Source organism: Gossypium raimondii, chromosome 5 (assembly GCF_025698545.1).
Source record: "Gossypium raimondii isolate GPD5lz chromosome 5, ASM2569854v1, whole genome shotgun sequence".
NCBI lineage: Eukaryota > Viridiplantae > Streptophyta > Magnoliopsida > Malvales > Malvaceae > Gossypium > Gossypium raimondii.
The window spans coordinates 47,270,519-47,342,607 of NC_068569.1; the positions used below are offsets into that span (position 1 = coordinate 47,270,519).

At 32.5% G+C, this 72,089-nt stretch overlaps 2 protein-coding genes, 1 long non-coding RNA gene, 1 other non-coding gene and 3 pseudogenes across 4 annotated transcripts; 3 read left to right on the forward strand and 4 right to left on the reverse strand.

Moving 5' to 3' along the window:
- The first annotated feature begins 2,709 nt into the window (after positions 1 to 2,709).
- Positions 2,710 to 6,082, forward strand: LOC105766255 (transcription factor JUNGBRUNNEN 1). Its single transcript, XM_012585635.2, has 3 exons — positions 2,710 to 3,019; positions 3,520 to 3,836; positions 5,546 to 6,082. Exons 1-3 carry the CDS (start codon positions 2,824 to 2,826, stop codon positions 5,933 to 5,935), a joined length of 903 nt encoding a protein of 300 aa, XP_012441089.1. The 5' UTR covers positions 2,710 to 2,823; the 3' UTR covers positions 5,936 to 6,082.
- Positions 6,083 to 9,615: 3,533 nt separating this feature from the next.
- On the reverse strand, positions 9,616 to 10,087 carry LOC105767100 (probable glutathione S-transferase parA; annotated as a pseudogene).
- A 952-nt stretch (positions 10,088 to 11,039) lies between these two features.
- On the forward strand, positions 11,040 to 15,709 carry LOC128041402 (uncharacterized). The gene is made up of 4 exons (XR_008196419.1): positions 11,040 to 11,261; positions 11,502 to 11,888; positions 11,971 to 12,332; positions 15,076 to 15,709. It is a non-coding gene; the product is annotated as an uncharacterized LOC128041402 (long non-coding RNA).
- Positions 15,710 to 35,478: 19,769 nt separating this feature from the next.
- LOC105766256 (probable glutathione S-transferase) lies at positions 35,479 to 36,926 on the reverse strand. Its single transcript, XM_012585637.2, has 2 exons — positions 36,371 to 36,926; positions 35,479 to 35,964 (listed from the first exon to the last, which is right to left on the reverse strand). Exons 1-2 carry the CDS (start codon positions 36,686 to 36,688, stop codon positions 35,617 to 35,619), a joined length of 666 nt encoding a protein of 221 aa, XP_012441091.1. The 5' UTR covers positions 36,689 to 36,926; the 3' UTR covers positions 35,479 to 35,616.
- A 1,544-nt stretch (positions 36,927 to 38,470) lies between these two features.
- LOC105767101 (probable glutathione S-transferase parC) lies at positions 38,471 to 40,119 on the reverse strand (annotated as a pseudogene).
- Positions 40,120 to 52,169: 12,050 nt separating this feature from the next.
- LOC105767102 (uncharacterized) lies at positions 52,170 to 55,606 on the reverse strand (annotated as a pseudogene).
- Positions 55,607 to 56,374: 768 nt separating this feature from the next.
- On the forward strand, positions 56,375 to 56,477 carry LOC128041451 (small nucleolar RNA R71). Its single transcript, XR_008196473.1, has one exon. It is a non-coding gene; the product is annotated as a small nucleolar RNA R71 (small nucleolar RNA).
- Positions 56,478 to 72,089: the final 15,612 nt, after the last annotated feature.

The following is a 72,089-nucleotide window of genomic DNA, read 5'->3' on the forward strand; positions in this document are numbered from 1 at the left end:
TTCAGCTCAAGAAATCATCAATACTCACCTCCAGCTCCATATAATGCAAAATGATACAAACACGCAAAAAATAATCAGTTCCTTAATTGTAGATTTACAAACCGAAAATTCTGAGTTACTCGTCGACAGCTTCGGATTTTCCTTTCTCTCTCAAAGAATTCGGGTCGATGTTAGCTACAAATTAACAAAAGACATGTGGCACTATCAATAATCAACCCATTCACAATCAAATACACATTTTATAATTTATTCAATTTAGTCCCTAAAATTGGGACTAACCTAACTTTCAATTTAAAGCTTCAAATTGAATTCTAATTTCACTATTATTCATTAGGGACCTCATATTTCTTATTTGTACAGTCAATTTTATAATTTATTTAGTTTGGTCTATTATGTACAAAACTATCAACTAACCTTTACAATTTAGTCATTTTTCACATCTAAGCTTAAAATCTATCAATTTAACACCTAAAAGCATTAAAATGCAATTAAAACTAAAATTAACTATAAAATCTATAAAGAGCATAAATATAACAAAAGACACTATAAAATACTCGAGAATATGCTTTTTAGGTGTTTAAAGAGCTTAATTTAACATATATAAATATGGTAGATCAATGAGAAGATTAAAAAAAAGTTATATCAATAGGTTATGTCAAAATGGGAGATAAATTATGATATATCTTTATGAAATCTCTTAATTGACCTTTAATTGATTATGTTTGTAACAAAATGGGCATGGTTTATATCTATGCTCTATCTTGAAGGGAGTGTTAGAAACATGTAGATCTGTAATTTGCTAATTACTAGGATTTAATTTTATTCCTTTTATTTACATTCCTTATATAGTAGGGTCTCACATGTATATATTGTTTGATGGTGTATCAAATATAGAATTTCATTCTTTTTTCTCCTTATGCCTTGCTATTTATCTTTTAGTATTTCATACAATTGGCACCATTATACACTTAATTATAACATTAAATTCATAAACCCTAAACTTACTAACTTAGGAGAAAGATGAATATCCATGATACTTACCTCAATGATTGCTCTACAACACTAAATCAAGCTACGATTAACTCCAACCCATCCTCAATCAAGCTTGGAAGTCCACAAATCAACATTTCACTATTTCTATACAACAAAAATACATTCAAAAAATTAATAAAAATTCTTTCCCATAACTTTTCTTAACAAATATCAAGCTAATCGAGACATAGGATGTCATTTCTTTCAGATAACCTAAGAGTAAAAATAAATTGAAAAGACAATTATAACTTTGGGATTAAAATATTATTTTTAACAATTAATCTAAGGTTTTGCTTGATAATTCGTTAAAAATTAAATCAATTAAAAATAATATTTTCAGTTTTTTTAAACCGGCTCAATGAGTCCTTTCTTCCGTGATTAACTGTTGGCGCCAGTCCTACTACATTACATTTTGTCTCTGTGGACCAAGGAGAAAGGGGGCTCAGCGGGAAGAGGATTGTACCATGAGAGAAGCAAGGAGGTCAACCTCTTTCAAATATACAACATGGATTCTGACAATGCAATGGAGTTAGGCTTTCATGCAGATCCGAATGAATCATCTTTTCCACGGAGGTAAATCATTGCCCGCTAGGCAAGAGGATAGCAAGTTACAAATTTTGTTTCGGTAGGACATGTATTTCTATTACTATGAAAGTAATAAATGAAGTAATTAATCGTGGGGTTACTATTATCATGTTTGTAGTGACGAACACGTCTAATAATTCATAATAAAAAAAACAACTGATATAGTTTTTCTATAAAAAAGTGAAAATATGATAATTAGATAAGGAACCATTTATCACTTAATGTAAAAAAAATTCAATTAATTTTTAACATTATATTATCATTTAAATATTTTATCTTTAAAATTTCAAATTTTACATTTATCAAATTGTTTAATTATATATTAATCTTAATTTTAAATAATATATCAAAAGTTTATAAATCAAATTCAATACTTTAATTTTTTTAACATTTAATTTTTGAATTTATTAAACAATACCTAAAAACATTTCACCGAGTTAGATATTTATATATAGGTTTGAACAGAAAATTCAAGCATGCATAACTCAAGCTCGACTTTCTTTCCATATGACCAATAAATGCGAAAACAGCGACAACTTGACTATTTAAAAGGCCTCTCAAGCCATTTTTGAACAAGAGCTTGTACTTTTTCATGTTCCAAAGACTTATACTTTCTTCTTTCCTTTCTTTTTTCAATATGTGGCCACCTCACATGATTTTGAATGTTCAAAACCATATCTTATATTTGACATTTGGTCTATGGATCTCACTAATTTTCTAACAAATCAAATTATAAAGCATTATAAACTATATATTGAAGCATTCCCTGAAATCAATCTCCTAAATTTGAGGGAGTGCTTTAGGACTTGGGATGCGTCAACTTTGACATTTATTATGTTTGGGTTGTAATATACCAAATCAAAATTATATGAGAAGAACTTTATAATAAAAAAAATTTATATGAATAACTTTGACATTTATTTTGCCACAAGGAAGTGATATAAAGGATTTCGAAAGTTGTAAGAAAGACTTTTTCCTCCTTGGCCTAAGTGTCAATAAATTGACTTGACCTGAACAACCACATAATTTCAGATGACTCCAAATTCTCTTTATTTAAGAAGGTTTGACAATAATATTCAAAGCTAGGTTTTGGCCTGTTATCATTGTTGATTCCAGAGATTTAAGAAACAAACTAAAATCATTTTGTTTTCTTCAAATACTCCACTTAGCAGCAACCTGTAGGGATTAGAAGATTGAATAAAGAAGATGAACATCGTCGTCCAAGCTTGTGCTGATAACAAGGACGAAGAAGAAGATGCTCCACTTCCTGGGTTTCGTTTCCATCCTACAGATGAAGAGCTTGTAGGGTTTTATCTTCAACGAAAAGTTGATAATAAACCCCTCAAAATCGACCTTATCAAACAGATTGATATCTACAAGTTTGATCCCTGGGATCTCCCAAGTATGTCCCATCTTACTACCTTTGATCTCATACGCATATCTTTTTCTTTTCTTTTCTTTTCTTTTATTTTCTTTTCTTTTTGAAATTATGTTTTAAGCTCTATCTTGGCTTCCATAATCAAAATGTCTGTAGTTAGCTAAATTATGCCCTAATACTCCATATGCCAATTTTAACTGTATACAGGTCAGCTACCCTTTTCCTAGTACTAGCAAATCACCTTGAAACCATTAAACATGATAGAAATTTGATAGGTTTTAAAATTTTTAACCTCAACTAGAGATGGAAACAAACCTTCAAATGGCCAAGTTTCCAAACTCTTGTTCATATGAAACGAAAATCGGTTTGTCTCTTATTGCGATGTTCATATAATATATAATGAAAATGAAAACATTCTTGTAATATCAAATAAAAAGAAATTTCAGCATCCATTTTTTTAAAAGAAAATGAAGTTCAGTAGGAATATGCGTTTAATTTGTTTGATTAATAATGAATGATTGCAGAAGCAAGCAGTCGTGAGGGAGAGATTGAATCATATTTCTTCTGCAGACGAGGAAGAAAGTATAGAAACAGCATTAGACCAAACAGAGTGACGGGATCAGGATTTTGGAAAGCAACCGGCATTGACAAGCCTATTTATTCAAATGGAGGATCAGCCTGCATCGGCCTAAAGAAAACCTTGGTATACTACCGTGGAACTGCAGGCAAAGGAACCAAAACTGATTGGATGATGCATGAGTTTCGCCTTCCCAATTCCACCCACACCAACGCTAGTAACGCCACCTTTTCCAACCCCAAGTCTCTTGCACTAGAAGAAGCTGTAAGAACAAGTACTAGCTTTATGATTCTCTTTGCTTCATATCCTTTTTCAACCACGGTAGCATTTAAACCCAAGGGATCAGTTTTTTTCCCCAAAAATAATGGTGAGTGAAGTCGTTTTTCTTAAAAGGTGGACTGGAGTGGAGTGTAGTTAATACAATTCCTTTTAGTGAATAATAACCTAACATATAATTATTAAATTCAATAGAAAAATATAAAAGATTTATAAATAAATACTAATAATTTTATTGAAATATTAATTTTAACTATTATAAATAAATATTAATAAATTTCAAATTTAAGGTCTAGGTTCTCGGATTTATATTTTAAGATTTTAACATATATTTATAATTAATTATTATTTAATTAGGCTTAATATATTATTTAGTACTTGAATTTGAATTTTTTATTGTGGTACTTATGTTCTTTTTATCCAATTTGATACATGTATTTGACGAAAGTTATATATTTTGATACTTAAAAGTAACAATGTTACCTTGTTAGTGTTTAGTTCGAGTTTTAGGTGGATTAAATAAAGTTAATTACTAATATTAGTAGGTTTGAATTTTCATGATTTTTTATTATAAAAAATTAGTGTTAATTACTGAACTTGTTGGTTTTGTGTTTAATTTATCAAATACAACTTAATGTATGTGATTTATTTGAGTTTTAGAGTTGATTTGATGAAAGTTAACAACTAATATTTAACTAGTTATAAGTTTTCATCAAATCAACTCTAAAACCCAAATCAAACACTAAAATCAACATTATTACCTTCAAGTGCCAAAATGTACAACTTTTATCAAATATAAGTACCACATTGGACCAAAAATAACAAAAGTACCACATTAAAAAAGTATCAAACTCAAGGACCAAATTATGTATTAACTCATTTAATTATGTCTAAATAAAGTTATTAGTTTTTATTTATAAGTCCTCCACTATTTTTTTTTTTGTTTTGTTTGATAATGAAATGGTGTGTTATTATTTATCAATAATACATAAAATTTATACATCAACAATGTATCAAATATTTTTTAGAGAAAAAATAACTATTAACATATAAATATAATTCTTTTTATTATTTTATAGCTCAACCCATTTTAAAGTAGTTTATAACTCTAACCAGAAAATGGTATTAAACTGATAATAGATGCTCATGGAAAGAACTAAAATAATTAATCTTTGACTATGTATAATTGTGTGGTTTTAGTTTTATTAGGTGCCTATATGCATGTATAGATTTTAGTCCGAATTATTTATGATTCTTCATTTGTTTATGAGTTATAATGATTTAATTCTACTTTATAGTTGTTCCAACATGTAATATAAGCATTTGTACTCGTAAAAGTTTATTTTTTACAATTAAAAAAAAAAAAGATGAGGCCAAACGAGGTTGATATAGATATATTCAAGGTTTTATAAAGGTGGTGGTATTAAAATTTCAAGGGCGAGGGGAAGGCAAAGTAGTGGAGAGCATGGTGGTTGTGGATTTTGCAATATCCAATTCCGCTCTGCTTCATTGCTCACTCTATAATACCATTTTAGATGGAACATACGATTTTATTGTCATTTGAATTGTGCATCAGTGTTGAATAAAAAAAAAATGACTATAAAATCGTGTTTGCAATTGAGGATCTTGTATTTACCAAGTATTCATTCATGGGATGAAGTTGTTTTAATGTTTCATATACTTTGCTGAGATTGCAGGAAGTGTGGACTATATGTCGAATTTTCAAGCGAAGCGTATCGCATAGAAAGTACACTCCAGATTGGAGAGAAATCGCCTCAAACCGCACTTCAACTGCCACACCAAGCCCCCAAATTATCTGCAGCATGGGATTGGGATCCAACATTCATGAGACTTACATCGCTTTTGGCTCTCCACTTGTTCAAAGCTGTGATGAGAAGCCGGGGTTCAGTGGTATGAATGGAAGAAACCAGTGGCATGCAGAGCAATTGAGCATTGCTCAACCTTCATCAATGGCGTCATCTTCAAGCTTTTCAAGTTGTCCAGGAAATAATGATTTCTTTACTCTTGCAAACTGGGATGAGCTCAAATCAGTTGTAGAGTTTGCTTTTGATCCCTTTAGTGTGTAAATAATGGTTTTATAGGTTACAGTTGAATTAGTTTTAATGAGATTTGTATTAGTTGAAATTGCCAAACATCAATATATATACCCTGACTTGGCATTGAAGGAATATTAAGGTCAATTTCTTTTCTTTATATATGAATTGAAAACTTTATTTTTTAGGGTAAACTATAAAATTAATCACTTTTGTTTGCCTCAAATTACATTCTAGTCGCTTATGTTTGAAACGTTACGTTTTAGTCACTTACGTTATTGTTTTGTTACAAAGTGGTCCGTTAAGCTTTGTTACCTCCCTAATAGTGGTCCTACGTGGCAGTCCAAATGAGTTTTAAATGCCAACTTAGATGCCGTACGTGATAGTCCAAATTAAATTTATTTAATTAAAAATCTATTTCCATCCCGGCTGGACATCCAAGTTGGCATTTAAAACTCATTTGGACTGCCACGTAAAACTACCGTTAGGGAGGTAACAGAGTTTAACAGTAAAGTGACCACTTCGTAACAAAATTATAACATAAGTAACTAAAACGTAATATTTCAAAAATAAGTGACTAAAAATGTAATCTAAACAAACAAAAGTGACTATTTTTTTATAATTTATCTTATTTTTAATATCTTTTCTTTTATTAAAGGTTTAGTATTTAAGCTTGACACATTTTTAATTTAATATCTAAATTTGACTTTTTTAATGATTGAAATGATTATATCATCAATTTTCGATTTAATTAATTCAATCAATTTAACAATCAATTCAACCGTATAAAAATTAAAAATTAAAAAAATCAAGTGTAATAAATCTTTTAAATAAAATATAATATGTTATTTGATAAACAATAAAGAAGCAACAAAATATCTAATAAATTCATAGTGAATGCCAACTAGAGTTTATGGTTCCAACTTTCAACTTTATTCCTTCTATAAGAAATTGAAACTTTCTTTAAAAAAAATAAAAATCCACTTACAAATGCCTCTATCTATTATCATTCTTTTTTTTTTTATGTTAAAATCATTTACCCACCTTGATCTTCAAAAAATCTATCTACCATCATTCTTTTACTTTGATCTTAAAAAAAATAAAAAAATAAAAAGGCTGAAGCAGAGCAGTGAAGCAGCAGTCACCATTACAGCAACAGCAAGCAGAGGCAGATCTGAAGAAGCAGAGGGCTGACGACCGACAGGTTGGGTGGTGGACCTTAAGTGTGTGTAGTACTGGGGGCTGAAGTGAGTGAGGGACTGAGGGCAGACTCTCAGCTTTGTTTTGATTTAGACTTCACTTGAGTGACGTTAGTAGTCTGTTCCTTTTGTTTTTCTTCAGGTCACTCTTTCTTTTTCTTTTAAAAGATTATTTGGGCCAAATTTTTTTAAAAAAACTCGGGCTTTGGCGTATATTGGGCTGGTTTGGCCCATTTTCCGGATTGGCCCAGGCTAAATTGGCCCAGGACTTTTAAAAACCGGTCCAACCGGTTTTTCCGGTCCCAGGTCACGGTCCAATCTTGGTTTTTTCTGTTTTCGGTCTAATCGAATTTTTGAGTGTATCTGGATTGATTGTCCGACTAGCTCTCAATCTAATCTGCTAGTCCAGTTCCGAAATCATAGTTATTTTTTTAATTTGGTACTTAATCTCTTTTTCTTCATTTGATTCGGCATTTGAATTTGTCAAACTTTATACAAATTACTTTAATATATTAACAATATTATATTTTTATAAGGTAGCAACATAATTAATGTATGATCAACATGTGGTAAATGACATGATATTTTTTGTATTTTAAAATTACTTTTAATTTGATTTATTTGTTTCATTTTATTTATTTAAAATAATTAATTTGTTTTATTTTAGGTTTTTAAATTATTGTTTTCTTAATCAATATTATTTCGTTAAACATTGCTTCATGCATAATTTTTTAACATGAATTTTCTTTAATATTAACAATATTTTTATAGCATAACACAAATTTTTAACATTGTCATAGTGCGTTTGGTGTGAGTATTATTTTTACACATATTTTAGTATATGAGTTAGCAATAAATTAACTCAGTTGGTAATATTTAGCCCACTATTTACTTTTAGCTAAGAGAGGAAAATTTTCATTTATTTTAAAGAGGCCTTATTTTTACAAGAAATTTTACTTAATTTTGTAGTTTCAAGTTTAAATATTTACTAATTATTCTTTATTTTATGTGTAACTATTGTAATACATGTGTGACAAATAAGATTTTTCCTCATATTATTACACTGGTAGCCAAACGAGACATTAATGTTTCGGAGTAATTTGCATAACATTTAACAATTTTAGGTATCAATTTGAACCTAAAAAAAACTTAAACACTAAATTAGTAAAAAGTATCAAGTTCAAGTACCAAATCCGGCCAAAAAAATTAAATATCAAATTAAGGAAAAATGTCAAATTCGTATACCAAATATTTGGTAAAAACATGGGTATTTTTGAGGAATATAAAAAGTCAAGATAACAACTCCACATGCAGACAAGAAGGTATCTAATAATGATATAAGATAGAAACTGTTGTTGAATAGAAGAAAAATCAATGCAGTAAAACCGAAAAGATCAAAATGTAAAATTTGAGTGGCACCTAAAGTCACCATTGATGACAAATTAGCATGCATTTTCCCATCTTGCCATTGTTTTTCCGGCTTTAATACATTTTTCTCGGAAATTTTCCACTTCTAATTTATTTGAATGTGAACTTTTTAAGGGTAAACATGCCAATGGCACTACCCTTGTAGTTGATGGTGGAGTTTGCCTAGCCATGTACGTCCAAATGCTCACGGAGACTGTGAACACGAGTGATCACATGTTTAACTATTTCTTTTAACTGTTAAAAAATAGTAATGGGAGTTTAGTATTATTTTTAAAAAGTATTTTTAAGATAAAAAATATTGTTAAAGAAGGTGTTTTTAAATTTTTTAAAAGTACGTTTAAGATAAAAACAACATGTTTTGCAAAAGTATTTTTTTGTTAGAAGTAAAAGTAAAAAAATTTAACTTTTATTTAAAAGTGTATTTTAGTTTAAAAATGTTTCTGAAAAATAATACTAAACTGAAGTTAAGGGAGGATGAAGAGATTATCCAAATGATCAAAACTATAAATGGAGATGAAAAAACATCAAAGATTCTTAAAGGCTTCACTGATGAGCTGGTTGTTTTGGGGTTTTGGTATTGGGATGGCCATGTAATGTTAATAGCAGCAATGAAGTGAAAAAGAAAGAGAAGGAGAAAAATATTTGGACTAATTATAGGGAGGTCTTAAAATTTAGTCAAAAGTTGACAAAAGAAAAAGGGTTACGTAACAATCACTCAATGGGCTAATGCGACGCGTCAACAATCTATTAGAGGAAAACTAAATTTTTAACGAAAGTGATTAATTCACACAATTATTTTATTTAAAGTGGTTAAATTGAAAAAATAGAATGACTAAAATAAGACAATTCCTATTTTAGAATGACTACAAGTGTAATTTACCTAGAATTAAAAGTAAAGTATTTAAAAAATAATATTAAAAGAAATAAAATAAAATAAAACATTTAAATTTTTTTCACATTAACAGATATGTTTCATAAAAATAAAAAAAAAATAAAAAAAGGAAAAAATCTTCACTTAGTGCAGTTTTGTCAACTTTTTGGTAGTCCAAAATTGGACAATTGACAATGACATTAGGGGAAAAAACAAATATCAAATCACCATCCAAGGCACAACTAAGTACCCCCTTATTTAAGAAACATAGTCATTAGCAGTCTTGAAATGTGTTGTAAGCACAATATTTTACTCAAGTCCGACCACTTTCCTCAAATGCAAAACAAAGCCATAGATTTTCTGTTGATCTGGCAGAGACTTGGAAACACTGTCTTTCTCCATGCACCTTTTAGCCCATGCAATTAACTAGGGGCACTCTCTTTCAATGCTAAAATTCCCACACTTTTCATAGGCATAAAACCAGCTGTAAAATGGAACCAACACAACATCAACGTAACCAAGATTCTCCCCACCAAAATAATCCTTGTTACTCAAATCTTCTTCCTTGTACTCGTATTTTATCCCTTTCACCGCCAAAGCAGTCCTTACTCTCATCCCAAAGGGACTTGGCCAGAAATCCAACAATACTACATTTTCATCTCCCTTTTTTTCAAACTCAAAACAAATTCAAAATTTGAACTCTTTCTATTAAGGTTCTAATGTATGAAACTGAAGGGTTTTGGCATTGTGTTCATAGACAAAGAGTTTAGAGTAATTGGGATCGTCTCATTTGACTTTCCTGATTACAAATAAATGATTTGTGAAAAATAATATATATATATATATATATATATATATCTCAAAAAGTGATTTTTTTTTTAATTTCTTATATATTCTGATTGGGTTTTTTTTACCACAATAATATAAAAAATTTAAATATTAATATGGGATAGTCAAATAATTATTTTCATAATTAGGTAAAATGAACAATGTACACATGCTCAGGCGGCACCAATTTCCCCTACCACCAATGATTGAAGCAATGGTTAATTTTTTTTTTTAAATTAGGTTGCCGCCTAAGCAATTGACGATACCAATATCTTTCACCCTAAAAATATTGTATATTGTATAATGTTAAACCATATAAAAATTATTTGTCATTGGTGCCACCAAAGTGCCTAATATATTAATATATCAATAAATCGTCAATCATGGGTCTGAGTTCTAATATCTGAATATTTCAACTTTATTTTTTCTCTTTTGTTTAAAATATTTATATTATTATATTATTTCCATTATTATAAAAGGACCCCCACAGATTCATTCATTGATTCGAAAGAAGAAAAAAAACAACCGAGTTCCCCAGCTGAAGGCCCCCGAAAAAATCAAGAAGAAACGGTATGATTTTTTTTATAGTATTAGTTATATTTTTTTTTTTGAAATAAATCTCAGATTGGGCTATATAAAAATTATGAAATTACATAAAAGTTCAATAACATAAAAAGAAAACAAGACCCATTGATCAGACTAGGCCCACCAGAATGAAAAACAAAACGATAATAATAAAAAAAAGGAAACCTAAGCACCTAGGAAATGAAAAAAGGAAACAAATCTGCAGCACATTAATTACAGCCGTTTCCTCTGCCCAATCAGTCTCAAAAGTCTAAAACGCGTCTTGTCCCTTCATTTTCTATTCTCCTTCAAGACGTTTCGAAAAACCAAGAGCTTAGTATAATCACTCTGAAATCTGCTCTACTCCGAAACCATCCCTCCATTTCTCCCTTAACCTGCTTCAGTCTGGTTCTCTCACCCTTTCGATTTCTTCTTGAATCTCTGCGACTCCAGGGACTCGTCCGACCAGGTAATCTCCTCTGTTGCTTTTAAACGCTTCAGATGCTAGAATATGCGCAAGGCTATTTGTAGATCTTGGGATATGATCGAACTTACATTCCTTAAAGTTTACCAAAAGCTAATGAATATCATGAATAAACGCACTAACCAGTGATTTATCTGGGTTTTTCGTTTTACACTTCTTTATTACTGATAACGAATCTCCTTCAATAATAACTCTGTCCCACTTCATGTGAACGCCGATCTGGAGGGCTTTCCTGCATGCGATTGCTTCCGCTCCAAAGGCTGACGAAACCCATTGATGAACCTCCGAACAAGATAAGAGAACTGAACCCTCTTTGTCTCTGACCACAACTCCTATAGCCGCTTTATTTTGTCCTCTTTCATAAGCTGCATCAAAATTGATTTTGACAAATCTGTTCGTTGGTTTTACCTATTTATTCACAGTTATGGAAGTTTGTCGACTAGTTTTATCAACTGAATCTAACTCTAAAATGTAACTATTAACAAATCTCCCTATTTTTTTGCAGATTTGCCTCCTTTATTATGTAATCTGTTGTTTCTATCACCCCAAATAGCCCAAACTGCAACACAAAAAATTCGACGGTGGGATGCTAAACACTGTGAAAAAACCCAGGTTAACCACTGTTGAAACCCCATCTGGTTATCCTGCATATAACTATGAAATGATAACTCTCTCCACACTAATATTGTAACAGGGCATTCTCGAAAAAGATGTTCCATGGATTCAGATCCAGAACCACACCGAGGACACATTGAATTACTAGTTAGTCGTCTAAGTAGCATATTAACGCGAGTAGCTAGGAAATTCCACGAGATCTTCTAAACTGTAATTTTAATTTTTGAAGGTAGATCGAGAAGTCATAGTTTCCTGTAGAAGTCCTTATAGTGATCTTGTAAAGCATAAGCTCTAGGATCATTTGCAGTATTTTGTAATAGTTTATAGGCGCTACGTACTGTGAACTCCCCCGACGCTTCAGCACTCCAAACTTGAAAATCTTCGTGTGGTCTTTCAGCCAGCGGGATACTGAGAATCATCTCGGCTACATCCTCCGAGAAGGTATACTCTATCAACTCCTGTTTCCATGTTCTACTGTTTGAATCAATTAATTCCGCAACCTTACTAACATTCAAAATCATATTCAAATCTGGTAGTCTATCATGCGGTAAAACTGGAATCCAATTATCACGACTAATCGAAATATTTGTACCTGTTCCCACCCTCCAACATAATCCCTCAGCTAAGACACCCTTAGTCGCCCAAATACTTTTCCATATATACGAAGCGTTATTTCCCAAATTTGAATTTAAAAAATCAACTTTTGGAAAATACTTTGCTTTTAATACTTTTGCTACTAAAGAATTTGGGTTGTTCAAGATACGCCACCCCTGTTTAGCTAAAAAGGAAATATTAAACTGAGCCATATTTCTGAATCCCAATCCACCCTCATCTTTAGGACGGCATAAATACTTCCATTGACACCAATGGATACCTCTTCTTTTATGCGCTTTCTGCCACCAGAACTTAGCAAATATGTTTTCAAATTCTCCACAAAGAGTCTTTGGTAATAAGAAACATGACATAGCATAGGTAGGAATGGCCTGTAACACTGATTTAATAAAGATTTCTTTACCACCTTGGGATAACCATCTAGTGCTCCATCCCTCAATCCTAGTAAAAATCTTCTCTTTTAACTGTTGAAAGGATTCCTTCTTCTTTTGACCAACCATGTTCGGAAGCCCCAAGTAACGTTCTAAATTTGTTGAAATCCGCACCCCCAGCTTTGCGGTTGCTTCTTCCTTCTTATCCTCAGCTGTATTCATACTAAAGAATATTGAAGACTTATTGAAATTAACACATTGCCCAGAGCACTTTCCATATTCCTTCAAATATCATTTAATATTCTAGCACCCCTATCCGATGGTTCCCCGAACAGAATACAGTCATCTGCAAAAAGAAAATGTGTAATTTATGGTCCACTTCTGCTCCCTTTGCACCTTTTAGCATTCTCACCGTTGAAGCCAATCTCATCAAGGATGATAATCCTTCACTACATATAAAAAATAGAACAGGACTCAAAGGATCCCCTTGGCGTAATCCTCTAGTTGGTGAAAAGGTTCTTCCACTTCTTCCATTGATATTAACTGCATAGGATGTTATGGAAACACAATTCAAAATCAGCCTGACCCACTCTGATGCAAAACCCATTCGTAACATTACGTCCTTCAAATATCCCCACTCAACCCTATCATAGGCTTTGCTCATATCAATTTTTACTGCCATATATCCTTTTTTTCCTGTACGCTTCTGCCGGAAGGTGTGCAAGATCTCATAAGCTAGTAGCACGTTGTCCGTTATAAGCCTTCCCGGAACAAATGCACTTTGAGTTGCATCAATACATCTTCTAATATCTCGTTGAAGTCGATTAGCAATCGTTTTTGCTACCATTTTGTAAATTACCGAACATAAACTAATGGGTCTGAAGTTAACAATACTTGTCGGATTTGGGATTTTTAGAATCAGTACAATATCTGTATGATTAAAAGAACCAAAACTGGCACCGTTATTTAAGATATCCAAACAGAAATTTGTTGTTTCCTTACCTACAATATGCCAGAATTTCTAAAAGAAAATAGTTGGAAAATCGTCATGTCCTGGGGCTTTTGTAGGTCCCATTCCCTTTAATGCCTTATATAATTCATCTGCTGTAAACATTGCCATTAGCTCTCTATTGGTAGCAGTCGAAATATTTTCCTTTATACCCGATAACAGATGTGAACAATCTCCCAGGTCTTCTAAATGACAATATTCTAGCTCCTCTCTAAATGCATGCATTCTGCTCTCGTCTCTTGGGGCACCCCCACACTTCTCATAAGAATACAAGATCTCATTAAAGTCACCACTAACCAGCCATGGGTAATTTTTATCAAGTCCCAAAGTCATCAATAGATCCCATGAAACGTTCTTATTATAGACATATGGAGAACCATAAAACCCTATAAATCTCCACTCTTCTTTAACCTGCTCCTCTTTAACCAAAACGTCAATGTGGTTTTTAGAAAAACTCCGTAAACTAATTATCAAATCTCCTTTCCAAGCTAAGCATAAACCTCCTTTTGAGCCTTCAGCCTCAACATCAATTCCATTCATAAAACCGCAACTCCGTCTAACCTTTTCCATCTTCTGTTTATTAACTTTAGTCTCCATTAAGAAGACCACTTGGGGATTATGCTGCTTTAGGAAAAGACGCAGCCTTTTAACAGCTCATGGACTCCCCAATCCACGAACATTCTAACTTACAATTTTCATTGCATCCGGTCGGCTTGCCTATTGGAAGCCGCCGATCTCATTATGTCTTGTACTTCATTTTGCTCAACATTGTCTGTCATCTTCACTGAAGGACCAGTGTCATAATCCTCTTGAGTATTTCGTTTCAGCCTTTTAATTCCATCTCTGTTAACACTTTCTTGAAAACAACTTATCAAATCTGTATCTAATGACTTCCTCTTTCTCATGTAACTTTCAGCTTTTGTTTTTATTGCGCCAGTTTGTACTCTTCTCGTCATCTCTCGCCCTTCCTATAGACTTAAATTTTCCTGTGAACCTCCCACCTCAGTGTATCCGTCCTCAGCATGTTTTATACTATTAGACGTCTTCTTTTCCCCTCCAATGTAAGAGCTTTGCACCCCCGTTTGCTTCATCAAACTATTAAATTTCATACTTTCTTTTCCAATTAATCTTGATTCTACTTTTAATGCTACCGAGTAAGGAGGATTTTCGCTAACTTTACTTTTCTTTGCAGGTGGTATCTGAGTGCAATTACTCATCTCATGCCCCATTCTTCCACATCCAAAACAGAACAATGGCAGATTTTCATACTTAAAAGGGATCCAAATTTTACTAACATAATTAGTATAGACAAAAATACCTCTTCTAAGTGGTTTCTGGGCATCTAAATTGATTCTGAGTCGACAAAATTTCTCACTAACTTCAGATCTGAGAACCCCACCAAACGTTCCACCAATAGCATGCAGTAAATCTTTCTTATCGAATTTTGGAGAACACGATTCAATTTTTATCCAAAACGGGGATAAAGTAAGCTTGATCTGATCCCTCTCCATCGCTTGGCATAGTCTGTCAAACAGAATTAAATTTTTTCGAAAACGCCAAGGCCTCCCCTCCAAAATCAATTCTAGATCTTCTTCCAACTCAAAAATTATTAGAAATAAATTTTGACCCACCACCTGGATCTCAAACTTCTTCCTTATCTTCCATATATCTTTCATATGAGCCCTAAAGCTATCTGGGTTATACATCTTTTCTGTCCAAACCGTACATATCAATGTAGGTTTAGAATTTGGTACCACCATCGAGCTTTTGACTGATAACTGAACTAGTTCTTCGGCAAGAAGAGAGATCTCATCCCTCCTCTCTCGGTCGTCGCCACCACTTGCTTCCATCCAAGCCGCAGCAGTTACTGCTTTCTCTAGGACTTCTAAGCAAAGAACTCTTGGGAATAGAGAGTAGTATTAGTTATATTTTAGCAATAGTTTATTTGTGTTAAATATTTATTGATATATTATTTGATAAGATTAGTATTAAGGTATGTTAACTGTTAGAATTAAGTGACCCAAATCCTTATTTAAATAAAATACTGTGGTAAAATAAAATAAAAGTAAAATCCCCATAGAATTATACTTCTTTTATTTTATTTTAGAATAAGGTTTTTACACTTTATTAAACTCCATCTATTTGATATTATTAGAATAAGGAGTTTCACTCCTATTAGAATAAGGTTTACAAGCCTATAATAAGCATAGTCTACTCCTCTTGTAATTAATTCGAATTCGACATAGTAAATTTTCTTCTCCTCTGCCCGTGGTTTTTTTCCCGAAAGGGTTTCCACGTAAAATCTGTGTGTTCTTTATTTTTCTATTTCTATTTTTTTTCTTTGCGATATATTGTACAAATTTGTATCCGAGCTTCTGGGTTGTTCATTTCAATCACGGTAATGACGTCTTTAAAGTATGAAATTCTGCTGTTGGATCGCAACACCAAATTCGCATTGTGGCAGATAAAGATGTAAGCAGTTCTTGCACTGATGGACTTAGAGGAAGCCCTACTATAGGTAGATAAGATGCCTTCAACATTGACGGAGGAAGAGAAGAAGCGCAAGGATCGAAAGGCGTTAACACAGGTACATCTGCATTTGTCTAACGAATTTTTGCAGGATGTGATGAAGGAAAGGACCACCGCTGGATTATGGAAGAGGTTGGAACAGATATGTATGTCGAAAACTCTAACTAGCAAGCTACATATAAGCATCGTCTTTATGCTCATCATTTGGAAGAAGGTGCATCTGTGCACGAACACTTAACAGTGTTCAAAGAAATTCTCTCAAACTTGGAGGCCATGGAGGTTCAGTATGATAAGGAAGATCTAGGGTTGATTCTACTTTGTTCGTTTCCCCCGTCTTATTCAACCTTTAGAGATACGATTTTATATAGCCGCAATTCTCTCACAGTTGATGAGGTTTATGATTCTTTAACCTTGTATGATAAGATGAAACATCTTGTGGTTAGAACCGACTCTTAGGGAAAGGGTCTTATTGTTCGTGGGAGACAAGATCTGAATGTTGATGATGATCATGGAAGGACACATGAACGGAATCTTCGCAGTAAATCTAAGGGTAGATCGAAGTCTTCAAACAGAGGTAAAACTTGTAACTTTTGCAAGAAGAAAGGACACATTAAATCTGAGTGTTATAAGCTACAGAATAAGATCAAAAGGGAGGCTACGAATCAAAATGGAAAACAAATAGAAAATTCTGGTAAAGTTGATGTTGTAGAAGACTACAGCGATGGTGGACTTCTAGTCGTTTCTGTCAACAATTCTAAAGCGAGTGAGGAGTAGATCCTTGATTCGGGTTGTACCTTCCACATGAGTCCCAATCGGGATTGGTTTACAACTTACGAAATAGTGTCTGAAGGTATTGTTTTGATGGGAAATAATGCTTCATGTAGAATGGAAGGTGTTGGAACAATTAAAGTTAAGATGTTCGATGGAGTCGTCAAAACACTTAGTGACATATGACATGTTCCAAATTTAAAGAGAAATTTAATTTTGTTGAGTACTTTTGATTTAAAAGGGTACAAATACATAGCTGAAAGTAGGGTTTTGAAGATTTCCAAAGGTTCCCTCATTGTGATGAAAGGGCAGAGAAAGACTGCCAAGTTATATGTTTTGCAGGGTTTTACTGTTACTAGTGATGCAGCTGTCTCATCCTCTTCCTTATCAGATGATGATATTACTAAACTTTGGCATATGCGCCTAGGGCATATGAGTGAGAATGACATGGAATAATTGAGCAAAAGAGGACTTCTTGATGGGCAAGGAATGTGCAAACTGAAGTTCTGTGAGACTGTATTTTTAGAAAGCAAAAGAGAGTTCGATTCACCAAAAAAATCCATAACACGAAGGGAACGTTGGAGTATATTCATTCTGATCTGTGGGGGCCATCCAGAGTGCCTTCGAGAGGTGGAGCTAATTATATGCTAACTTTTATTGATGATTTTTCCAGAAAAGTGTGGGCGTTCTTCCTGAAGCAGAAAAGCGATGTGTTTTTCGCATTTAAGTCTTGGAAAACCATGATTGAAAAATAGACGGGAAAGCAAATAAAATACATCCGGACAGACAATGGCTTAGAGGTCTGTTCTGATAAGTTTAATAAATTGTGTAAGTCAGAAGGGATCGTGAAACACTTGACAGTTCGTCATACTCTACAGCAAAACGGTGTTGCAGAATGAATGAACAGAACGATCATGGAGAAGGTTCGATGTATGTTGTCAAATGCCAACTTACCAAAGTCATTTTGGGCCGAAGCAGCCTCTACTGCATGTTTTTTGATCAACCGATCTCCATCCGTTGCCATTGAGAAAAAGACTCCACAAGAGGTATGGTCTGGTAATCCTGCTAACTATTCTGATTTAAAGATTTTTGGTTGTCCTGCGTATGCTCATGTTGATAATGGAAAATTGGAACCGATATCTATTAAATGTGTTTTTCTTGGTTATAAAGCTGGTGTAAAAGGGTATAAGTTATGGTGTCCTAAAAATAGAAAAATTGCGATTAGCAAAGATGTTGTTTTTTGATGAAACTGCTATGCTACCTAACTTATCTCTTAAAGACTCTTTCAATAAAGAAAATCAAAAGTAGGTAGAGCATCAGATTAATCTAGAATCTACAACAGAGTCGACTACTAAAGCCAGTACAAAAATTCAAAATAAAGTTGCTTCTTCACCACAAAACTCTATCGCTACAAATAGAACTAGAAGAGAAATTAAACCTCCAAAGAAGTATGCCGAGGCTGATCTAGTTGCTTATGCTTTAAATGTGGCTGAAGATATAGATGCAAACCAAGAGCCATCTAATTATTCTGAGGCAGTTAGTTGTGAATACTCAAAAAAGTGGATGTTTGCTATGCAAGAGGAAATGGAATCACTACACAAAAATAAAACATGGGACCTTGTGAAACTTCCTAAAGGTAAAAAGGTTGTTCGTTGTAAATGGGTGTTTAAGAAGAAAGAAGGGACTCCAAGAGTGGACTTCACAGATGTGTTCTCTCCAGTTGTGAAGCATAGTTCAATTCAAGCTTTGCTTGGTATTGTGGCCATGCATGATTTGGAGCTTGAGCAGTTAGATGTAAAAACTGCATTTTTGCATGGAGAACTTGAGGAGGATATTTACATGCAACAACTAGAGGGTTTTACAGTCTCAGAAAAAGAAGACTATGTTTGTTGCTGAAAAAGTCCCTTTACGGTTTGAAACAGTCACCAAGATAGTGGTATAAAAAGTTTGATTCCTTTATGACTTCTCATGATTTTAAAAGAAGTAGCTTTAACAGTTGTGTTTACTTTAAGAAAAACAATGATGGTTCTTTTGTGTATCTACTCCTTTATGTTGATAACATGTTGATAGCAGCGAAAGATAAATGAGAGATAATAAAGGTCAAAGCCCAACTAAATGAAGAATTTGAGATGAAAGACTTGGGACCAGCAAAGAAGATACTAGGTATGGAGATTCCCAGAGATTGAAAAGCAAGTAAATTGTACCTAAGTCAGAAAGGGTACATTGAAAAAGTTCTTTGCAGATTCAATATGAAGAATGCTAAGCCTGTTAGTACTCCTTTAGCAGCCCATTTCAGACTTTCATCGGCTTTGTCTCCACAATCAGATGATGAGATTGAGTACATGTCACATGTTCCATACTCTAATGTAGTAGGATCTCTCATGTATGCCATGGTTTGTTCCTGTCCAGATTTATCATATGCAGTTAGTGCAGTTAGCAGATACATGACGAATCCCGATAAAGAACATTGGAAAGTAGTTCAGTGGATTTTAAGATACTTACGAGGTACTACCGATGTTTGCTTACAGTTTGGAAGAACTAGAGATAGAGCCATTGGGTATGTTGATGCTGATTTTGCTGGAGACCTCGATAGAAGAAGATCTCTCACAGGTTATCTCTTTACAATTGGAGGTTGTGCAATCAGTTGGAAAGCCACTTTGCAAACTACAGTCGCTTTGTCTACCACTGAAGCTGAGTACATGGCGATTACTGAGGCTTGTAATGAAACTATTTTGTTGAAGGGACTCTTTAGTGAACTCAATGAAGACCTTCAAATCAATGCAGTATTTTGTGACAGTCAGAGTGCCATCTTCCTTACAAAAGATCAAATGTTTCATGAGAGAACAAAACACATTGATGTTTGGTATCATTTTGTTCGTGATATTATTGCTCGTGCTGATATTGTTGTGAGTAAAATTAGTACTCATGAAAATTCTGCAGATATGATGACTAAGTCACTTCCTATAACCAAGTTTGAGCACTGTTTAGACTTGGTTGGTGTTCATTGTTGAAGATAAACCCTTAAGGGGCTTTATGGAAGAGGTGGAGAAACTTGTTCGTTGAGAGTTCGCGATGAAGAACTTGTTCATTAAGAATTCGTGTCAAGGTGGAAATTGTTAGAATTAAGTGACCCAAATCCTTATTTAAATAAAATACTGTGGTAAAATAAAATAAAAGTAAAATCCCCATAGAATTATACTTATTTTATTTTATTTTAGAATAAGGTTTTTTTAACCTTATTAAACTCCATCTATTTGATATTATTAGAATAAGGAGTTTCACTCCTATTAGAATAAGGTTTACAAGCCTATAAATAGGTGTAGTCTACTCCTCTTGTAATTAATTCAAATTCGACATAGTGAATTTTCTTCTCCTCTGCCCGTGGTTTTTTTCCCGAAAGGGTTTCCACGTAAAATCTATGTGTTCTTTATTTTTCTATTTCTATTTTTTTCTTTGCGATATATTGTCATTACCGACATTTTATTTTTACATTAACTTTGAAAATAATTAAAATTATGTTAGTTTAGATATTTTTAATATTATATTTTTATTTAAATAATTAGAATCATGTATGTCAATATTATAGTGATTGTTCAATACTTATAAGTTTAGTTGTTTTTCTTTTGCAGTTTTAGATAAAAATGGAGAATCAATTTTTTGCAGCTATTCATTTCGATGGTGTTATTTTAGAAACAACAATTGGTTGTATTTTTAAAACTCAGCAGAAAATAGGAATGAGGTTAGATAGAAATGTGTTTGTTGATGATATGAAAGAGAAGATCAGTGCAAAAAATTTCCCGACGCTGTGGAAGGAGGATGTCGATACTATTCTACAAATTTCTAGTTTCATCAAATTCTATCAAATTGACCTAGATGGAACTTTTAGATGATAATGTCGAGACAATGGTCACACTATATTGTCCGCCAGAGATTGTAAACACTAAACCGATTCATTTATTTGCTGAGTTAGCCGATGCGATGCCCTTTGAAGATGTAACCCTGTTAAGTCAACAATATGGAGTTGAAGACCCGTGTTCGGAGGTTCCCAGAGTGTCTATCGATAGGAAGTCGTTTGTGCGCTATTTTGACATCGATCTCAATGTTCGATGTTTAGATCAGTAAGGTGGTAGAGCCACATCGACATGGGTCGAAAATCCACACCATGTTGCTCTACAGATTCATCTAGTCATTATTGAGACCGATGTGCATGGTGAAGATGGATCCAATAATAATGGTCGTTCTGATCACAAATGTGAAAATCTTAGTGACCCCAATGTAGACGATGTCCCGGATGATATCGTAGATGAAGAAGCTGATGATGGAAATGATTACGCCTATAACATCTCAAAAATTAGGGGTTAGTAGAACCGAGTTTGTGAATCGAGAGAGAGTGGTCATACCCTAATTTTTGAGATTATCTATGCATTTTTAGGAAATAAATGAGGTATTAGTTTGTTGGATAAATGCTAGGGAAATGCTCCTTGAAACCTAAGTTCAAATCCCTTCTATTTCACCATTTTTATTATTTTACAAATTTTGCCTCAAACCCTAGTATGTGACATGTCTTATTTTTAAAATAAATATTACAAAATTATGTCAAAAATAAGGAAATAGCCTATGGTTAATTGATAAATAAAAAAGCATGGAAACTAGATTAAGGTCCCAAGTTTGAATCTTTTCCCTTGCAAAATAATTAAGTTTTGCAAAATCCCTTGTTTTTTTTAATGTGTGTGCCATCCATACCCTTGAACCCCAGGTATAAATTCAAATTATTCTTATATTTTTTCAGCTTTTAAGTCAATTTTCCCTATCCTAGTTGTTCACCCTTTTCCTCTCTCTTTTCTTTTCAAATTTCTTTCTTTTTTCCTTTGTGTGCCGTTGCCCAAGCCACGAAGATTCACCATTAATTTCTCTTCTTTTTGCAACAGATTCTTGCACCATTATTTTTCCTATTCTCTCTATCATTTTATCATAAAATTTCCAGCCTTAAATATGGAATTTTAGCACTCAAGATTGGCCTCCATTGATGCCCCAAAAGAACTCTATTGCTGCCCCTTTCACCTAGCTTGTGTAAGTTCTTGTTTTCATACAATTTCTTGATCAATCTTCTAAGTAAAAAACGTAAAATTCTAGATATAAAAATTGGGTGAATCTTAAAGATTTAATGAGTATTTTTCCAGCCTTTAAAGTGATTTCAATTATTTTTTTTAAAATAGCCCCGATTTTGCCACCATTCCTGGTGGTGCGCCACGCCTAGAGGCACAACAGGGGGTTGTTGTTTCTTTATTTTTTTCCTTTTATTTTTATCAATGTCTTAGGTTCTTGAACCCTTCCTAATCATCCCTTAATCATATGTAATTAGGAAAAAATCAATCTGGATCGATTGGTGACTTAGATATAATAATTCTAGAAGTGTGTTAGGTGTCGAATTAAACGCCCCAAACCAACGGGAAGCCAAAAGACGTTTGCGCATACAGTTCACATCAATTCAGTGTAAGAAATCTAACTAGTATGGATTTGAAAAATAGATATAATTGTAATGGTTGGATTGAACCCATAAGTAGGTATTTGGAGGCTGTTTAAAAGGTATATTGATTGAGTTTAATACTAATTTTTAATTTAGGTTAATTTTAAAGCTTATTAGAGAAACCACAAGATTTACAAGTGTGTTGCGAAAGAGCGTAAAATAATATGTGGGTCCTAAACTTAATAACTTGATTGATAATAATGATTATTATGGTTTAATTGATGGTTTAGCTTGTTGATTGGGCTTGGCATAATTAGCTAAGTAATTAATTTGTAAGTGGTCGAATCAAGTACGTTTCGAGCCCTAACTATTTGACATGGTAACAATGTTGCTAGTTCGACTAAATGATTGACATTGTCATGAATGTTTGGTTAATTTGATGTATGATTTGTTGTATGTATAGTATGTTTATGAACTAAAATAAAGTTTATGCATGATATATTCGTACAAGTGATTTGTTATGATATGTTCGAAAGACTGTTATACATGCACACAAAGAAAAGTTGTAAATGACATGAAATTGTGATTTGTTGAATGATACCATTTTATTGGTAAATTTAAAGTTGGAATATTATTTCCATTCACTGAAAGTATTTGATAATTAATGGCATATGTTGAAAATGTCAATTAAATGTGAAAGTATTTAATTATGGCTACGTATGAGATTGTATGACATATTGCATATGCTTTGGGGCAGATTATTTTGTGGTTGACAAAAGAGTTCCATGGAGTACTGGTGGCATATTCAGTCCACATTATACGTAGTTAGTGCACTACACTTGGAGTACCGAGGGGATTGGCGATTTTAACGCATTATATGTTGTTGGGTAAATTTTCTGCATTTATGTTATACGGTGGTTTCTAACACATTGAGGTTTGCTCACAAATATTGGAGTTTGGTAGACGGGCTCTGGGGAACTCGTGGTGTGGAGTGGATGGTTTTGGTAGGAACCTTTTTGCATTGTATTATGCTCACGACATATTCGGGTGTTATTGATTTATGCAATGTATTATCTTGTGTTGTATTGTATTGAATGATATTGAAATTAATGATTGACACTCGAATGAACGATGGCCCATGCTCATACACTGTCTGACATCGATTTGATAATGGTTATGTAATGATATGAAATTGCAATGATGATTCTGTGTTCTTCTGTTAATTCTAATATGTTTCACTGTATTTGGTATTTATGTCTGTTTAAATAACTGTTCAACTCACACTGACCTTTCATAAGCTCACCCCCATAGTGTTTAACTTTTCAAGTAAACCTCGAGATTAGGACCAAACCTCGCATACGGAGAAACACCTTGGACCTCAAAATATTTTTAAGAAGTATTAATCAGTCTCTATTGGTTTTAGTTTGTAATTTTTAATTATTTCTGGTCTGTGGCTTTGTAACTTTTCATTTGGGGATTTTTACATGCATAGATTAGGAAAGCATAATAACCAGAACATGCATGACATCTGACTTAAGTAAGATTTGACATTGTTCCCTAATTTTTGTTGCATTGTAAAGAAACCATTTTTGAAAAAACAAATCGATAAGGAAACTAGATTTCCAAAATGACATGAATAATGATTTTTTTTTGAAGCATTAGTTAACATCAAGTTTTTACAAAGTAAAGCAACGAACAAACAAATTTTCTAAAATAACACTGTCAATAATAAAATGAATCTTAAGTACATGTGACATAATAAATGAATGTTTTTAAACTAACTCAAAGTACAACTACGATTTTTCCATAAAGTGAGTTTATTTAAAGTCTTCAAAAGTAACGTAAGTTAGCTTAGTCATTTTGGTGGTTAATATAGTCTTCTCAATCTAGCTATAATTTTTAGGCCGTGTTTGGGAGGTTAAAATGCCACTTCGACCGAAAACTCGAGTCATGGCATCGCCATACACAATGATCCCAGGGCCTACATGTCGATTGTCGATCCCGATGCGGTGCATGCTTCCGTGTTCCCTGAGTACTCGAACATAATACCTGCTCACTTGATGTTAGCAAATTCTGAATCAGAAAAGTTGTTCGTCGGTCAAAGATTCTCGAGAAAAAACAAGTGTGTTGTTGCCATCAAGTGGTATAGTATGAAGGTGCCTATGGACTACAGAGTGGTTGACTCTAAACCAATGATGTATGTTGGTGAGTGTTGAAAGTTGGCAGAAGGGTGCCGGTAGTGGGTACGAGCTGCATTATCAAGAGGTCCCAACAATGAAAGATACGAAAATATATTGGGCCTTATACTTGCACTTCTGCACATGTGACGAGGGACCACTGCAAGCTTGATTCAAAAACCATCTACAACTGCATCTTGCAAATGGTTAAAAACAAGTCCACCATTCTTGTATTGGTGTTGATTATCAAAATGCAAGAACGGTTCTAGTATTGAGTTTCATATTGGAAGGCATGGGTGGCTAAATAGATAGCCATGGATTACTTGTACGAAGATTGGGATATGTTATACAACAAACTCCAAAGGTGGATAGGCACAATGCGAGAGTACATTCCAGGGATTGTTATTGAGTTGTAGACGCTGCCTTATTACGATTGAGATGTCAAACTACATCCGGGTAAAAGAACTTTCCAATGAATGTTTTGGACATTCAATCCATGCATTCGAGCCTTTCCCCAATATAACTCGCTTGTGCAGGTGAATGGGACCTGGTTGTATGGGAAATATACGCAGATCCTTCTCATTGCGGTTGCACAAAACTGGAACCAGAACGTGCTACCAGTAGTGTTTGCCATTGTTGAGTCAGAGAACATGAAGTCATAGTTTTTCCTGATAAACTTGCGAAGGTATGTTGTCAAGCAAGATAACATTTGTATCATTTTCGATAGATCAAAGGGGCTAATTTCCATAATTAGGCGTTCGGGTGCTTCGTGGAGATCCATCTACTGCATTAGGCACATTGCGGTGAACTTCCACAAGAAATTCAAAAATGCGGATTGGCGCAGACAAGTTGTGAACATGGGTAAGTATCTATTTTATTTTTTAAATATATTTATAGTTTGTGAAATGGAACGTAAGATGTTGTAACATTTTAGGGTACAAGTTAGAACCACACCAATTCAAACAGAGACTGGCAGACCTTTAGGATGATATACAAGGTCAGACGACCATTACATTATAGGAGTGGCTTGGGAGCATAGAGCCTTGGCAATAGGCTCAAAGTTTTGATGACGGATTGCGATATGGCAATATGACTACCAACCCGGTAGAGGTTGTTAACGTAGTATTAAATCATAAACAACATCTCTCGATTTCATATGTTTTCTTAGCTACGTTCTGTAGGCTAACATCATTGATGCCAAGAATGGGGCTCAAACAAGTAAATCAAATGAATACGGGGAATGTGTATGTCGAGACAGTTAGGAAGGTGATGGAGGTCAACGGTCAGAGAGTGAGGATGATGAATGTTCAATTATATTCTTGACATTTTAAAACTTTCTAGGTGGTAGAGACCGTCAGTCGTTGATCGGGATCCCATCTAGGTCATACGGAGTTGATCTTTGGAACAAGCAGTGTGACTGTAGAAAGTTCTAGACACTTTAATACCTGTGTGCGCACGTTGTTGTAGCATGCGCTAACGCCTCCATCAATGTCAAACAATATATCAATGAGGTGTATACAATGGAATGCACTTTACGTATTTGGGGTAACAAGTTCCCAACAATGCGGGATGTGTCAATGTGAGAAGTTCCTCCACCGAATTTTGAGTTGGTACTGGACTTTGGGTTACGTAGGAAGCCCAGAGGTTGCCCACATTTTACTTGGATAATAAATGACATAGACTTAAGGGAGAAGGTCGAACCCAAACATTACAACGTGTGCAGAACAATGGGTCATAATCAAAGCAATTACTCGCATCAAAACTACCACCCTAGACAGTCGTTTTGGTCAACTGGATTGTGAATTTATGTATCCCATGTTCAGATGTATTATTATATATTCCTACAACTTGAATTTCCATTCTTGTATAAAAAATGAATGAAATGGATTTCTTATTAACTTCAATTATGTTACATACATTCCTACAACTTGAATTTCCATTCTTGTATAAGAAATAAATGAAATAAATTTCCATTAACTACAATTATGTTAGGGCTATTTGCATGAACTTGATTGTCCTATATATTTGCATGAACTTGTAACATATTTGCATTAGTTTAAATGAGCCAAACGTTATAATGAAATAAAATTAAAAAGTTTAAATAAATTGTACATTACAATAATCTGAAACATTTGAATTACAACCATCAAAATTAATGGTTTGATGGAGTTGTCCATTGGGTGTACTATTACGGTGGTCGTCGTTCCGTTGTGGGTGCACCAATTGATCAATGTGCAACTTACTCAAACCAACATTCCTATCACCCATAGGCGATCCTTGGGGTGTACTAAGCAAACTAAAAAAATCGTGTGTCATAAAGGTTTGCTCGGGAGGGGTGTAGTACTGGGGTGGCTATAGGCTAAATATATTAAATATCACTGGTGAGGTCGGTTTTTGTTGCGGAGAACTACAATCACCCTTCTCTAGCTGATGTGCGCAACCGGAGTACTCTAGGACAAAACTGCAACTCCCAACTTTGGATGATAAGAACTACCGGTCGATTGTGTGTATGACAATGAAGGTGTCGGCTTGGTCACTAGTGGGGAAGGAGGAGACTGTTGACAGGGTCATCTTTGTAAGGGACCTTGTGATTGTATATGTGAAGGGATTACCATCAATTTGCCACCATAAAAAAAAAAAGGCAACCTATTCCATATGTACCATAGCATGTAGTCCTTCGAAAGAGTGAAATCAAGCAAACATGATTGCATATAAGGCCTTCTTTCTAACCAGACATTCCACAACACAATATATGGTTGATGCTTTAATGCCTAATTCTTTGCATTTTTCCCCTTCTTGTCAATTCTGTGGACGTTATCACCCAAATGTATAGGAACGTCTGAAATATGTTGACGACACCCAAATTGACAAGGCACCCGATCCCAGGTGTACAACTCAGTTGAAGACTTCATCACGAGTGCATTAATGCTCCACACGAGTGTGTGGGCGCTAGCCAACTGAGGAATGACAGAAGCAATGTCCAGCTCGCTATATGATATCCACAAGAACTGCATAATTAATAAAACAATTACGTTAACATGATTAAAATACTTATAACAACATAATTAAATAAATAAACTAATTACATGAAATTAATATTATTTTATTTTATGAAAATAAATTACCTTATCCCCCATGTGTGCCTCAATTATTTATCGGTACACAATAAGTGTTTCTGACTTCCCGATATTTGGACAAGTATACCATCTAAAAAATAAACCACACTCGTAAGAAGATATTTTCATTAAAAAAAATCTAGATCCAAGTTTCATTTTTTTTACCTATTCACAAATGGGAACACATGTACTTGGTGACGCACTAATGCCAGAAATGACATCCTGTATAGCGCCCAGGATTGTAGCAGTACCAAGAACCCACTTATACCTTGTGTTCTATGTTTTGTCGCTCGAAAAAGCTCACGATACAACATCGCTAGTATTGCTAAACCCTAACTGTAGGAACAGACACCTTGCAAATCAATTAGTAAGGGTAGGTACATCAAGTGGATTCTATTATTATTGGAATCCAACATAAGTACCCCTTATAAGCAATAGTATATAGGCCCGAGCAGTGGATATATCCTTCCTCTTGGTTGCATAATTCGATAATGTTTCAAAATTTGCCTTCAACCACAGAAATTTTAAACTTATAAATTTAGCTCTACCATCACCGGGAGAGCATCCAAGCAAGTAATAGTAGAGCGTCGTAGGGTCCACTGCTTGGCTTGAACTGGTTACGACATCACTGTCCACGGGGAGCCCTAATTGCATTACAACATCCTCTAGTATGATAGTGCATTCCCCACAAGGAAATGAAATGTGTGCGTCTCTGGGCACCACCACTCAACCAATGTCGATATTAAGTTGGCCCTCAACTCAAACACACAAATTAATGCCACTTGTCCAAATCCCACAGCATCCAGGTAGGGCATAATCCATTCATTAAGCCAATGGCATGGAGCATGGCCATGCGGCCTCAACACGCGGTACGCATCCTAATCATATCAAATTACAACATTATTAAGATCTCACAATTAAATAAAAAAATTACGTGCAACATTAGAACATTTTCTACTAGCAAATGGATCATCCTTGTTGTGTTTTGATATCTGCACAAACAATTAAAATTTTAATCATTGACTTAACAAATAAACAATATAAAAATAACGACAATTATTTTTTCGAAGCCCATTTTCGTAATCAACAAAAATCTAATTACTCAAACAAACATATAATATTCACTTTTATATATTAAAATATACAAATTATTATTAAAATATATATACACTAGTCAAACCGACCTTAATATTAATTTCAACATAAATCTATCTTAATACACTATTCTAACAATTCTAATAATTCTACTAAAATAAACATGCACTACCAAACCTATCTTAATAAACATACATACAATAGAAAATTGACATACACAATTCTAATGTTTTTTTTTAAATATAATATTAAAAATATATAAGCTAACACAATTCTAATTATTTTCAAAGTTAACATATTATTACAAAAAAAAAACTTTTAACACAATTCTAAACTATTAATAATTACACTATTAGAAAAAATACATACCAAATTTTTTTGGGGGGACCTTCGGCCGTGGGGAGGAGGGAGCACCTAAGTGTTTGTAATAAAAAAAAATCAAAGATGCAAAATAATTAGTACTAACCTTAATATTAAATAAACTTTTAACATAAATAACATGCTTTAATATCAACCAAACTACTACTAAAATATAAATAATTATACTAAAAAAATTACAACATACTATTTCTTTTTAATTTCCGCGGGGGAAGGTTTTAGCTTGGTTGTTTGTTTGTTTGTTTTTCTTTCAAATCAGTGAATCAATCTATGAGGGTTAGGGACCAAACCAACCCCTTTTATAATCATGAAAATAATATTAATATTAATATTAATATTATAAACAAAAGTATAAAAAACTAAAATATTCAGGTATTGAAATTCAGACTCGTGACTGATGGGTCACATCGGTGGCACAACGTCGTGCTAGACTACTAAAATATAACTAATTATACTATTAAAAAATACAACATATTCTTTCTTTCTTTTTTCGAAAGGGTAGAGACCTTTGATTAGGTTGTTTATTATTTGTTTTCTTTCAAATAAATGATTGAATCTGTGTAATAATTTGCGTGAACAAATAAAAAGTTATTAGAAATGTCGTACATGTTTGTATTAAATTTGAGTTGCGCAGCAACAGCATGGTGGCTTGTATGAATAAGAACATTATAGATTCTATAGGTTAGGAACTGATGAGACTGTGGGATTTTCTGGGATGAAATTCTTTTAAGTGGGAGAGAGTTATAACATCTCAAAAAATGGGTTAGAAGAAATGGGGTTCTGAAACCAAGAGTGGTCATCCATCGATTATGAGTTTAGATCTTGAAAATTTTAACAAGTAAATTGATTTGGTTCAATGGTTAAATGTTTTGGGTATGTGTGTGAGGTTCTAGGTTCGAGTCCTGTTTCTAGAAATTTTTGTTATTTTGCTTAAACCCTTACCCTTGAAAGTTTGACTTATAAATTAAATCCTGTCAATTGATGTTAAGAATAAGCCTGCTAGTTCAATGGTTAAGCTTCTGTGTAATCATTGGTCTTGTGCTCAAATCTCGGTGAAAGCAATAGGGAATGTTTTATTTCTTTGAATCTCTTCATAAGGTAATTAGTTTCAGTTGGGTAATTAAAATCTTCCAAAAACCTCCGGTGCTTTTATTTTCATTTTTTTCTTTCTTTTCTGCAATGTTTTCTATCATTTTGTTTTTGTCCTTCAGTTTTTTCATTTTGGTTTCTCATTTTCAAGCGACATTTCTTCTTGTTATGTGCGTTACACCGATTCTGTACGTGGTCTGACTTCTTCTTCTAGTTAATTCACTGACCAATAAGTTCGATTTAAGTTTTGGTGTCAAAAGTTCTTCGACGTAATTGCAATTTTGGAATGTTAGTTTTTAGCGATTTGACTGCGAATTAATCATTTTGTTAAGCAATTGCTTATCGTTTAGGGACGGGGATTCATCCTTGTTGTTCCTACATCGAGTCCCTATCAGATGGGTGCCGAATCTAAGTGAATAAGATCTTTCAAAATGTAATGTGTTACTATCTGATGTGTGTGAATTATCTAGGTACAATTTATATTTTGTTAAATATGTTGGACCGCCTCTGCATTATTCTGTTGATGGAGAACATGCGATATCTGAATATGTTAGATTGATTGTTACTAATTCTGATTTATAACCGTGCACGTTACTTTCATGTCTGTTTTACAAAAAAATGATTCTCATGTTTACTGATTCTATTATTGAAAGATAGCATGTCTTATATGCTCATTACTGTGATCCTGCATATGCATGCCATGACTCAGTGCATGGGACTTGTGTTAAAGTTTAAAGGAAGAAGATTTTGTACTGGAAATTAATGATCTTTGAGTTTAGTGGCTTGACCACATATATTTGATCGACAGTTTAACTGCATATTGATAAGCCATCGTTGCCGGGCAACTCGAGATGGCGGGTCATCGTTGTTGAGCAACCCGAGATGACTTTGTTGGTATGCTTTGGATGGATGAGTTCACTGGAGAACTCTATCTTAGTGTGTAACGGAGTTTGGGTAGAATGTTTTTGATAAATCTACATTCTGATCTGTTTGAAAATACCGCATCTGCATAAACATACATGATTTGTTCTTCTCTGTTCCATTTTGTTGTGTTCAACTCTGCTCTTCTCTGTACCATTCAATTTTGTTCTGTTTTATTTGATTCTGTACTATACTGTATGATTTATTTTGTTCTGCTCTGTTCTGTTTTTGCTTTGTATTGTTGTACCACCTTTGATCAACTATTTATGATACTCTAGATTTGTCTGTACTGGTTATACAACTACTCTTAAGTTCTTTGCGTTACTACGATTCATATAGTATGCTCTACTTATTTGTATTGAGTCTGGTTATACGTGGTGATTGGTAACTCACCCTTTGTCTTACCTTCATCTTTTTAAGAAAAAATCAGATTTAAGATCGGACGGCATACGGGAGCTCAGATTGTCTTGCACTTTAATAATTGTGAATTGATATTTTGGGTTTGTAAATTGTCTTTGGATTTGCCTTGCTTTCCTTTTGATAATCTTGTTCGTATCAGTCAATTTCTAACACAAAACTATAAAATCACCTAAATAGATAAAATGAATTTCTGGTTTTCAAAGTTAAAATTCTGAAAAGGAATCGGTTTTCAATGCGTTGGTGTAACTCGTCCAAGTTTGGCTTAAACTTCTAAGCCGGGTTTGGGGTGTTACACATTTTGTTTGTTTAGCCCATTTTTGAAAACCATTTTTCAAGACATCCAATTTACTAAGCAATCCAATCGAAGAGACCTTCTAGATACTCTCCACTTCCTCAATAAAAGAACTTTCCAAAACCTTCCATGCTAATAAGATTTTGAATCTTCTGAGCCTAGTTTCAAGCTAAATTATATTTAAAAGAAGAGGACAATGATTTGGAAAAGAATGTGGAATGTGCTGAATTGATGCGTTAGGAAATAGGTTCATCCATCCAACGTTTGCCACCCCTATATCTATGCGTTCTCTAATATTGGTTTCCAGTAGATTCCCTCTCTCCCATGTAAACCAAGCGCTATAATACCCAACATCCAACAACTAACACTCCCCTAGAACCCCTCTAAAAGCCTTCATTCTCCTCTCATCTGTAGGCAAACCACCCATTTTTTCATTAGCAAACATTATTTTATTAAATTTGCCACAAACAAACCAAGGACTTTCCGAATCACTTTTAAGATTTCTCAATAACTCCTAAAAAATCCTCCTTGTTACGTGCATGAGGAGATCCATAAGACCCTGTAAACCTCCACCGATCTTCCACACAAGAATAACAAATTTCAATGTCAATATGCCAATTTCAATAAGTTCTAAGATTCATCGAAACATCATCCTCCCATTCCAAGCAGAGACCACCCTTCGAACCTTCAACCGCCACTTCAATGCAATTTAAAAAACCATAACTTCTTCTCCTCGTTCCATTCATACCTTACATAAATTAGTCTCCATAAAGAAGACCGCTCAGGGACTATACATCTTCAGCCCATGCCGAAGTCTTCTTACCGCCCATGAGCTCTCCAATCCACGGACGTTCTAACACAATATTTTTATTGCGACTGGTCGGCTTGCCCCTTAGTAGCTTCCGATATAAAAAGATTGCTTCCCAAAGATCTCCTACTTCTAACTATCAGAGAACCCAAATCTTCCCAATCAGTAGATTTATCTCCCTCCTTTCTCGATCTTTTCTTCCCATCACCCCCTTAATCACATACTCTTTAGAATCATGATCCATAGCCCATTGTCCCTAAACTAAAGATGACTCCCCACCCAAACGAGAAGCTAGATTGAATTTCCTTCTAAATTAACTCTCAATATATGATCAATATTAGAACCACCCTCTCTTCTCTTTACATCATTCCAATTACGCCTTCCCCCTTGCTCCTCAGTATCTCTATCACTTGTCACCCCTTCCCCCTCTTCACGAAGCCATATACTACTCATTGCAAGAGCTCTTCTAGATTTGGCTCTTAAAGACAGATCCCACCTGATCCCGGCCACTTCAAATCCTAGTGTCATCTTTGCTTCACAATAGGAATCATTGTGCCCTAACTGTCCACAAAAGAAACAAAGCAGGGTCAACTGTTCATACTTAAAACTAAAATATGAACAAATCCTGGAAGAAAAAAACACCTTCTTCTTCCTTTTCAATGGACGTTGCACAACTAAAACCACCCTTACTCACTAATAAGTCCGCAATCCCTTCCCTAAATTTGTCACATCATACTCCAAAAATTTCCTAAGAAAATTGCCTAATTGCCTCGCCAAAGACTCAATAAAGAAACCATTCGATATCTCATGAATTTGTACCAAAAAATATGCATTAATCAGTGGTACTTTCAACGAATCTTCACCCTTCGTTAAGCAATGCAACATTAAGAGGTGATTATTAAAGGTTTGCAGAGACCCCTTAACCACTCTATCCATATCTATTTTGTGAAAAACCTAAACAAAAATCATTTTTCCCCAATATATGATATCTGAATCCCTTTAACCAGATGCCAAAGATTAGCCATCATACTTTTCATCGCTGAAAAATGTATAATACTTGCCGTAAAAAATTAGCCTACTAGACAAAATTCCAACCTCTCAAACACAAAGTCAGGATCTCTCTACCTGCAATATTTTGTCTTCCTCATCATCCAACGACAAGCCTACCAAATCTTTCTCCATAAATCCAACCTCCCCAAACTAATTCGCAAAAAATAAAGGCGAGAGAACAAAAAAACCAATTGTATCACCACCAAAAAAACTAAGAAACCATCCAAAAACACCCACAATCCTAAAAATTTATAGAGTAGTTCTGTGTGATCCCCGTTATGATATGAAAAATAATATTAAAATACTTGAGTGAGACACCTATTATAGATATAATCTTTTCAATAATTTAGTTAAAGGATAAAGCTATAAATGATAATAATTTTCAATATAAGAAAATTTAAAATAAAGTAAGATAAAATTTGAGAAATTATTCCTTATTATTTTTAAAATTGTTAAAATTTGATTTTATTTTTATATCATCGTAACATACTATTGATATTATTTAAACTTTTTACTTCAAATAAAGGTAAAAATTAAATTATTATTTGTTACGAAAGAAGAATAAATTTATTTTGCAATTTATAGTACATAGACTTAGTGAGCAGTTTAACCATAATTCATGTCTTTTATGATGAAAACGAAAACTCTCTCTTCCTCATAGAAATCGCTAAAATTGTTATTCTTTAAAAATATATTTAAAATTTGAGATTAATTTCTCTCTATTTTTCGTTAGAATAACAATATCTCAAAAGATGTGTAAATAACTCTACCTGTGCCATCTATTTATAGGAAAAGAAGTTAGAACCATTTTAGAGTTGTAGAGGTTTATTTTAAATAAAAAAACATCCTATTTAGAGTAGTAGAGGAGTGAAGGTCCCGCCCTTGTAATTCTACTAGGGTTGCCACCTCATTCATGTTATATGAGGGGTTTTGAGCCTCTCTTACATCAGATCCAATTATAAGTAATTCTTAGGCCATTTTTAACCCATTACTCTTTGATCCAACTTGATTCAGTTTTTCTATTTCTCAAATTAGACTTTAATATTTATATATAAAAACAAAATTTTATCCCTATTTTACCTTTAGCAAAAAATAAGGGAGAGTGACGTGGATAAAGCTTAGAAACTAAGGAGAATGAAATGATGCTTAACCATTGGGCTGTTGCCCATACTTAGTTATTTTCTACTACATTTAATATAAATTCTAGGTGGCCTTAGTTCTTTGGTTGCTGAAATAAAATAGAAGAGAAATGGAAAAGGTTAGGCTTGAACATAAATTTTTTTAGAAATTACTCTAGCTACGTAATTTCAAGTCTAAGCCATTTTTAAATGATTAATTAAATTTTTAACCTTACGAATTTTGGGTGCTACACTTTCTTAACAAAAAAAGGAAAAAGAATCTCCATTGAGTGCAGACTTTTTGGTAATCCAAAATTGGACAACCAAGTTGACAATGACATTAGAGAAAAAAAACTACACAAGAAAAGACATAAAAATTATAATTAATTTCACTCCTTAAAACAAAACAAAATTCAAATCACCATTCAAGGCACAACGAAGTGCCCATTTATTTAAGAAACATAGTTACTAGCAGAGTCTTGAAATGTGTTGTAAGCACAATATTTTACTCAATTCCGAACACTTTCTTCAAATGAAAAACATAGTCATAGATTTTGTCTTGATCAGGCAGGGACTTGGAAACACTGTCTTTCTCCATGCACCTTTTAGCCCATGCAATTAACTTGGGGCACTCTGTTTCAATGCTAAAATTCCCACACTTTTCATAGGCATAAAACCAACTGTAAAATGGAACCAACACAACATCAACGTAACCAAGATTCTCCCCTCCAAAATAAGCCTTGTTTCCAAGCTCTCCTTCCAACAATTTCAGGCACTCAATGAACTCTTTCTTTGCTGCTTCTTGTTCTTCTCCCTTTGTGGTCCATACTTTCCCACTCTCTAAACCATATATCTGCATTTCATTGACCATTAATTTATCCATACAAGATAAATTTAAATGATTTCAATCATATAATACTAAATTATGAAAAATAAGAATTTTTAAAAAAAATTTAATTCGTAAAAGATATTGAAGCTAAACCTAGATTAGTAGCCTAGGTAAACCATTTAGTTTAGTCTCTTAAGAGACACCTACTAGAGTTCAAAAGCTTGATCTCCAAGGCTACTTGGGTTCGAATATAAAATATCAAAACAACATATCTTCTTATTATCACAATTACCCAAAAAGGAAAGCAAGTAAAACACAAGAAAATTCGAACCGAACCAAATCAGCCTCTGCAAGCAGTGCTTAAGCTCAAAAGTTAAAGGGCAGTAAGGCAAAACAAAAACTCATAAAAATGAAAAGGATAAGAGAGAACCTTCTTCTCAACAAAATCTCCCCAAAACCTAGCGATGGCTCTTTGGTAAGGATCAGTAGGGAGTAGGGGAGATTTATGCGGCCAAATCTCATCAATGTATTGAACCTGAACGAGGGACTCACAAACAGGTTTTCCATTATGGATTAGAACAGGGATTTTCTTATGAATAGGGTTCATCTTCCGAAGCAAATCACTCTTGTTCCTCAAATCTTCTTCCTTGTACTCGTATTTTATCTCTTTCTCAGCCAGAGCAATCCTCACTCTCATCCCAAAAGGACTTGGCCAGAAATCCAACAATACTACATCTTCATCAGCCATTTTTTGAATCTCAAAACAAATTCAAAATGATTTAAACTCTTTGTTCTTAGGTTCTAATGTCAGAAACTGAAGGGTTTTGCCATCATATTTATAGACAAAGAGTTTAGACAAAGAGTTTAGGCTGTGTTCTTTATTGCTTAAAAGATGAGCTTTTACCTCGAAAATTACATTTCTCTGAAAAGCAATAAAGAAAAGTCTTCAGTTGGTAGCAAATTCCCATCTTACATGCGTAACAGTTCTTAAATTTAAGTTTCAAAGCATATTTTAATGGATGCCCCCTTGTTGAAATCAGAAAAAAGGATATATCATTCGGTCAATAGATATTATATGTCATATGTCATTGCTTACATCACTTTGTCCATAATTGTTTTTTTTTAATTTGAGATAATATATAATTTGGCCCCTAAATTTGTTTATTTGTATTTAATTGGTCCTTAAAAAATTTTTGACCTAGTTGGTCCCTAAACTTATATTTCGTCAACCAGGTTGATACCTCTGCACTAACTCTATTAGTTTGTGACATGACACTACTAGCTAATCCGTTGGTGCCATATGGCGGCCTCTCAAAATACTAATCCGAGAGAATACCAAAAAATATGAGAGATACCAAAAATGATGAGGGAATATTAAAAAAATATGAAGAAATACCAAAATTAAGAGGAAATACCAAAAAACATGAGGGGATGTCAAAAATTGTGAGAATACCAATTTTAGTTTGCCTTTGAAATTATTTTCATTTATTTATTTTTCACATTTTTAAAAATTATCATGAAATATAATTTTCAGTACCAAATTTTAGCATTAAAATAATAATTTAAGAGTAACAATTTTTTGGTTACAAAATCCTATAGAAATTTCTTAATATTTAAAAATATCATTTTATTTACTCCAAAAATATGAAGAAATTTAAAAAAAATATGAGGAATATCAAAAAAATTGAGAAAGTACCAAAAAATATGAGGATGTGCCAAAATTATGAGCAATTATTAAATATTATAAAGGAATACCAAAAACATAAGGGATGTAAAAATTATGAGGATACCAATTTTAATTTGTCTTAGAAATTTTATTTATTTATTTCATTTTCATATATTTTGTAAATTATCATGAAACATAATTTTTTATACCAAATTTAAGCAATAAAAATAATAATTTAACAACTACAAATTTTTGACGTTACACAATCCAACAATGTCAAGAAAATAATTACAAAGGGGAAGACGTAGAAGAATAGGGGAAGCAATTCTTCTTTATGTTGAAAAGGAAAACCAAAATTCTAATATGATTAGGAAGGGGATTAAATGGTTAGGTTAAACAAATTTTAGAGGGCTATTTTGATAAATTACTTATATTGTCGAAAATGAGAAAAAATAAAGAGAGTGACGTGGATAAAACTTAGGAAACTAAGGAGAAGGAACTGATACTTAACTATTGGGTTGCTGTCCATACATGGTTATTTTCTACTACATTTAATATATATTCTAGGTGGCCTTGGTCTATTCGTTGTTGAAAAAAAATAGAAGAGAAATGGAAATAATGGGATTTGAACCTAAGATCTTTTAAGAATAATTGTAGCTACATAATCATCAAATCGAAGTCATTTTTAACTTATTAATTAACTTTCTAACCTTTGAATTTTGAGTGTTACACTTTCCTAACAAAAAAAAAATCCATCAAGTGCAATATTAGCCACAACTTTTTTTGTAATCCAAAATTGGACAACCAAGTTGATAATGACATTAGAGAACAAAACACAAAACGACAATAACAATACACAAAATATATATAAAAATTATAATTAATTTCACTCCTTAAAACAAAACAAAAATCAAATCACCATCCAAAGCACAATCTTGAAATGTGTTGTATGCACAATATTTCACTCAATTTTGAACACTTTCTTCAAATGCAAAACAAAGCCATAGATTTTGTCTTGATCAGGCAGGGACTTGGAAACACTGTCTTTCTCCATGCACCTTTTAGCCCATGCAATTAACTTGGGGCACTCTGTTTCAATGCTAAAATTCCCACGCTTTTCATAGGCACCAGCTGTAAAATGGAACCAACACAACATCAACGTAACCAAGATTCTCCCCACCAAAATAAGCCTTGTTTCCAAGCTCTCCATCCAACAATTTCAGGCACTCAATGAACTCTTTCTTTGCTGCTTTTTGTTCTTCTCCCTTTGTGGCCCATACTTTCCTTCCTAGATCATATATCTGCATTTCATTGACCATTAATTTATCCATACAAGATAAAAATTTAAATGATTTCAATCATGTAACAATAAATTATGAAAAACAAGAATTTAAAAAAATTTATTTCGTAAAAGATATTGAAGCTAAACCTAGATTAGCAGCCTGGGCAAACCATTTAGTTTAGTCTCTTAAGCGACACCTACTAGAGTTCAAAGCTTGGTCTCCTAGGCTACTTGGATTCGAATATAAAATATAAAAACAATGTTATCAAAATTACCCAAAAAGGAAAGCAAGTAAAACACAGAGAAATTCGAACCCAACCAAATCAACCTATGCCAGCAATGTTTAAGCTCAAAAGTTCAAAGGCAGTAAGGCAAAAAAAAGAACCCATAAAAATGAAAAGAAAGAGGAGAGAACATTCTTGTCAACAAAATCACCCCAGAACTTAGCAATGGCTCTTTGGTAAGGATCAGTAGGGCGCAAGGGAGATTTATGCGGCCAAATCTCATCAATGTACTAAACCTGAATGAGGAACTCACAAACAAGTTTACCATTATGGATAAGAATAGGGATTTTCTTATGAACAGGATTCATCTTTAAAAGCAAATCACTCTTGTTACTCAAATCTTCTTCCTTGTACTCGTATTTTATCCCTTTTTCCGCACCCCAAAGGGACTTGGCCAGGAATCCAACAATACTACCTCTCATCTCCCCTTTTTTCAAACTCAAAACAAATTCAAAATGATTTGAACTCTTTATCTTTAGGTTCTAATGCCTGAAACTGAAGGGTTTTGCCATTGTATTTATAGACAGAGTTTAGAGTTAGTGGGGTCGTCTCCTGTAACTTTCCTCACTACAAATAAATTATTCTGAAAAATAAAATTAGCCATTTTGTTTGTCTCCTATATTCTAATTTTTTTTTTACAAAATATCTAAAATTATCCATAGTTTTTTCTCAACCCATAAATAGGAGGATAATGCACTTTAGCGCACTCGAACCACATCCTCCTACATTGACAATAATATCCATGTCAATCGAGTTAAGGCTAAATCTACAATTTGAATCATTTTTAAATACACAAAAATTTACAAAATAATTCCATGTGGTCCCGGTTATTGGCTTTTTTACCAAACTAACCTAAAACAATATAATATTTATAAGAATGACTTAGGTTTAAAAATAATTACGGGAATGACCTGAAAGGAATAATGCATGGGAGTGTCGGCACCCATGTCATAAATCTGGCAATCATTACCTGATGAACGGAACAAAGATTAAATTTTTTTTTTGGTGCCGTGTAACAGGTGGCTGACACCCATTTTCAATTTTTTTTTATTTTTGTGTCGGCATTGTGGTGTACGACACCCGTAACCTGTAAAAAATAGTACTTTTTGGTGCCAGCACCCGTGTTGTAACAAAAAAATTTTGGGTGCCATGTTTTTAGTGGTCAACACCCCAGTAAAAAATTAAATATTTTTTTGGTGCCGGCTTTTTCATTGTCGGCACCAATAGGCTATATATACTAGTCATGGATGCACTTTGGGTTCTAGTAAAACAGGGATTAAGAAAAAAATTTGTTGAGAGTGACAGTGACTTTTGAGGTCTACAACCCAAGTGCAAGTTATATTCAAGTAATAAAATCTCAGGAGTTCGAGGTCGATCCACAGAGAAGTTGATTAGAATTTACAAGATTACAAGTATTATGCTAGAATAGAAATTTAACACTTAACTTTGGAATAAGTATTGATAATGAAATGAGTGGCTAGAAACACTAAAAATAAAAAGTCAATGCAAGAAAATAAAAAAAATACCTGGAAAAATATGCTGAGGTTAGAGTATCAACTCTTGGTGTCAAATTAAGATTAAATTTTAATACTCAATGTTATTACTCAATTAAAAGCCACACATAAATGGAGGTCCCAATTGGATGATCTAGCAATGTATGTCCACTAATTAAGCATATGAATCCATTAACAAAGGTATGTCCATCAATGGAGTGTCCAAAATGATTGTCCAATAAGTCCAAGAGTTTAGTAAAGAATCCATAAGAAAAGTATGGTGCAATATGACAGTTCAACTATTTAAGCTTAGTCCAACCATATGGTATCATAATCACCTGATAACTTCAAGACCTATAAAAATATTTCAAATATTTATTATGCCCATTTTTATGTCTACAACAAATCAAGGTTAATTTATCCAATCATTCGTTGTGTCATAAATTGTGTATAACAAATAAAATATCTTACTTTACAAGTATGATTATAACAAGCGATTGATAATTAATTTGAGATCAAATGATGAGTAAAGAATTTACCTTAATATTTCCCAAGAGATTCACCCTTTCACCTCAACATTGAAAACTTAAAATAACATAGCAAAACTAAACAACTCGAACTCAGATGAAATAGACATATTAGATATAAGAAACTTGAAATTTTACATGAATAATGAAACAAACAAAAACTTAATAAGCAACGGATCTTGAACTCAACTTCGAGATGCCTCTTATGCTAAAACCAAAGGCTATTTATAGAGATTTGTGAAGAGGAAAATGACAATACAAAGGACTTGCTAATGATTAATTTCTAGGCCTACTTCTTTGTCATCTTTTGAGTCATTTTTCACATGTTAAAAGATGACTTCTTTTGTCCAAGTTAACGTCTCTCAATAGGAAAAGTCTAAGAGAATTGATTCAAGGTCTGCATCTTGTCTATATTCTGTAAAAATTTCAACTCCAAACTCCAATTGTGTTAGGAGATATGAGCCAAACATGAAAATGCTTCAAAACTATCTATCAATGTGAAACTTGTAAATTTATCTTTACTTTTGGATCTCTTCCTGATGTATTTTAGTGTTGGTGTTTCAATATTTGAATATATCTTCAAATCCCCTTTCTGATGATATAAGATACACCCAAAATGGAGCCCTAAAGCTCGAGACATGATTGAAACACTAAGAAGTGTTCTGACTGAAAGTTCTGAATGTGTTCAAATTACAAATTTTTAATCTTTTGAGCTTTGAACTTTCACTAATAATCTTGGATCAACTTTAGGCTTAGTGCATTTAATCTCATGGTTCCATGAATTGACATCTTCTTCCCAAACCTATTTTACCTGCAAATTCCACATGGAATATTTTATTAAAACTAAATGCATGAAAAATACTAAAAATACACAATATTTAAATACAAACAAAAAAAAGTCAAATCACTAAAATTAATTTTTAAACATATAAAAATGCTCAGGAAACCAAGAAAATATAAGTAAGATATAGTCCAAAATAATCATATGATGATGACTCATCATACCCCACACTTACATTTTTGCTTGTCCTCAAGCAACAAAACAAAAAAGAAAATTGCTACTACCCAAAAATAGTACAAAATTAAAATAACATGTGAATAAAGTACAAAAGTATCATAAAACAAGAAGTCTTGATGAAAATAGAAATCATAGATGCTAGTAAAAAATATAAATAGTCACATGAATATTTATATAAGTAGGCAAAATTAGAAACCTTGGATCTTTGTGTTTGTGTGCAATTACCTGTATGCAATCTTATCAACGCATTAAACAATAATAGGCTGTAAGCATAATAATCATGATTTCATAAGTCCATTAATAGTTCCCTTTCTCATTTAATCTAATTCCAATATGCATAACAAGTTCACTAGGTCTTTTGGCTTGTAACATTAGGCTAGGGCTAAGGTAGGATGAAAAGGCAATTTATGCTCAAATCTTAAGCATTAGTTACTTACAGATCATTAAAAAGGTTAAAGTATCATTCCCTACTTCCCTAATATTAGCACTAATTATATCTTCAACTCCATCTAATTTTTTTTTTGTTTTTGTTCTCCTTATTTCTCCATCTTCAAATAAAGCATGGATAAAAGAGGTAGACAAAAAAATCGTCCTTTTCTTTTGATTTTTTTTTTAATTTTCCATTATGTAAATACAATGTATAGTGAAGCCATGTTTTATTCATCTTCTCACCCTAAAATATCCACCTTAATTTTTCTACTTATCCCATTTAATACTTAAGCTAAAGGAATATGTATGGTAAGCACTAAATACTTAGGGTAAACAAAAGGATTGAGATTTAGCAATTAAGGCTTTATAGGCTAAGATAACAACATTAAATGAAAAAAAATCTTAAAAGACTCAAAACTAGGGTACTAAGAAAATTTATGCAATGGTTGGCTCGAGAGGCTTAAACGATCCAAAGAAATTTCCTAGGTCTTCCTTTATCATGCATTTGGAACTACTCATTATACTTAAGGGTAATAAGCCATAGATTCTAAGATCATGATTAAAAAATTACTTACAACCCATTACAAGTAATGCATATCACCTAAGACAGGAAATGTATCAAATAAAATTCAAAAGATAATATTGTCTAAGAAAGTTCAAAAAGGAAAAATCCAAAGTCATAACAAAACCTAATTACACAAAACCCATGAAACACATTCTATAATAGATTAGCAACTAATCTTTTGATAATCGAAATTATTCAAGCTTACATACTTTAATACTTGCAAGCATGTTAAAATCTCAAAAGTACTAGTTATCTTAAATTATCATGCAAAACATTTACTAACATCACATATAAAAAAATTGGAAAAGATTTTTTTTAAAAGAGAGAAAAAAAAAGAAAGAAAAATGGGTGTTAAGATTACTCCTTATCCTTCATTTCAACATAAAATGATGCAATTCAAGAATGTTATTGACTCCTTACTTGCATTTTACAAATATATATATATATTTAAAAAATAATAATAAGGATAGGCACTCTAATAAGGTGCAGTCTCAATATTATTTTTCATACTCTGTTACCTTGATTACAATCACAACCCCAGTGAGTGAGTATGTGTGTGTGTGTTTGAAAGAAACTTATGATTTTCACAAAAGTATCCCCTACCCCCTACCAAATTAGGATATTGTCCTCAATGTCAAAATCATGAGTGAAGTTTAGAGGATATCACCTGTGATAGTTGGTCAAGATTGCTACAACTGAAACACGAAAATGTAGATATATATATATATATAAATATCAATATAAGTTAAACCCAAAAGTTGGATAATGTCACAAAGACAAAGTTAAATCCATTTCTTGTTTATCAAAATCTCTTTTCCTTTTTCTTGATTCAACAATCTGTTGAGTGATTAGATCTGGATGATACTTAAAAGCTTGAAGCTTAACAAATAGTTCATCAACAGTTGTAGCTGCAATCAAGACATTTCTTCCCTCTAAAAACAGAAATCCACTTTCCACAACATTATCTAAAAATGAGAGCAAATTTTTATAATAACAATTAACATTAAGCAAACCAATGAGTTTTTTATGTTTGAAGAAAGATGACCTAGAGGTTATGCAAAATATTTCCTCTAATGTACCAAAACCTCCAAGTAAGGCAATGAATGCATCAGCAGTGTCAAACATAATTGCTAATCATTCAGGAATACTCCAAATTGGTAATTCTCTACCGAAGGTTGGTCCACATAGTGCATTTTTTTTAACGTTCTTGGGATTATTCCCAAAATTGTACTCCCTTTAACGTATGCTGATGTAGCCACTAGTCCCATTAAACCCATACTTCCCCCTCTATAGATTAGCTTTATTTTTTCATCGGCTAGCACTTTGCCCAATTTTATAGCCATATCTATAAGAGTTTTATCTTTTCCCAGATAAGATCAACAAAAAAACACAAAAATTTTCATACTTTCGCATTGAAGTACTTGCCAAGTTTTTTTAGTGTCTGAATGTAAATAAGGAAGTGTAAAAACCCGATAGTCAAGGGTGTCAGAAAGTGCATTTTCGAGACTCCGTTCCTATAAATCAGACTCGTAAATATTTATTAAAAATATTTATGAAGTTAGTTGTGTAGTTAATTAGGTTTTGGTTAAGTGAATTTGCATGAATTAAGATTAATTAGGTATAAGGACTAAATTGCATATGTAACATCCCAAAAATCGGGGGTTAGTAGAATCGGGTTTGTGAATTGAGAGAGAGTGGCATGCCTTGTTTTTTAAAATAAATATTTCAAAATTATATCAAGAATGAGTTATTGGATTGATGGTTAAACGTTAGTGAATTTATCCTTGAGGTCCTAATTTCAATTCCCTTCCCATGCAAATAATTTAATTTTTTGACAAAAACCTCTTTTTTTAATGTATGGGTCATCCAAGCCTAGTTAACCTGGGTATAAATATTATTTTTTTACTAATAATCAGCCTTTAAACCTCCTCCTCATTGCCCTAGATGTTCCTCTCCTCCTCTCATTCTCTTTGATTTTAATTTTTTTCCTTTCCTCCATTGTTGCCGTCGCCTACACCTAGTTTTACCATCTCTTTCCTTTTTTTTTCCTTTTTCTTTTTGCCACAAGATTTGTTAACATATTCTCCACCATATTGCTGTCATTTTTCCTCATTAAAATTAGCCCCAAATCTGAAATCTTGAACTCCAAGGTCAATCCCGAACATTGCCAAGAAAGTGCCATTGTCATTTCTCTCGACTAGCTTGGCTAAGGTCTATTCTCTCTTCAATTTCTTAATTAATATTGTCCATTAAAAACCTAAATTTCCAGATCTGGAATTTGGGGGATTTTAAATGATTTCAAAAGTATTTTCCAGAATTTCAAAGCATTAAATTGAGTTCTTTAACCCTCCTAATAACCTTTTAAACCAATTTAAATTAGGGAAAAATGTTCTTGATCGATTGGCCATTCGAATCCCACAAATCGTGAAGCGTAAGTGCAATTGAGGGTAACAGTTCGTTATTTCGACATAGTTGTTGGGTAAAGATTTTGAATTGATTAAATGAAGGAATTTAATCATTAATTAGCTATTGATTTTCCAGTATATTATTGAATTAGGTGCCGACCCAAACACCCCAAATCATCCGTAAAGGCAATGAACGATTCTATATACGATTTGGATCAATACAGTGTAAGGAATCTAACTAGTTTGGATTCATAAAATAGTTATAATTTCAATGATTGGTTTGAACTCATAAGTGGGTGTTTGGGGGCTAGTTTAATGGTAAATTGGTTGAATTTATACTGGATTTTGGTATAGGTTCGTTTAAGGAATTATTAAGGAAAATTGGAAGATTCGCTAGTGTGCTGCGAGGAAGCGAAAAATAGGGTGTGGGTCTTAAACTCATAAAATTGTTTGAAAATGTTAAATATCATGTTATATTTGATAAATTAGCTTGCTGATTGGATTGTTTTAATAGCCAAATTATTGATTTTGTGAGTGGCAGAACCTGATATGTTTCGAGCCTTAAAAGATTGACGTGTTGGCAAAATTGCTAGTTTGATAGTATGGATGTTTGATTGAGTTTGTAATTGCATATTTGAGTTATGAGATATGAGAATGTTTGACTGAATGATATAATGTGTTGAGATATTAAGCTTATGTATGATTTAAATGCATGAGATATTTGTTATATTGTGTACTGAAAAGGGTGTTATTTATGCACAAATAAAAATCCGTAAAGTATGTGAAATTGAACGATATTGATTGATACCAACACAATGGTAATTTGAAAGATTGGAAGACTGTTTCCATTTACTGAAAGTATGTGATTATTGAGGACGTGTTGAGCATGTCAAATGAATGTGAAAAGTATTGAGATATGAATATGTATGAGATTGTGTGACATATTGCATATGCATTGGGTTGAGATTTTGTGGTTGACGGTGGAGTTCCATGGAGTACCGGCAGCATATTATGTCCGCATTATTTGTAGTCAGTGCACTGCACCTAGAGTACCAAAGGGCTTGTCGATTTTATCGCATATTATATGTTATTGGCTATTGTATCGTACTATTTGATATCCGGCAGATTTTTTGCATTATTTATTATTCAGTGGTTTTACCACATCTAGCTATGCTCATAATGTTTTGGAGTTTGGCAGACAGGTTCTAGGGAACTCGTGGTGTGTAGCGGATGGTATGGGTAGGAACCTTTTTGCATTGCATTATGTGCACGACATATTTGAATGTTATTGACTTATGTTATGCATTGTATTTTGTTGTTTTGAATAGTATCGAAATTAATGATTGTTACTCGAATGAATGATGACCTATGCTCATACACCGTTTGACATCAATTTGATAATGGCTATGTAATGACATGAAATTCCTATGATGGTTCTGTTTTCTTCTGTTAATTCTAATATGTTTCACTGTATTTAATGTTTTTGCCCGTTTAAATAATTATTCGACTCACACTGAGCTTTTCATAAGCTCACCCCCAATAGTAACTTTTCAGGTAAACCTCAAAATTAGGACCAGACTCAGCATTCGGAGAATCAACTTGGACCTCGGATTATTATTATTTAATTAAGAATTATTAAGTCTTTATTGGTTTTGGCTCGTAATTTTTAATTATTTCTGGTCTGTGGCTTGATAACTTTTCTTTTGGGGATTTTTGCATGCATGGATTACTCAAGCACAATAACCGGATAATGCATGATATCTGGCTTAAGGAAAATTTGATACTGTTCCCTAGTTTCCACTACATTGCAATGGAACTATTTTTGAAAAACAAATCGATAAGGCAACTAATTTTCCAAAATGACTTGAAAAATGGTTTTTCCACTGCATTAGTTTAACTTCAAGTTTTTTTTTAAAAAGAGCAACAACCAAACGGTTTTTCTAAACCAGCACTGTCAACATTAAAATGAATCCTAAGCATACACGACCTAATGAATGAATGCTTTTAAGATAACTCAAAGTACAACTACGGTTTTCTCTAAAATGAGTTTATTTAAAGTCATAAAAAGTAACGTAAGTTAGCTTAGCCATTTTGGTGGCTAATGTAGCCTTCTCAATCTAGCCATAACGTCTAGGCCGGGTTTGGGTGGTTACAACATAAAGGGTGAAAGTTGAATTATAGATTAAAGAAAATTTAAAGTGACTAAAGAAGCAATTATGTCATTGTCTTTTAAGGACGTGGCATAAGTGTAAATTATTATATATATTATTAATAAATTAAAGTTAAAATATATATTATAATATTTTTTACTTAATACTTAAGTAAATATATATAATATCATAATAAAGTAATTATAATAAAAAAATGAATAAGTAAATGAAATAAAGAAAAAGAAAGAAAGTAAAACGAAACAGATAGGAAAGAAAGAAAAATAAAAAGAGAAAGAAGAAAGAAACAGACGCAAAAGCTTAGGGGTTTAAAAGTTCCAAGTTCAATTGGTTAGTCAATTTAGTCCATTTTTCTTGTAATTTTTATGTTTTTGGAATCCCGGTGTTAAGTACTACCCGACCTATGTCAAAATTTTAGCGACTAAATTGTAGAATAAATTGTAAATTTTGAATAATAGGGACTAAATTGTCAAAATTTCAAAATTTAGGGATTTAAGTAAAAATAGGAAGTTAAATTTAGTTTAAAGTAAAATTTGTTTGAAAATATAGGATTAATTGTAAAGAAATAAAGTTAGTCTCGGTTTAGGGACTAAATTGAAAATTAGGAAAATATTGAGTAAAAATTGAAATATGCAATATGAAATTGAATTATGTTGTATTGATGAATTTTAATTGTTTGAATTCTGTAGCTAAGTCGTGCCGGAATCCTCAACTAAATAGGGGAAAGATAAAGTTGACGTGGAATAGCTCGGAATTCCTGGTTTGTATTTCTATAATCCGAACTTAGTTATAAATTTGTTATAATTCAATTTAATGCATATGGTAAGTGTTGAGGTGAGTATTTGGGACTTGATATTGAATTGAATTAAAGTTGATTGAATTGGATTGAATTGATATATGTATAAATATTATGAATATATATGTGTAAATATGATAATTGGATATTGGTTGTATTTGGAAAGTGAATTGGAACCCTATTAACTGTATTGGGCAGAGTCAGATATAAATGCCATGCCATAGGATTGGAAGAGATCAGGGATTTCTTCGACTTCGAGTCGATGATGCACTAGGTGCCAATTTACTTCGGTTTAACCAATGAGACACTGGGTGTCAATTTATTACTTCGGATTTATTCGATGAGACACTGGGTGTCAATTTATTACTTCGAATTATTCGATGAGGCAATAGGTGCCAAACTGGTGTGTTTGTTGGATCCGTGTATTTGTTCGAATTTGAGTCGTGTTAATAGGGGTAATTAAATAAAATAGTACTATGATTGATATTGGATGATATTGTATGAGAACTGAAAATGGGATAAAGAATCGAAACATGAAAATGAGAGACATGAATTATGTATTCATGAATTTGATATTGTTATTGTTTCAATTGATATGTGGATTAAATTGTGAAAAGCTATTATGTATAACAAGTGATGAAAATTGAATATGGTATAAAATGAAGTATTTATGTTTTGAGTATTGAATAGTTAATGTTATTGTATAAATAAAATGTGGTTTAAAATATTCAATTGTATCTATTATATTGTTGCCTTTAAATATTCGGATTATAGAAATACCACTGAGTTTTTACTCAGCTTACGATTTTGTTCTCCGTGCGTAGGTTAGGTACTTAATTTTTGATCATCGATTCAGCATCTAACAACGATCCCAAACTCAAATGTGGTGATGTCTATCTTTTGTGTCGGCATGTACCTAGGGTGTCTAAATAATAGTTATTTTGTGGTTTGATTGTAAATGAGGTTATAAGCTTAATATTGGTTGGCATATACATATGAATATGTGTTTGTGTTTGAAGTTATATTATGGCACGTTAAATTTATGTTTAAATATTTATAAACTAGGAAAAATGGATTAAATTAGGTATGTTTATAATTTGGACTTGAATAATGTTTTGATGATATGTTTTGATGATATAAATGTGGTACCAATGAGGGTACATTGGTCAAGCACCTAGGATGGTTGTTTTGATATGATTTGAATGTGTTTGATTGTGTTTTGAACTAGTTAAACGAATGAATTTTGAATTACATAATGTCCAAGCTTGCAGGGAATGGTAAACTTGCTTGAAGTACATTCTGAGTCCACACAGCCAGACACACGGGCGTGTGATTCGGCCGTGTGAGACACACGGCTAGCACACGAGCGTGCGAGGCCATTTTGAATGGGTACATAGCCTAGCACATAGGAGTATGGATTGGCCATGTGACCCAAGTCAGAGAGTTTATACGGGCACAGACACGGACTGTGACATAGCCGTGTGTCCCTATTTCAAATGCCCACACGGTCTAAGACACGGGCATGTCTCCTGGCCACGTGAGTCACACGGCCTGGTCATACGCAGCTTTGAATTTTTTTAATATTTTTTAAAAAATTCCCTGAGTTTCTGAATTAGTCCTGACTTGTTTCTAACATGTATTTTGGGTCTCAAGGACTCGAATAAGGGACAGTATGTATGAGTTTAATTCGTTTTTGACCTAATATTATATGATTCAGAATGATTGAAATTTATGTCTGTTTGATCGGTAAACTCTGGTAATACTCTGAAACCTTATTCTGACGACAGATATGGGTTAGGGGTGTTACAGGGAGTAGTGAATTATATAATATTCGAACCCCACATAGAGTAATAATAAAAAAAGAAAGAGAAAATGAGATGTCAGGAAAAAAAATCAAACAAGTCAAAGGCAAATATTTCTCGAGAATAAAAATTCAAAAAGGAACATGTCAGAATTAATTATCAGTTACAAAAAAATAAATCCCGAGACAATAATACGGAAGAGAAAAAATCATCACACATGACAGAAAATCTAAAAATAGATAGTAATAAAATATCAATATTAACAATCATTTTTTTCTATTTTTTATTTTTATTTTTATTTTTTTCAAATAGTTGAAATCAAGATAAATAAAATTGATATAAACATCATGTAAAATGCACGAAACATATGATTATTGCAAATGAAGATTGAAAGTTGAGAATTATTTACAGTAGTTGTGATTGTGGCTCACATCCTCCTCCTGTTTTACGTCCAGTAACAGCTTAAACGCCTTCTATGAGTCAAGGATCAGCTTTCCATCCAGTTTTCCTATAAACTGGCAAACAGGGTCTTTTATCATTAGATCCATTCATATTGGAACTGAGACCATAAATCGAGAATTTCTTTTTGCATAGCTCCACTAGGATGGGTCTCAAGAGACATTTGGATATCTCTAAAATTCTCCTTACACAATCTATCTGTAATGAATATTATTTTATCTTCTCAATTTACAGTGCCATCCAAATAGATCGATACTAACCATTACAGGTCCATCTGGCACACTGGTGACAAATCACTCCAAGGCGCTTTGCTCTTCGCTTTCTTGCATAACTACTCCTACCTGTGCCAGGTAAATGCAAAAAAGGAAGATACTCCTCAAATCATACATTTCCTTTAATGATCACTTCAATGTCTATAGGCATGCCCTTATGCATGAGCATCCTTAATCTCTCGTATCTAACCTTGTAAAGTTTCATTATCATATTTCTAAGGAGACAAGAAAATCATTTGTGCAACTTTGAAACAATGTTATCCATTTTGAAAACAAAAAAAGTTTGAAAAAATGATTAGAGTACTTTGGAAGCAAAGAAAACGATATGGTAGAAAAGAGTAAAAGGTTTTGAATTGGAGAAAATTTAAAAGTAAGAATATACAATATCAGTTTTATAGGTAGCTGATGGGACTGACTATAAATCCACGGAGTACTGTTATTCGCTATTTAATCGGGGTAAAAAAAGAGAATTGAAATAAATAGTAACAATAAAAACGATAATAATATTTATAATAATATAAACTCCTAATTAGTAAAATATATATTTACACCTAAACATTCTTGTAACAAGGATCGGAAAGACAAACAATTTCATCTTGAGCAAATTGATTTTTTAGGAATAATTTCAGTCTTTGTCCATTTACCTTGAATACATTACCATTGTTTGGATTCTCAATGTCGACTGCCCCATGAGGGTACACATGTATTATAACAAATAGATCACTCCACCTTAATCTTAGTTTTCCAAGAAATATGAGAAGTCTGGAGTTATAGAGCAAAGCCTTTTGTCCAACATCAAATGTCTTTCTTAACATCATCTTATTATGAAAACCTTTGGTTATTTTTTATTTATCTTTGAATTCTCATAAGCATAGTTTCTAAGTTCTTCAAGTTCATTAATTTGCAACTTTCACAACTTAGAAGCACCATCAAGATTGGGATTAAGTATTTTAATTGCCCAATATGCCTTATGTTCAATTTCCATAGGTAAATGACAAGGTTTTCCATAAACTAATCAGTAGAGAGACATGTCTAATCATGTTTTGAAAGTAGTTCGGCAAGCCTATAATGCATCATTAAGTCTCAAAGACCAATCTTTGCAAGTTGGGTTAACCTTTTTTTCCAAAATGTTCTCAATCTCCCTATTTGCAAGTTCTACTTGTCCATTTGTCTGAGAATGATAAGGGGTTGCAACTGTGTGTGTAATGGTATATTTCTTCAATAATGATTAAAAAATTTTGTTGCAAAAATGTGTGCCCCCATCACTTATAATAGATCGTGGAATCCCAAATCGACTTAAAATATTTTCTTAAAAACTTAATAATTGTTTTGTGATCATTATTTTGAATGGAATTGCCTCTATCCATTTTGAAACACAATCTATTGCAACGAATATGTATAAGAAACCAAAAAATGATGGAAAAGGTCCTATGAAGTTAATACCCCAACAGTAAAAAATTTCTACCACCAAAATCGAATTCAAAGGCATCATGTTTCGTTTTGAAATGGATCCATATTTTTTGTAATTTTCACATGATTTGCATAAATTATAAGTGTCCTTAAATAAGGTTGGCCAATAAAATCCACATTTTAAATTTTTTGTAGCAGTTTTCTTGGATTAAAAATAACAACCACATGTCTTAGAATGACAAAAATTAATGACACTATGTACCTCATTGTCAGGTATGCATCTTCGAAAAATTTGATTAAAGCAGTATTTGAAAAAATATGGATCATCCCAATAAAATTTTTCTACTTCAGAAAAGTTTTTCCCTTTATCTTGTAAACTCCACTAAGAAGGAATTTTTCCTGTCACAAGAAAATTAGCAATGTTAGCAAACCATGGTATAAAAGAGATATTTAAAAGTTGCTCATCAGGAAAACAAGTCTTGACAAATGGTCAGCCACAACATTTTCTACTCCTTTATTATCTCAAGTGGTGATGTTGAATTCTTAAAGAAAAAGAGCCCACCTAATCAACATGGGTTTGGCATCCTTTTTGGAGAGAAGATATTTTAAAGCTGTATGATCACTAAAGACAACAATAAATGATCCAACAATGTATGATCTAAAATTTTCCATTGCAAAAAACTACAGCAAGTAATTCTTTTTTAGTAGTAGAGTAATTCATTTTAGCACTATTTAAATTTTTACTTGCATAATAAATGACATATGGTTTCTTATCTTTCCTTTTTCCTAACACAGCACCAACGACATAATCACTAGCATTACACATTACTTCAAATAGTAAAGATCAATCAGGGGGTTTCATAATAGGAGCAGAAGTAAGAATACTTTTAAGTTTTCCAAAAGCCATTTCATACTTTTTATTCCATTCAAACACACTATCCTTTAGTAAGAGATAACACAAAGGCATAGATATATCAATAAATTTTTTTATAAATCTCCTATAAAATCTTGCGTGTCCTAAAAATGACCTAATGTCCTTTACAATTTTTGGTGTTGGAAAACGAGCGCCATTCAAGCCTTAGCCTTTTCAAAAGCAGGGATTCTTGTCTACCTCAATCCCTTTTGAAGAAACTATGTGTCCCAAAACAATTCCTTTAGTGACCATGAAATGACACTTTTCCTAATTAAGAACAAGATTCTTTTTTTCTTTACATCAGATTAAAACCTTTTCTAAATTGGATAAGCAATCATCAAATGAATCACCAAAAATAGAAAAATCATCCATGTAGAGTTTTAAAATGTTTTCAACCATATCACTAAAAATACTGAGCATGCATCTCTGAAATGTGGCTGGTGCATTACATAATCTAAAAGGCATCCTTTCATATGTAAAAGTGCCAAAAGGACATGTGAAAGTGCTTTTCTCTTGATCCTCAAATGAAATTGCAATTTGGTTATACCCAGAACATCCTTCTAGAAAACAATAAAATTCATGCCCTACAACTATTTCTAAGATTTGATCCATGAAGGGTAAAGGGAAATGATATTTTCTAGTCATTAAATTAAGTTTCATGTAGTCAATGCACATGCACCAACCAGTAACAGTCCTAGTTGGGATCAATTCATTATTTTCATTTTCGACTACAGTAACCCCAGATTTCTTGGGTACAACTTGGGTAGGAATTACCCATTTGCTCTCAGAAATAGGACAAATGATTCAATTACCCAAGAGTTCAATAACTTCATTTCTCACTACTTCTTTCATATTAGGATTAAGCCTTCATTGCATTTGTCTAAAGGGGTTTAGCATTTTCCTCTGAATAAATGTTAGGTGTGCAAATCAATGGGTTAATTACTTTTATGTCAGCTATGGTCCATCCTAATGCATTTTTATGCATATTCAGAATTTTCAATAGCTTAAGTTTTTGGTGTGCATTGAGTTTTGAGGAAATTATGACTAGAAAAGTGTCATTTTCACCCAAAAATGAATATTTTAGATCACATGGTAGTTGTTTCAAATCAAGCTTGGGGTGTTGATCAACTGATGGTGTTAAAACATCTGTAGTTGTTAGGCGTTCCTGAAACTTTTGTTTCCAATAAAAGTTCTTATCTTGTCCCTGAAAAGAATTTAACATAGAATCAATACATGAATTTTTTGTTTCGTCATCAATTTCAAATTCAATTAAATAATTTTCCAAATGATTGAATAATTTGGAATTGATGAATTGTTCATGGACAAGTTGTTCAATGAAGTCCACTTTATGTACATCAAAATCTTCAGGAGGCTACTTACAAACATTAAACACATTTAATTCTAATGTCATGTTTCCAAAAGCCAAATTTAGAACCTCATTCCTGCAACTAAGCAAAGCATTAGAAGTTGCAAGGAATGGACGACCTAAAATAACAGGGATTTGTACAATAGAATTTGAGACAGGATGTGTGTCCAAAACAATAAAATCAACTAGAAAATAAAATTTGTCAATCTGAACCAACACATATTTTACTATCCCTCAAGGAATTTTGACAGATTAATCAGACTAAGGTGTAACAGATGTTGGCTTAAGTTCACCTAAACCTAACTATTGATAAACAGAGAAAGGCAAAAGATTAACACTAGCACAAAGGTCAAGCACAACACGCTCTATTATAGTGTTCCCAGTGATGCATGAAATTGTAGGGCAACCAGGATACTTATATTTAGGTGGAGTGATATGCTGAATGATTGAACTCACATGTTCAGTTAAAAAGGCTTTATTTTGCAATTATGTTTCCTTTTAACTATGCACATATATTTCAAAAACTTAGCATATGATGGAACTTGTTTAATCACATTCAATAAAGGAATATTAATCTTAACTTGTTTGAAAATTTCTAAAATTTTAGCATTTTGATTCAAATTCCTTTTTGGCTGCAATCATTTAGGGAAAGGTATAGAACTCTCACATTTTTCCTTGTCTAGGTAATCAAAAATTTTAGGCTTACCATCATCCTTACCACTAATTTGTGGAGCAAAAGAGAGCTCTTGACTTTGGAAGGAATGGTCTTGTTGATGGCCTTCCCACTTAGAAAAGTTGTGGTAGAATTCATATCTTCTTTTCGGATTTCCTTGGTACAAGAAACATGGCATTGAGTAGAAGGATTAGGTTACGGTTGAGCAAGAAACGTACCTTTTTCGTGAATGCACAATGAGGCTGTCAACATAGAAAGTGTGTTCTTGATTTCATTGATTTATGAAGTCTGATTGTTGACATTTGTTTGCGTCTGCATGAATTCTTGCAATGTCTCCTCTAAACTTTTAACATGCGAAGACGGTTGGGTCAGACTGTTGGGAGGTTTTGGAGGTTGGGGGAAATGAGCACGATTATTATCCTGCCAGCTAAAGTTAGGATGGTTTCTCCATTGAGGGTTGTAAGTGCTTGAGTTTTGAGGATGAAAGGGTTTTTTGAATGTTTCCACAGTATTTGCTTGATCATGCAACATTTCTTTGAAAAGTGAAATGTTTGGGTATTCCACAGTAGAATGTCCCATGATTTCACAAATACCACAATTTTCTTCAATTTTTCCTGGTGTAATTTCTTGTATTATCCTAAGCTCTATGGCTTCAACCTTTTTAGTTAAACTAGCCATCCTAGGACTTAGATCATCTTCTTGACTAAGGTGATATTTTCCTTTATTATTAGCAAGATTCTATCTAATGGAACCTTCAGAAGGGTTAATATGTGCCAAGATTATGAATTTTCTACTAAATGATCCATGTTCTTTATCAAGGAACTCTCTGTTACACATTGTCTCAACAAATTGGTTAGTTTTAGGAGTTAAACCTTCATAAAGAAGCTTAAAGTCCACCAATTATCAGAACCATGATGTGGGCAAGAACTTAACAAATCTTTGAAACGTTCCCAACAATGAAAAAATGGTTCATTTGAATTTTGCAAGAAATTATGAATCTGTTGTGTTGGAAAATTTTCTTTAAAAATTCAGTTTGCATTTCTTGCCAAGTACCAATTGGTCTTGTCTTTAAATTGTTAAACCAATTTTTTGCCTTAGCTTTTAAAGAAAGAGGAAATAATTTGAGTTTATCAATTTTATTAGCCCAAGTTGGATCATTAAAGGTGGCACATACTTTATCAAAATCTTTAAGATGTAAGTAAAGACTTTCATACTCTAAGCCATGAAAATTAGGAAGTAAAGTTATCGTACCAAATTTGAACCGAAAGTTATTTGCATTCAAAGGCAAAACAAAGCAAGAGGCTATTGAGTTTCAAGGAGGTTGCAAGTAATCACGCATGGTGTGCACTTATTGAATCTCATTTTCATTAGGAGCTCTTCCAATCTTATCTATGATTGGTGAATGTGGAGGTGTCTCAATCAAATTACCAACAACAGTTTCACAGTTTTTTCTAACTAAACAATAAGAATTGAAATCAGGATGCCAAAAAGCATAAACAAAATAGGCAGTAAAACCAGCCAAATATATGTATAGAAAAAAGAATACTTATAAACTTGTCACCTAAATCTTATCTTCTCCGGGAACGGTGCCAAAAATATGACAATGACTTTCTAGGTCTACAACCCAAGTGCAGGTTATATTCAAGTAATAAAATCTCAGGAGTCCAAGATCGATCCACAGAGAAGTTGATTAGAACTTACAAGATTACTAGTATTATGCTACAACAGAAATTTAACACTTAACTTTGGAATAAGTATTGGTAATGAAATGAGTTGCTAGAAACACTAAAAATAAACAATCAATGCAAGAAAATAAAAACAAATACTGGAAGATAATATGTTGGGGTTAGAGGATGAACTCTTGGTTTTATATTAAGATTAAAACTTAATACTAATGTTATTACTCAATTAGAACCCAAACATAAATGGAGGTCCCAATCAGATGATCTAGCAATGTACGTGCACTAATTAAGCATATAAATCCATGAGCAAAGGTATGTCCATCAATGGAGTGTCCAAAATGATTGTCTAATAAGTCCAAGGGTTTAGCAAATGAATCCATAAGCAAATGATGGTGAAATATGACAGTTCAATTGTTTAAGTTCATTCCAACCATATGGTATTATAATCACCTGATAACTTTAAGACTTATAAAAATATTTGTCATAACGTTGCCTACATTAGAGTAGCCACTAACCAATTAGGGCTAGATTGGTTAGCCATGGAAGGCATAAATTAACGTAGAGTAGCCACTAACCAGTTAGGGCTAGATTGGTTAGCCACCTATCATCTAAAAGTCTAGAATTAAAAAAATAATTATTGAGGAATGAATGATAATTGTATCTCTTGGTTTAATATTGCATTTTTCCATACAGTTGTATCATTTGAAAAAAAGTATCTCTTGGTTGAATATTGATATTTTTTTCATTCATTGTCTCTATTCACTTATGTCTATTAATTTTTTAGCAAACCTCTTCATTTATTTCCTCTCTTCTATATAAAGCCAAGTTAGGAGAATTCAAAAAATATCATAAAAAAACTATCAATATCAAAAATTCCTTCTAAATTCATTTCTCCTGGTAATAGAGAAATGCAAGATTATGTTCGACTGATCACTATTGTTGTGCTACTACTATGATTGTTTGTTGTTGTATCTTGGGAGACAGACGTCCAACATTTCTCAAAGCACCGAGGAGAGGACAAATCTGTCTTAAGGAAACTGTTTATACAAGCCTCAACAAAATTCTTATTCTAATTATTAACTTTGTCAGATTACAAGTATTATATTGTGTTACTGCTACTGCATTGTATTGCATTATTATTGTTACTGACATATTAATACTACATACGATATCAAATATTCTTACAATCTTAAGACAGATTAATTATTATAGTTTTAATCTAAGGCGTACAAATTACCATTATAACTTATTTAAGATTGGATTATACTTCTGTTTCAAATTTTAATTTATTTATAGATTTTGGTTCTTTATTCCGATTACAGAAATGTCTCATTCATCAAACAACTTATCAAATTCAAAGCCTGAGGCAAATGCTCAAGCTCAAGCTGAAAGCCAAACTTTACCTGTGGCTATGAGTCACAATGAAAAGCTTGTGAAATTTGCTGGAGAGAATTTTAAAACATGGCAACAGAAAATCTTGTTCTTTTTTACCATGTTGAATATGAAAAAATTTTTGAAGGATGATCCTCCTATTTTTAAAAAGGATGAGGAAGATGCTATTACCGCCTGCAACCTTGTCGAAGCATGGAACAACTCTGGTTTCCTATGTCATAACTACATTTTGAATAGTTTATCTGATGAATTTGATGAAGTATATAGTATCAAAAAAACAACTAAGGAATTATGGGAATCTCTAGACCATAAATGCAAAACTGAAGATGCTGGTGCTAAGAAATTCTTAGTTGCCAAGTTCTTAAACTTTGTAATGGTTGATTCTAAAGCTGTTGTAAATCAGGTGCAAGAATTCCAACTGATCACCCATGGTTTTCTCGTAGAAGGGATAGAGATAAGTGAATCCTTTTAGGTGGTAGCCATTATTAAAAAACTTCCCTTTGCTTGGAATGACTTCAAGAACTATCTTAAGTATAAGAGAAAGGAAATGACGGTGGAAGATCTGATTGTCAGACTTCAAATTGAAGAAAAAAATTGAGGTACTGCTAAAAGGCTAAATAAAGTAACCAATCCTTACTTTCCCAGGGCAAACCTAGTAGAAGTCAAGAAGGACTCCAAGAAAAGAAAACATTCTCAGACTGGGTTTAAACTAGGTCCAAAATGCGGTGTTTTCAAGAAGCCAAAATTTTAAGGAAATTACTTTAATTGCAATAAGATGGGACAGAAATCATCCGATTGTAGGCTTCCAAAGAGAGTCAGAACAAACGAGGCCAACACTATGGAAAATATTTCTAAGGAAGTGTCTAATCTTGACCTCTGCGCTGTGATTTTTGAAGTCAACTTGGTTGATTCAAATCCAAAAGAATGATGGCTTGATACTGGTGCCACACGTCATATTTGCTATGACAATGATCCTTTGTTGAGTTGGTTCCTCATGAGAAAGGGGAGAAACTCTATATGGGCAGCGTTGCAACTTCCAAGATTAAGGGCAAAGGCACTGTGATTTTGAAGTTGACTTCTGGCAAAGAGTTGAAACTTCAAAATATGTTGTATGTGCCTGACATACACGAGAATCTTGTCTTTGGTACCCTCCTAAGTATGCATGGCTTTAGAATGGTATTTGAATCTTAGAAGTTAGTTTTGTCAAAATGGGGAACATTTTTGGGAAGGGGATATGTATTAAATGACATGTGGAAACTCAATGTTATCTCCGTAAAAGCTAATATTATGAATAAGAATAATGCTTCTTCTTCTGTTTATATGCTTAAGTCATTTTATTTATGGCATGGTCGGTTCGGACATGTTATGCAATACCCCCTAACCCCGAACCATCGCTGGAACAAGGGTACGAGGCATTACCAAACATATCAGATAACTTAAGAATGATTCATAAATAAAATAACATTCGTAATATAATTGAATAACTAAGTCCTTGTAATGAACTTTTGAAGTCTAAAACATATATTAAAAGTGAAATGGGACTCGTTCAAGTACTCCAATTTTTTTTTTAATTTCGACAGCATTTTTGCTTATTTTCACATAGAACCCCCTACAATGAAAACTGTATCATTTCCAAACATAACCAATTCAACCAATTCATTTCACATTCTCATTTTCTATTCTAAATACCTTCTAATCAAACTCAATCAATATAATATCAATTTAAATTTATCAATGTACTAATTAAATTGAAATGGGTAAACTTCTTTCATTATAATTCTTAGACTTATAATACTAACATTTTTAACCATTTATATTCAGAACATAATAACCTTTATACACATCCTATGTACATGCCACATTACCAAAAGAAATTATACATCACCAAAAATTTGCTGAAGTCGGGTCTGGCTTTGGATGCTAGTTCAGTACTTGACTTCTACAACATGCACATGGAAACAATCGTACGCTTTGTATGCATATACTTAGTGGTATCACTATAGTTCAATTTATAATTAAATACATTAAATCACACTCATATTTTTTTTCATTACAATTATCATTACTTAATGAACAATTCAATCTTTTTATATTATCAATTGATTATATATATATACCATTCTTATTTCTTTATTTCAATTCTCACCTTTCACATATACTATATCATTCAAGTTTAGTTTTACCAGTAAATTTATTTCATTTGTCCCTATTAACTTGACTCGGACTCGGCGGATACACGAATTCCAACCAACACACCAATACAGCACATAGTGCCTAAAACGGTACATAGTACCTGATCAGTAATCAGTAACGATAGCAATAACAGTAAGAGTAACAGTATTCAACACACAAAGTGTTGAATTTGTAACTGTAACAGCAACAGTATTCGACACACAAAGTATTGAATCAGTAACAGTAACAGTAGTCGGCACATAAGTGCCTGATCAGTAAGCCGGCAAAAACTCGTTCTCTTTCATATCCTATGACATGCCAACTATATCCGACTAGCCCGACTAGTTAATAGCGTATTTAATTCACTTTTCAGTACACTTTCCATCTTAGTTCAATATTAATTATAATTCCTTATTTCGATCAGTTTCACAGTATTGCAGTAATTCATTACTTTAGTAATTTCATAGTTCAATGCGGTACACATAACAATATTATGTAACTTCACAATTTAATTCAGTACTCAAAAACAATATTCAGTATTCTATAATTCAGTTCAGTATCAGTCTCAATTTCAATACCCAATCATAAATTTTCATTTTACTAGACACTTACCTTAAAATACTTACCACACATAATTAGTAAATTAAACACATAATAATGATAAAGTTTGAATTATAGTGATACAAACCAGAATTCTCTTCGGATTTAATCCTCGACGATCTTTTCTTTTCCTTTTTGGGCCAATGCTTCAGGCTCGATATTAGCTACGAACAATTAAAATAATTCCACAATCATTAGCACAACACAATTTAATTGTTGAAATTTTTATCTAACTTTTACTTTAATTCCAATTTAATCCTAACTAAACCTATATATTTTCTTTCTCAATTCATACCTTTTTGCTACTCAATTTCTTGCCAAATTCACATTTAACTATCTAATTTTATCATATTTTCATAATTTCGAATTTATTTCAATTTAATCCTTAAAACTCAAAACTTATAGCTTAGTTTACAATTCAATCCTTTATTCAATTCCAATCAAATTTTCTATCAAATAAACCCTCAATTCCATCATTTATTCAACATAAAGCCTACTCAAAAATCTATTAACTTTCAAAACTTCAACTTAAATTCAACAAAACTTTGTTCTAAGACTTCTAAAACATCTAAATTAAAAGAAAAGGACTTGATTGACTTACCTTTAAAGCTTTAAAACCTTAAACCCTAGTTTTTCCTTTCTCTCTCTTTTTCTTTTTCTTTCTTTCTTTCTCCCCTGTTTCGTCCGTTCCTATTCTGTTTTGATTCTCTTTTTCTATTCTTTTATTTCTATTATGATTTATATTAAAATAATAATAACATAATATTAATATAATAATTTTACTTAAATAATAAGTAAATACATAATAATCACAAATATATGTATTTTATTTATACACTTGGATTTATTTCTACCACACACTTGTCATAATTTTGGTTTATTTTACATAATAATATAATATAATATAATATAATATAATATCTTTTATAATTAAATAATATATTAATATATTTAAAACATAAAATCTAAATTTTTTATCATACTTATGCCGCCTCATTTATGGGACTTGGCATATTTACCTATTTATTCCTTTTAACTTTCTTTTAATCTATAATTAGACTTTCACTCTTTATTCAATTCGATCCTTTTCCTAATTATTCTTAATTAGAATAAATTCACCTAATTAATATCTAATTAAGCACTCAACTCAACTCATAATTACTTCTAATAATTATTTATGACTCAGTTTACTAAGACGGAGGCTCGATAATGTACTTTTCTGGTGCCCACAGATTCTTGGGTCGTTACATGTTAATTCTAATACTTTACGTAGATTAATTAATTTAGAGCACATTCCTTCATTTCACATTAATTATAATCATAAATGTGAAACGTGTGTTGAGGTAAAACTAACAAGGTCTTCATTTCAATCTGTTGAAACAAATATTGAATCACTTCATCTAATACATAGTGATATTTGTGACTTAAAGTTTATTAAAACTAGAGGAGGGAATAAATATTTTATTACATTCATTGATGATAGCATAAAATATTCATTTGTATATTTTCTTAAAAGCAAAGATGAAGCTATAGAGAAATTTGTTCTCTATAAGCAGGAAGTTGAAACCCAACTTAATAAAAGAATTAAAAGGGTGAGAAGTAACCGTGGTGGTGAATATGTTGAACCATTTGGTAAATTTTGTGCACAACTTGGTATTATTCATGAAGTGACACCGTCATACTCTTCTCTAATTGAGTAGCAGAGCTTAAAAATCAAACCCTAAAGGAAATGATGAACACAATGCTAGGAAGTTCTAGGTTGTTACAAAACATGTTGGGGGAAGCTATTTTATCAGTGAATTACCTTTTAAATAAGGTGCCACGTAAGAAAAAGAACAAAACACCATATGAGTTATAGAAGGGCAGGAAACCACAACTACTTGAAAGTGTGGGGGTGTCTTGCAAAGGAAATGGTTCCTTTGCCAAAGCAACTGAAAATAGACCCCAAAATGGTAGATTGTATTTTTATTGGTTATGCACGATTCAATAATGCATATCGGTTTGTTGTACATGAATCAAAGAATCTTGAAATTCACAAGAATACAATATTGGAATCTAAAAATGTCTCATTCTTTGAAAATATATTCCCTTGTAAGACTAGGGAAGATGGGTCAAGTTTAACAAAACGAACTTCAGAAACTATCGATAGTCATGTCAAGGTAGAACCAACAAGAAGTAAAACTGTAAGGGTGAAAAAGTCCTTTGTATCAGATTTTCTAACCTATATGTTAGAAACTGAACCTCAAACTTATAGTGAAGCTATATGCTCATCTAAAAGCATTTCTTAGAAAGATGCTATCAAGAGTGAAATTGATTCCATCATGAAAAATCATACGTGAGAATTAGTGGATCTACCTCAAGGACTTAAACCACTAAATTCTAAATGGATATTCAAATGAAAAATGAAAGCAGATGGAACAATTGATAAGTACAAGGCCAGATTGGTTATAAAAGGTTATAGACTAAATGAAGGCATTGATTACTTTGATACATTTTCTCCTGTATCAAGAATAACTTCTATAAGGATGATACTTGCTATTGTGGCTTTGCGGAATCTAGAAGTTCATCAAATGGATGTTAAGACATCTTTTCTAAATGGAGATCTTGATGAGGAGGTTTACATGGAAGAACCTGAGGGTTATGTAGCTCTACGGCAAGAAAGAAAAGTCTATAAATTGGTAAAATCTTTGTGTGGACTTAAGCAAGCACCAAAGCAGTGGCATGAAAAGCTTGGTGGTGTCAATGGATTTAAAATTAATAAGTGTGACAAATATGTGTATGTCAAAACCACTGTTGATGGATATGTAATTCTATGTTTATATGTTGATAACATACTCATTGTTAGAAGTAACAATGAAATGGTAAAATGTACCAAAAACTTCTTAAATTCAAGATTTTATATGAAAGATATGGGACTTGCTAATGTGATATTGGGCATCCAAATCAAAAGTCATCTGAAGGTCTCGTATTGACTTAATCACACTACATAAACAAGATTCTTGAGAAATTTGGCAAGGATGATTTGGTGTAGCCAGAACTCTGATAGATATAAATCAACATTTTTTCCAAAAACAAAGGTGAAAGTATTGACCAAGTGGAATATGCAAGAGTCATGGGCAGGTTAATGTAGCTTATGTGTTGCACTAGACCTAATATTACATTCACTGTAAGCAGATTAAGTAGATTCACAAGCAATCCAAAGGAAAACCACTGGAAAGCGATTATAAGGGTACTGAGATACCTCATATATACTTGGAACTACGAATTACATCATTCCAAATATCCTATTGTGTTAAAAGGATTCTCCGATGCCAGTTGAATATTTGATATTCAAGATACCAAAGGCACAAGTGGTTATATTTTCACCTTGGGAGGAGGAGCTGTGTCATAGAAATCCTCAAGGAAAATGATTATAACTAGATTCACAATGGAATCTCAGTTTGTAGCTCTGGACAAATCTAGAGAAGAGGCAAAATAGCGACGAAACTTTTTAAAGGATATTCCTGAATAGCCAAAGCTTGTGCCCAAAATATGCATATATTGTGATAACCAAGCAACAATTGGTAGAGCACATAACGTAATGTATAATGGTAAGTCAAGACACATGCGTCGTTGACACAATACCATTAGACAATTTATCTCAACTAGAGTTATCACTATTGATTTTGTAAGATCAAAAGATAACACTACGGATTCGCTAACCAAAAGGTTAAACCGAGATCAAGTTGATAAAACATCGAAAGGAATGGGACTAAAGCCCATGAATATTTAAGGTGCTATGAGAAGGAAAACCCAACCTAGTTGATTGGAGATCCCAAGATCTAGGTTCAATGGGACAACCTACTTGCATAGACCTTGTGAGGTCACTGTGGGGGTTCTTATCCCGAGTCCATTCCTATGATGAAAACAGTGATTAAAATATGGAAAAGGTTAAGCAATGTTTTTAATGACAATTTTTTGTTTCAGTGAAATGGACAACATAAGTCACTTATGTGAGAGTTAAGTGGGGCCACTTCAAGGAGACTATTGGGTAATAATTCTCTAAACTCTTGTCGAATCAGGAGGATGTTCACAGCCATATGAAAATACCCATGAGAACCAAAATCTTGCCAGTGAGGAATTTGTGTGAGGAATATCATCGTTTACACAAACGATAAAATAGTTCAAGGACATCGCGTCTACTGGTCAGCTAGTAAAGTAAATATACTTTCATAAGGGAAGGTTTAAGGGCTGATGCCTACCTATCCTATCGAATGTAGAATCTATCACCTCTTTGAGTCTTTGAGTCTCGTTGATCTATCAATTTCATTCATGTGGGGGATTGTTGGAAAATAATTATTGAGTAATGAATGATAATTGTATCTCTTGGTTTAATATTGTCTTTTTCCATACAGTTGTATCTTTTGAAAAAATGTATCTCTTGGTTTAATATTGAATTTTTCCATTCATTGTGTCTATTCACTCATGTTTATTAATTTTTCAACAAATCTCTTCATTAATTTCCTCTCCTTTATATAAAGCCAAGTTAAGAGATTTCAAAAACATATCATAAAAAAAAACTATCAATAGCAAAAATTCCTTCTAAATTCAATTCTCCTGGTAATAGAGAAAGGCAAGATTGTGTTCGATTGATCACTATTTTTGTGCTACTACTGTGATCATTTGTTGTTGTATCCTGGGAGACAGACGTCCAACGTTACTCAAAGCACCAAAGAGAGGACGAATCTGTCTTAAGAAAACTGTTTATACAGGCCTCAACAAAATTCTTCTTCTAATTTTTATCTTTGTTCGATTATTGGTATTCTATTGTGTTAATGTTACTGCATTGTATTGCATTATCATTTTTACTGACATATTAGTACTACATACAATATCAGATATTCTTACAATTAATGCTACAAAAATCCTAAAAATCTAGACTCGATTTCATCACTAAAATTCGGGTTCAGGAGTACGATTACGTGTGGGGAAGGTTATAGCACCCCCACAACGCCTATCTAGAGATAGTCCTACGGGGAGGAGCTAGGGTTTTTTTTTTAAACATGCTAATGTCTTAATATAGGCTAAAATCCTATAGAAATCTTAAATAAAAAAAAAACTCTAAAGAAAATGCCTCCAGTTTACTTGTAACTCGATTAAGATGTGTTCACCAAACTTATCTAATTTGATACTTAAATTAGAGGTTTTACTTTTAACGTGAACCCTAAAGGATACCTAAATAATTCTAGTAAAATACCTTCAATTCCTAAAACTAATTTTATTTTAGAATTCTAAAAAAGCCTAAATTACCAATGAATTAAGAAAAATATCAAAATACATCAACAACTTATTTGATCTTTTATTATTATTATTTTAAAATATTTAATTAATAACGTTAAGCGTATCAAGATCTTCTGACGATATCCTATGTCGGGTTTATGATTTATCTTACTTTAAAATTCTTGATCTAAGGTTTAAATTCGTTAAAATCCTAAAATAATATATCTTAAATCATATTTATTAGCTTTCTTAAAATTTTCCAAAATAAAAATACTTAGAAAGACCTACTCATGATTTACAATTCACCTAGAAAAATCTTTAGTTTTAATCTTGAATAAAGTCCTAAATAATATTTACATATTAATTTAAGATTCTAAAGAGGAATCCTATATGATATTTAAAATTGATTAAGAGCCCTAAAAATATCTTACATATTATTTATAATTTTTCATGATAAATGGTAGGTAAGATCTTAAGAACTAACCTAAATCCAAATGTAAAAACCTTATGGTTTCATTAAAATGTAACACCTACTTAACTAACTTCATGTCAATAATTATAGGATAGAAAAATGACCTAAATTTTCCTCTTTTAAAATAAATAGTAATAAAATAGGAAAATTAATTAAATTGACTAAAGTTAATGAAAAGTTAAAACTCTTTAAAAGGGAAATAGTAAAAAGAAAACTTAAAGAAATGAAATAAATAAGACCTTATCATGATGATAATAATAATAACAATAATACACTTTATTCATAATACAATAAAAGAATCAACTTAGCATAAATAAATAATATTAAAATGTATGTAAGAGGAATGTGTAAAAAAACATAAATATAAATAGACATGAAAATAAATAAAAAGCGAAATAAGAATAAATAAAAATTATACAAGTGTGAATAAATATAAAACATTAAAATAAAGTGCATAATCGACATTAAATATATAATGTATAAATGCAAATGAAAGGGAAGATATAAGTGTAAATAATTTATTAAAGAATGAAACAAAATGATATAGCTTGAGTTTGGGACTAAAAGATAAAAAAATGTGGAAGACAAAGGACTAATGTAGCACTTAATTTGCTTTTAATTTTTAAATTCCGGATTAAATCGAAGGTTTGAATAAACAAAAGGGTTACAGGTGTAAATAGGCCAGAGAGTGAGAGCGATGCTGCAAAAAAACGGGGTATTTTTGTAAATTTTAAAAGTAATGGGGTAGGAATAAATTACTCATTTTTGACACCAGTAAATGGGAAAAAAAAACTATTCATTCTTTCATTTAAACCTCATTTAAAAAAAAAAAAAACAAAACCTCTTCTTCTTTCTCTTCCTCCTTCTATGTTAGTCATGGCTCCACCACCGGAGGCCGAAGAGCCGAGTACGGTGGCCGGAATTTTTTTTTTTTTTGCAAAATCAAAATTTTCTTTTAAAAAATCACTACTTTTCTTAAAAATCAAAACTTTATATCGAAATAGTTGAAAAAATCGAACTTTGTTTTAAAAATTTAAACTTTTTCTTTAAAATGACTAGAAACATATTTTTTATTTTAAACTTTCTCTTTTAAAAAAAACACTATTTTCTTAAATTTCAAAATTTTATTTTGAAATAGTTGAGAAAAGTCAAAACTTTGTTTTAAAATTTTAAACTTTCCTTTAAAATGATTAAAATATATATTTTTTATTTTTAAAATCTAAACTTTCTCCTTTTTAAAAAAAACCAAAACTTTTCCCAAGATCCAGCCTTTTTTTTAAAAGAAACATTTATTTTAAAAAGGGAGAAGGAGAAAAAGGGGATTTTTTGGGGCTCCTAGGGGTGGAGGACTGACGGTCCGGTGACGTCCCCTTCATTGGAGCCCAAAACCCGATCCCTTATGACATGTCTATGGCCAAAAAAAATAGAAGAAAAGAAAAAAAATAGAATACTTGTTTTTTTTTACCTTTTTTTTTTAAGAACAAAAATATGAAAAGCCTCTTTCTTTTTTCTTTCATTTCATTTCATGTATATATATATATATATATATATATATATATATATATTTAATCTTGTTTATTTGTAAAAAGTTATAATAATAATAATAATAATAATAATAATGTTTAATAATAGTAGTAGTAGTGATGATAATAATAATAATTTGGGCCCTTAACAAGCTTAAAAAGGAAAGAAAAAAAAACAGAGGTCTCAAATTGACCAAAATCGAGTGGAATGGGCTAAGGGAGAACAAAAATTTAAATGGGCCTCCAATCGGGCTTAGACAAAATGGGTGTCTACAATATTTCACATATTTATTATACCCATTTTTATGTCAACAACAAATCAAGGTTAATTTATCCAAGCATTCATTGTGTCGCATATTGTCTATAACAAATAATATATCTTACTTTACAAGAATGATTATAACAAGTGATTGATAATTAATTTTAGCTCAAATGATGAGTATGGAATTTACCTTAATATTTCCCAAGAGATTCACCCTTTCACCTCAGCATTGAAAACATAAAACAACGTAGCAAAACTAAACAACTCAAACTTAAATGAAATAGACATATTAGATATAAGAAACTTGAAATTTTACACAATTAATGAAACAAACAAAAACTTAACAAGCAAATGATCTTGAACTAACCTTCAAGATGCCTCCTATTCTGAAACCAAAAGCTACTTACATAGATTTGTAAAGAGGAAAATGACAATACAAAGAACTTGCAAATAATAAATTTATGGGCCTACTTCTTTGTCATCTTTTAGGTCATTTTTCACATGTTTAAAGATGACTCCTTTTGCCCAAGTTAACGTCTCTCAATGGGAAAAGTCCAAGATAGATGATTTACGGTCTGCATCTTGTCTATATGCTGTAAAAATTTCAACTCCAAACTCCAATTGTGTTAAGAGATATGACCCAAACATGAAAATGTGTCAAAATTGTCCATCAATGTGAAACTTGTAACTTTATCTTTACTTTTGGATCTCTTCCTAATGGATTTTGGTGTTGGTGTTCCAATATTTGAATAAATTCTCAAATCCCCTTTCCGATGATATAAGGTACACCCAAAATGGAGTCCTGAAGCTCGAGACATGATCAAAACATTAAGAAGTGTTTCGACTGAAAGTTTTGAATGTGTTCATGTAACGCCCCAAAATTTTAATTTTGGGTATTGTGAATGTGTGACACAAAATATCTGTCTGCTTTAGTGGTTATGTGTTCTAGGTGTGTTTGGGAGGTCTCAAGTTCAAGTGACTTGGGAAAATTTTGGTATTTTTATGAATAAGCCCAATCTTTGGTCATTAGGCAAATTTTTAAGTAAAATTTGGCAAATAATTAACAAAATGAGTCTGCTGGTCTGGTGGATAAATGGAGTGTTGGTGTGAAGGAGGTCCTGTGTTTGAATTTTGGAATACTCTGTTCATCTTTTTTTTTTTTTTTTTACTTTCCCCAAAATTCGTCCACCCTTTTTCCATTTGTCTCTTTATTGCTGCCGAATTTCTGCTCTCTTTCACCCTTCATCTTCTTGATTTTTCATTTCCCACTCAGCCTCGTGTCGCTCCACGTTTGTCTGCGATCGTTCGATAAGTTTTAGATAAGTGATTTGTCTCTGTTTGTTAAATTTCTTCTAAATTGTTTTATTTATGCCAATTAGGGGAGGATTCAATGGCTCGTAATCATCAATCGGAGTCTTAGTTTGTGTGGGAATTACTGTTCATCGGTTGAAGGTAAGATTTAGTCGCTTATGGGTTAAAACCTCGATACGAGTTAGATTTGGGATCATGTTATATGAGATTAAATTAGTGTTATTTGTTCAATTATAGGATTTGGAGTGCTCAAGGACTGTTTTAGCATCAAACAAAACCAGGTGTGTACCCAAAACGAAAAAGAATAGGGATTCGGTGAAAAGCCGAAATTGCTTGTTGTTTGGACAACAATAGCAGGTTAACTTTGAAAAATCGCCATAAATTGTGGAAATTGAATTAGAGGATGAAAAAAATATGGAATTAAATCCTATTGAGTCTAGTTTCTTATAGAAGAAACAGTGTAAGCAATGGAATTGTAAATCGTGAGGTATAATAAACTTTGTGAGACAAGGTTAGAATGAATTCGGGTTCCCCTATTCTAACTTTGGAAAATCATCAAAAATTAGAGAAAAATAATTAGGGGTTAAAATTGACATTTTTAAATTATTAATGAGTCTATTTTCAATAGAAACAAATGAAAACATCATCCAAATTTTTTACTAAGAGATAATTAATTTTTAGCAAAGAAGGGACAAAGCTGTCAGACAGAAAAATAGGGGTAAGTTTGAAGATTTTACTGTACTTATTGGCTGAACCAAAAATTCTAAAAATTTTATGGTAGAAAGGTATTTGAGTTAATTTCAAAAAAATCAAGCGGATCTTAATTTGGAATTTTTTAGCTCAAGATATAAATAATTTAGTAGCAGTGACTCAAGTAGATAACTTTGAAGGAACATATTAGTAAATAGTGAAAACATATATGAATAATTAACTGGCACGGGTTACATTAAAAATGGATCACATGGCCAAGACCAATTTGGGCTGAGTGGACCAAATGGGGGTGTGAGCTCATTTTTCTAAAAAGTTCTGTAAGGTTGCACGGGTCGCCCAAGTCGACTATGGACCTACTGTAGGGTTAGTAAGCTTTACTTAGACCTCTATATGTGTGATCTGTCTGTCTGATATCTATACCGAGCATGACTTATGATATCTGAATGTATGTACTATTAATTGCATGATGGCATGACATATTTCGCATGTTGTATTGCATCGAGGTGGGTTGATGATATTTGGAGGAAGTGTCTGAAAGGCTATTAAGCCTGTTATCTAGCAGCTCAGCTGCAACCTTCTGATTATGTGCCGCATTTCGGTACTGCATGGTGTGTAGGGATGGGTGGGTTGATTTAATCCTCATATGGTGTGCAGGGTTGGACGGAGATGGTGTGTAGAGGCTGGTGGGTAGGATTCTGATTTACTGTATCTGCATTCTATATCTGATATGGGCCAAGGCCCTAATGTATTTCTGAGACTGTATCTGAACGGGCTAAGGCCCAAACTAATTCTGTGATGGGCACAGGCCCCAGACTGTATCTAACTGAATGCTGTTGAATATTTGTATGCATGTTTTCTATAGAGATTACATATTGAATTTACGAAAACTCACCCATTTTCTGTTTAATCTGTACAGGTAATCTCCAGACTTGACGGGTCAGTGCAGCAGAGGACTCGATAGTGGCCACACATAAATTTTAGACTGTTTTCCGTTAATGTCTAGAATTTATTACTTATTTGGGGTTTTTGATGTAAATTTTAGACTATGGACTGGTTGGCTTTAAATTTGAGACTTTATACTATTTTTATGGATTTTTTTTAAAACTGCAACTCAATGAAACACGGTTTTTCTAAAAACTAAGGTTTTCGTAGATAAAAATGATTTTCCCTAAATTAATTGGTTACAGAAGCTTCTGCTCAGAGACAAGTTTTAAAGTAAATCAACTAGTACTTATTT

Bases quoted from the DNA above. Each gene is read 5' to 3' on its own strand.
- LOC105766255 (XM_012585635.2), top strand. From the start codon at position 2,824: ATGAACATCGTCGTCCAAGCTTGTGCTGATAACAAGGACGAAGAAGAA. The intron at 3,020-3,519 runs GTATGTCCCATC...GAATGATTGCAG, and splicing joins TGATCCCTGGGATCTCCCAA to AAGCAAGCAGTCGTGAGGGA. The intron at 3,837-5,545 runs GTAAGAACAAGT...CTGAGATTGCAG, and splicing joins CTCTTGCACTAGAAGAAGCT to GAAGTGTGGACTATATGTCG.
- LOC105766256 (XM_012585637.2), bottom strand. From the start codon at position 36,688: ATGGCTGATGAAGATGTAGTATTGTTGGATTTCTGGCCAAGTCCTTTT. The intron at 35,965-36,370 runs GTTCTCTCTTAT...AATGAAATGCAG, and splicing joins GAGATTTTGTTGAGAAGAAG to ATATATGGTTTAGAGAGTGG.